Genomic DNA, 72,089 nt, shown 5'->3' on the forward strand with positions numbered 1-72,089 from the left:
AAAGAAAAAAAGGAAAAAAAAATATGACATTCTAGGCTTGTTAAAAGGATAATGGTCCCATATTTTTTATTAACAGGTTAGCAAAACAAAATCCAATGGATTACAATATTTACATGTTATTTGAAAAATAAAGTAGTGATAAAAGCATGTCACAATCATTATTTCTTTTTTTTTTTTTTTTTTCTTTTTCATTTTTGGTAACCATTACAAACACCCAATCCAGGTATGGAACTGTTTAAATACATTTGAAATGAGGCCAATTAAAAAACAAATACAGACACAAAATGTGTATTTATACTTGTCCCTCCAATGTGTTTTTCAATGACATTCCCTCCCTACTTCAAAAAACAAAACAAAAAAACCAACAAAAAAATCAAAAGAATCCCCCTAACACACAACTGATGAATCCCCAAAAGCAAAACACCATGCTTCTCAAGTAGCACTTATTCCACAAATGCAACATTTTTGCCATCAATTTTATGTGAAGCTCTCTAGGACACCGTTTCCTCAGCAGCTTCCTATTTTCCCCCCTCCCCCTCCCACAGATCCCCCCCAAAACAAAAAAAACAAACGAAGACACATGCATTTCTAAAACTAGGTTTCAGTCAAGTACTTTCTACTTTTTGGAAAGAAACTCGTTTTTTTTTTTTTGTTCACAATCAGAACATACCATGGGCACCAGATCCTGTATTCATTGCTCAGGCAAAATTCCTGTTGAGTTTGGTAGGCTTTCCACCCAAGAAGTAGTGCAGGATCGGCCACTTAGGTATGCAGGTTCCTATTCATTCTACGCTGCTCCCCTCATGCTAAAAGCTAAGGAGGAGGGGAAAAACTTAGCAACTCCATCTTGAATCGAGTAAAAGTAGTTCTCCAGGCTCAGTGTCGTATGTAACTATTTCACCTCCGCTTGCAAAAACATGTTTTAACAGACACCCCTCCCTCCCACTACACCAAAACAAAAAGAAAACACGCACACCACAGACGGAAGAAAAAAAGGCAGCCAATCTTAACAAAAAGTTACTGGTGTGAGACTGATAGATGTTAATATGACAAGCAACAGAACGGTTATGAGGACCTATGTGTTTGGCCCGTGAGCTGCATAGCTGTGCCGTAAGTTTGGTTCTTTAGTTTTTTTAAAAAAAAGTTAAAACTTCTTTGTTATTTTCCATATGTTTAAAATTAACAACAACAACAACAACAACAACAAAAAGTTCTATTCACAAGATCTAGTCTCCTTTCCCTGTCCCCCCCTTGAAAAGAAATACTCATTTTACATGAGAAACTTAATTGTGCTGTATTTGTAACACCTCAGTCTGATAGAAAAGAAATGTGGCAAACAAAACCGCACAATCAGTCACATGAAATCTATCAAATCCTAAAATTATAACTGAATACTAACAAACAGCTTACCTGGAATAAAGGATGACAATTCACAAACAGTTATCTAGGAATTAAAGTCTCTCTCTCTTTTTTTTTGTTTTTTTTTTTACTAAAATAATTAAAAAAATCACAGTATTTTAAGAAATAAAACCCACACTGGGATTTTAAGCACAATTTGTTTTCCTTTCTTTAAAACTTTTTTTCTTCCTCCATTCACTACCTTGCCCAGCAGTCTCTCTACATTTAACCACAACAACAACAGGTAGTACTGACAAATGCAGAGATCTCCCTTGGTTAATTCTGAGGTACTAGGAAACAGGTGACTGTTTTAAGCAAAGCAGTTTCTGTTTTGTTTTTGTTTTCCTTTTTTTTTTTTTTCTCTTTTTTTTTCTTTTCTAAAGCAGTTGCATTCAGTCTGGAAAAGCGTTATGTATTAAAACTAGAAAAATGCACACAAATTTGTGTGTTGAAAAGTTGTCCCCCCCCACTTCTTCCATGCTCACGACGCTTCCATTCACAAACAATCCAAGTCTCCACTGCAAAGCACGATGTGTAATGTAGGAATACGGGGAGTTGCTTCATTAGTCCAAGATGAATGTAACTTCCCATTGTCAAGATCCAGAAGAAAAGATGCAGTGATGTAATGGAGCCACTTATTCCATCACTTAAATAACTTTAATATACACACACTCACACAGGTACCAGTGCTTTGAAAATAGATCATTCAGTCCTAAAAGCAGCTTTATTTCTTCCTTCTGCCCACCCCACCCACCCACCCCACCCCCCGTTCATCACTGTTCAAGTACGTCGATTAGAATCACACCAAATGCTTATTCGTTTTTGGCCTCCGAGTTGTCTTGGAGAGGTTTGTCAGCAGCTACCATGTTGACTGCTGTTTCACTGTTGTGGGAATAGTCCACCACCATTTTCTCAATGCCTTCTTTTTCTTCTGGCAGTGTGCTAACAGTTTCTTCTATGTCCTCCTTTGGCTGGCTGTCCTCACTGGTTCTGTGCTTGCTTTCATTCAGTGCCCTGGAAAGCCGAGAGGCAGAAAACAGAAACACTTACAGTCAATATAGAGAACAGCAAAGCCAATCTGTGTGTTATCACACGAGGGAGAAAGATCACTCTCTAAAAAGACAGATGCAAGCAGCCACACCATTGCCACCTCATGCTCAAAAAGGAGAGGCAGTGGAATGAAGCTATTGGTGGGACCAATGACATTCTAGCTTTGAAACCAAATTTTTATTTGTTCTACACTGGGACAGATATGAGATGAGAGGGAAGAACCCCAGTTCTGACTTTTAAAAGTTTATTCCCCTTTCCCCAGTCCCTTGTAAACAATACTTACAAGGCATCAAACAAAGGAGAAGAGTACTATTCCCAAAGAGTTAAGGATGCAATAAAACTTTTTATAGGTTGCAACATTTCAAGTACTCATATCTAGGCAGACAAGATTAAGGGTAAGAGAAGTAGTATTTCTCATCCCATCACAGTTAACAACCTACAGTATTATATTCAAATGTCTCCCACATGTCAGCAAGCTTGAACGAAGTCTACTCTTTGAAGAAACTCTGGTCAGTGAAGAGATCTCTGCTACCAACAAGATCTTCACCAAAAGAAGGAAAATGATTGTTACAGAGATGCCTATCTTAATCAGTGATGCGTACCACACCACAGTGTGCAAAGTGCTACAGAAAGACAAAGATCTTTACTATCAAGATGAATTAGTGAACTTCACTACATACATTTTAGGAGGAGTTCATTCAGATTGATTTTACTTCCCTTGGAGGTCTCGGCATTTCTCTGCACGTAATTCTTTGCACTGCTATGCAAGTGTAGCGGCAAGCATGTGAAAGAGATGTAACAATAAAGGGGAAAAAACCCCTCAGTTCCTTCCTAGAACATTCTGTGTAATTTTCTGCCATTTTTATGCTGCATTCCTGGCAGGCAAAATCAACAGTACACTCGGGTAAAGTTAATCCTGGCCAAGTGGTATTCACCTTGGGACAAGCTTAAGATTTAGAATCACAGTTAAGCCCTACAGTCCACAGCCACCCTGGGCAGCAGAGTTAAAAAGGATGAACGGGAACTTCCCATGCAGAGACATCTGATGACTGTATCCACACTTGTGATAGACGGAATTGTTCTTCATATAACGGTGTTTTCCTTCATCAAAGGGCTTTTTGGGAGGCAAGGAATGGAGTGGGGGGAATGCACAGAGGTCTACTGTTACCTTTGGCCGTTTGGCAAAGGAATGTAAACCAACTTACATGCCATGTCTCAGTACGTGTCGCTCCCACTCAGAGCCTTCTGTAAACGATCGGCCACAGAACTCGCATGGGAAGCGTTTCTCTGGAGCACCGCTGTCAGGAAACATCACGGGATCTGGAAAAAACAGCATAGCCCATGAATTCAGAAGTGCCAGGGCAAGAGGGGACCACTGTGATCCTACTTGGATCCCCTCTGCTGCACCTTCTCATCCCTGAGAAGCAAAAGGACTTACCTATCAAATAAATGTGTTTGTGAAAAAACAACTCCCCCAAAACAAAGTGACACTGCAAGCGACAAATCCCATCCTAAGTCTTAAAGCATCTCTGTAAATAAGGGTAATCAGTTACTACTCCCTGTTCCTGTATTTCAACAAATAAAGAGACTGTGGAGTTTTAGTTCAAAACCGAAACTGCAAGGTTTAGGGCTGAAATGGCTTGAAAGCAAAATAAAAAAACCCACTAAAGCCCATCTATAATTTTTGAATTGGTAGTACAAATTTTCAGAAACAAAGACTTGGTATATTTAACATGTGATCCTCATAATGGATAGATACCCCTTCATCTGAAGTCTCATGGGTTAAGTCCTGCATTTTAACTGCATAGGTGTTTCATCCCATCCTAATCTTTTCTACAAAGTGCTTGGGGCCTCATTTGCAGAAGTGTCAAGCACCTAGTAATACGAGTGAAGTCACTGGCAGCTCAGGGAGCGGTATTTCTGACAGCCAAGCTCCATGTGAACACAGCCAGCTTTAACAAAGACGAAACGTTTTCTCACAAATTAAGAAGATCACCACACAAGCCATTAAAAATAATTGCATGGACTATCTCACTTGATTCTTTTGCTGGAAATGAGACAGCACCATCTGCTCAGAGCATTAATTCCTTAGCAGGGATTATCTTAAGCAAGAAATCAACAGAATGTCTTTCTGACTCCTCCCAAACTACATAATAAAAGAAAAGGGATTTTGCTTCATTTTGGTTCTGATCCCTGCTCACTTGATTTCTTCACTCTCAGATTTACTCTGTTCAAGATCAGCCTATGAACTTAAAATTGCCCACACATTCCCTATTATCCATATTTAAATTTAAGTCCTGTAAATGTATTTTTTGTGACACATTTCTCACTAGTTAGCCTTTAATTAAGTTCTACATGGAACGGTTCTGAACATCATTTTTTGCCTTTTCCCCCTGAAAGAAAAAACCCACACTTTCTATTTCTTACTGTCAGTCATTTATTATGTGGTTAAATATGACAAAGCAAGGTGCTGTGTCAAGAGGAACACCAGAAAGTCAGTCAATGCCATTAGTTCAGTCTACATCTGGATGATAACACCTTATACGTGGTACAAATTTATAAACATACTGTAACACACAGACTAGTCATGGTACAGGCACAAGTATTCATGGAGGGTAAAAGTTTTATAGGCAAATGCTGCTGTTCTGCAGAAGAACATACCTACTGTATAGCAGATAATAGGAAGTTTATTCTGGGCCTCTGCAGAGAGGAGATATGCAACATAAAGGCTGTTTTGCTCAAATAGGGAGTAGTTGGGGTTGTTCAGCCTGGAGGAAGGCTCCAGGGAGACCTTACTGTGACCTTTCAATACTTAAAGGAGGCTTATAAGAAAGATCAAGAGAGACTTTTTATCAGGGCCTGTAGTGACAGGACAAAGGGTGATGGTTTTAAACCAGAAGAGGTAGGTTTAGATTGGACATGAGGAAGAAATTTTTTGAGATGAGGGTGTTGAGACAGTGGAACAGGTTGCCAAGAGAAGGTGTGGATGCCCCATCATTAGAAGTGTTCAAGGTCAGATTGGACAGGGGCTTTAAGCAACCTGATCTAGTGAAAGATGTCTCTACCTATGGCAGAGGGGTTGGGCTGTATGACCTTTAAAGGTCCCTTCTAACCCAAACCAGTCCATGATTTACACTTGCAACTCCCATTAAGATTAGGAAGTGCTACTCTAGTAAATCCATCACCTCTTCAGGAAACACTATCGTGTCCACCATACTTCCCAAACAGTTTTGCTTCTAGGGCTGTGAATCTGGACTGCTTCCCTAGAGGAGTATCAGAAGCTGCTCTTCTCTGGGGCCTGCAGAAGAGAGGTAACAGACTGCAGACATCTGACCTCTCTGCGGTTTTCCTGCATCACATATACAAGACATTTATTTTTGTCTACTGTGGAAAAACACCTCTTGATTCCAGTTTCTGCTAAGACCAAGGCATAAAGGTCAGTAAAGATAAACAGTCCCTCTGGGATGCAGTCCCTACCAGGAGGAGCTGTTCTTTCCGTGGTGTATGCCAGACACCCTCTTTTTCCCCCCCTCATCCTTCTTCCTCCCAGGTCAATATATTTTCTGCTATCCTTTACCAGCAGGCAACGACTCCCTTCCTTTCCCATCCAAGATAGCAGTTCAGCTCTGCTGCCCTTCTTTTGTCCACTGTCCAACAGCCCATTTGGAGAAGGAACACACCGTTCTTTGCACCTTTGGTACTGCACATCCCAGCCTGAAGTGAAAGTGGTGAATCTAGGCAGCTGTTTGACTCATGCGAAGAAATCACGGTTCTGCCAAAGTCACAGACTTCAGGGGGTTCAGATGGCATTTGCTTCCAGATACTTGGAGCACACAGAGGCACTCTCAGCAAATCCCACTTCCTGTTAACACCACAAAGGCTAGATTGTCAAAAGCACCCAGTGGCATACAGGATTATACAGTTTGATGCGGTTTGAAAGCTCTGACAGCATTAGCCACTGTGACAGGCTATATTTAAAACCATAGGCCTGGTCCTCTGCTAACAGGGAAAACCATTTTTGTGTTAGAACTATCTTCTGAAAATCTATAGGGAGATGTCAGCACGCAACTCAGCATCCAACCACACCTTCAGTTCCTGTCTCACTGAGACATTTTTTGAAAGTGTACTTTGCATCTTGCACCTTATAGTGGTAATCCACAACTTGTCTAGAAAACTATAGTCAATACAACTGGATCTTTTCTAAATACCCTTGCTGTAGTAGGCATAAGGGTTTTCTGCATTTTCTACCTATTTTAGTATAATATATTACAAATGGTAACAGATTAAAAAGGAGAAAAAATAACAATGGTGAAACATTGACCCTACAGGCCAGTCAGGAAAGAATAGCTGCAAAACAAACTTGGAAATATGCATGATTTTTTTAGACTGGTCACCTGAACAAGCATGCAGAAATAATTTTAGCCAGTCATAGATTAAAAAACCACAGACACAGGTGAAAAAAGTACAAAATAAAACTTAGAATTATTAGGACACTGTCCCTTGCTTAACTATTGATCACATGAAACATGGGGTAACACTTACCTATTATCCCTGCAAATTTAAAAATCTCCAGCATAGAAGGTGGTATTTTTACATATTCAGAGTGTTACCTAAAGCCAATTTAAACAATGAACTTCACCTTGGTCTGTCCCCTTCCCCATGGTGCTTTTACAGGGATTTGTAAGGCTTGGCAGATACCACCTTCTTCTTGGTCTAGATACCATGGCTTCCAAGGTCACTTCAGCACCTGTGCCTGTACGTAATGCTAAGGTAATCCTCACAAGGACAGCATGACTCTTCATCCCCTGCTAGCTGTGGGTCTATACAAAACATTAATCAGCCTGCTACATCTGCAACTAAGGTGAGCTGGTCCTTTAGTCAAATCATTACACAATCATTGCTCCAGCCATGAAGCTCTGAGGGTTGAAGCTGTCCCCAAACAGACACACAAGCATGTTTGCACACGAGTTACTAGTATTGAACTTTGAAATGCATATAGAACAAACATCCCTTTAGGTCCTCCTCCCAATTTTTCTACTGCTCTACCTGAGATCTCGTCAAGGATATTTTTCATTAAAACATAAATGGTTTCTTATCCAACTTGCTTCCTTTCTCATTTAAATAAAAACTACCACTAACCACACTTGAAGTGAAGTGCTGGTGGTAAGCGCAGACTGAATTTATGCTGCAGGGACACTAAACAAAAGCCAAGATGCTGGGGTCTTGCTATTAAAAGGTGAGAAGCGTGATCTGAGCTCCTCCTGTTCTGTAAACAAGCTGTGAATCCAGAAATCGGAGTTTTTCAAGGTCTGAAAAGATGGAGGGAGACACGTTTTGCGAACAACTCCTGAGTGAGTTTGAAAGCTGAAAATTCAGGAGGTAAACATGGTGGCATATCTTTAGTTAAAGTACACAGAACTTGGCTAACTGCCGTCATCAGCATCAAGAAGGTGGGTGATGGCAGGAACCTGACATTCAGACATCACAGGGCTAAAGATGTTAAAGAGTTGCGAACATACTGCATTTGAATGATGAATTGTGCACCAGAGCAAACTAGACAACACACAGTTTACACCAGATACTGCAATAACCTGGTTTTCATGGGGGGAAGGTTGTTGAAAGGGAAGGACACGAAACTCTTAGTTCACTTTACAGAGAACTTACTTTTTCCCCGCTGATCTAACTTCGACCAAACCAAAAGCATTAGCAAGCACACGGCCTAGCCTTGCTGAAGTCAGCGGGATTAGTCTTAGATATGAACTTAGGCACATATTTAAATACAGAATGGTACAGGTGGGGCATGGACCCACCCTGGCTCCAGAGCTGCCAACTGCAGCAACTGCAACAGGACTGACTCTGTCTGACAAGGCATGCTGGGCACAGAGTAACAGCCCATAAAAAAGTCTGGCCACAACCCCTTCACCCCTCACTTGAACAATGCCAAGTGAAAAGCTGAAAATTGGTTACCAAAACAAAATCTGACAGACCACTAAAATACTCCACTTATATAGTTTTCCAAGCCCTTATAGATGTTATCTGCACAGGCAGATAAGTCACAGATGCTATCTGTGTTTTCTCATAGTACGTATTTTCTTAACAGACCAAAAACTTGTAATAAGGGTTAGAAATATGAGATTCCCCCAGGAGCAGTGTCTTCACAAAAGCCCCATTCTGCTCCTGCTGGCATGCCTGCATGGCTCTACAGGAATGCGCTGTAGAGTCAACAGCTGACCTTGCTTGGTGGGACTGGTGGGGCATGTTGCAGTGCCAAAAGGCGGGGGGGGTGTGGGGTGGGGGAGTGGTGGTGCTGGAAAGCAAGCTGCACTGACCTCTCTCTTCAGTCTTGGGGCTTAATTCTTCTTCTTTTTCTTCTTCATCACTGCTGGAGCTCTCTGTTTTCCCCTTCATTTGTTCCAACTGGTCCAAGTTAACCCGTCCAACCAGCTCAAAATTACGACTCACCTTTGAAAGAATCACTTCTGTCAGCAATCAGCACAATCACCAGCTAATCAGAAAAATCATCACATACGGAAAACAAAATCGAGTACACCCCAAAGCCTGCTCAGCTGGAGGTGACATGCAGTCACCTAATCAAATTAACACTCATTTCTTTTCAATGATAGTGATTCTTCTTGTGCTGTTTATTCTGCATTTCTTATTTTTGGTTTTCAAAAATTAATGACATTCAGTAAACCCCCCTCATTTCTTCCTGGTTTTGATGTCTTAAAAGAAATTCCAAGAAATGCAAAACACTTTAACTTGTATCTTCTTTTTATGGGACCATTCAACCGCTGTGATCAAACATTGCTATTGCACATCCACGCTGAAGGAAAATTCTTTGTGACTTTTTCAGCTTCATTCACGAAAGGATGGGTCTTTTACTAAGCACATGGCTGCTGTGTGCCCCATACACTTTCAGTCATTAATAACAGATTAATTTTCATTACGGAGGGCTGCAAAGTGCTTTGCAAACTGATACACAGACTGTAATGGGAACACTTCACCCAGCAGTCAAATTCAGCTAACCCTAGGGTGAAATGCACCAGCTACTTAACAGTTCACAGCAGCAGTATGAAAGGAGCAGCTTAGGGCACAGAAGTCAGGAACTCCACCACATCCAACAGAAACAGTAGTGGAGCAGTCCAGATTTACAGCAGAGGCGGAGAGCGTGGAGCATGACCAGGACACTAGGGCTAATACTTGTTGGATGGCAAGCGCCCTCTGAGCTCATTGATCACTGCTGGGAAGGATTTTGGACTCATCTTTCATGCAAAGAGACAGCCCTCCAGCAGCACAGGCACTGAGCCACAGAAGCAGAGAGGATGGAGATGGAGGAATGAGTGCAGTACAACACCTCCTGCAAGATGCTGAATGAAATATCAACACCTGCTGACTATTTTTTATCCCTCTGTGGGAAAGGGAAGTGAATAAACCTAAGGAGCATGCAAATTAGACTGTAGTATATCTCCAAATAGCAAACCATCCTAAATGCAGTGGTGTGCAGATTCCTAGCACTACTCCGTACAGACAGCTGTGATAAGGTTCTCTGACTTAACGCATTACCCACTGAGATTTAAACACACAAGACCACATGCAAGGCACTTAATTCAACTCAGCTCATGCACAGGAACTCTTTAAGGTGAAATATATCACTTGGGTATCTGAGCCCAGAACTTGGACACAAATTAGTGAGATATAAATTACTAAAAAAGAACTGGGGAAAAGATACCCTAAACTCCTGGCACCATCACTGCAGGTCTGGATCAGAAGGCAGAGCTAAGTAAGGGAATGATCTTCCCCGCCTGACGCACTGTCAAAAGAATGAGGAATAGTGCCTCCTGGATATGCCAGGCACCTTGCTGTAATGACTAGGAGGCGTGGAACATCTCACGTACCGTGTGTATTGCAGAAGACTCTCCAGAATTAATAAAGAATAGGGCAGATAAACACAGCAGGCCAACAATAGTTTACAGAGTTTGTTTTTGTAAGACAGCCAAATATTTTTTAGGCATAAAAAGTTTCGGTGGGACTTCTGCTTCTAATAATGTCAATACAAATGTATTTGGCGGTAAGGGTAGTGTCAATGAAGTAGGAGTGAGTTTTTAGTGAGGACCCGGGCAGCTCAGCTCCAACAAATGGAGGCATATAGCTGCCTCCCCTGGAAATGTGACAAAGCAGCACTCTAACAATACTCCAAAACACATCTCAGTTCTAGAACTTAAGTGTCTCTCAGCTACAGAAATTCAGCTACAGTGCCTCTCACAGTTACAGAAATTCAAAGCTAACAGTCTGTGGAAAGCCTCTAATGACTTCTCAAAGACTGGATCAGGTCTGCACTCAGGCACTCCACAAAAACTCCAAAGCAGTCTTAACTTAGGACCTGGTTATACTTGCTGTTTATCTTTCCCTTGTTAAATGTAAACGGGGATGTATTGCCCTCTTTGTTATTAAAATATGCATGGCATGTCACGCTGCTGAAGTTGCCAGAGCAATCTTATGTTTGGAATCTCCTGCCTTTTAGAGAAGCTGAATCACAGAGCCTTAAAAAGGGTTTCACAACCCTTTTTTTCCCCCTCTAAATAAACCTAGCATACACAAGTGCCTTTTCCAGATAATCATGCTCTGCATACAACAGTCTGCCAATTCTGATCGATCTGAACAGCTTTAGAAACCCTCAATTTGAGTTTCTAAAGAAAATAAGAAATAATAAGAAACAGAGGAAGTGAAGTCCAACACAGGATTAGTTTCCACATTTGGGGAGGAAGAGGAGAAAAAAACCAATGTCAAGTTAGCTACTCAGAGCTGACATGCAAGTAAACTAATTCAACATTTGCAAAGAGTAGACTGCTATGAATGAAAAGTATTTGGATGTTACCTTGTGCTCATCTCGAAGGTGAGTGTCCAGCTCCTCTGTGTGCTTGGTCTCATAGTAGCAGAGTTGGCATTTGTAAGGTTTCAGTTCATTGTGCTTCTCTATGTGCTGCTGCAAGCTCTCATCGCTGGAGCAGGTAAAGGTACACTTATCACAGCGGAAAACAACTCCCTGCAAGTACTTCGACAGTTTGGAACGGCAGACTTCAATGGGAACGACCCGCTCTTCTGTAGGGACAGGACAACACTCACTTAACAAATTTTATGAAATATCAGGCCCATGTATCAACAGTTTGGGCACTACCACCCACACAAGGAATAGGATCTGCTATACTGGGTAGGCAGTCTGTCTATAAAGGAATGGGAGCTAAGCTGGTCCAACACAAAAACCACAAGACAACAATTCTTCCTGCAATGACAGCATTAATCCTCCAAGGCTACAAATGCAGGTGTCCTCACAAATGTAACTGCTTATTGGGTGAAGGGGATCGGAATGGAGGTTTTGGGGCAAATGAGACTCCATCTACAAGTCAGAGTAGCAGAGCCTGGGAACACAAAACCAGCCATAAATCAGCCAGACCAAAAGTCCATTTTGGTTCAGTACTTGACAGCAGCCAGGAACAGCTGCTAGAAATGTAATAAACAGGGAAGCCGCAGGGTGCTTCCCAATGCACCACCCTGCTGGATCTATAAAAATCGGAGCTAGTATCCTCACCATCACATCTAAAGCTATCTCTCTGGGGACTGAGAGGGTAAGCAAGGCAGCACCTTTTCCTGGAAGAGGCTGTGCAGTTCAGCCAGGGGCAGAAACTTCCCAACACACCCACAGCTTTCAGAAAGCTCAGATTCAAAATCTGCATTCATGTCGTGTCACACTTCCCACAGTTCAGATCACGGATACAAGCATGTACTGAAAATGTTCTTGCTGAGTTTTTAAACTGTCCGCTTCTCAAACAAAGCACTGACGTTTAACAGAGCAGCAATTAATTTCAGTTATTTGACAGAGCCAGAATCCGATGTGCGTAACACTCATCCACTGTGGTTCCCCAAGCTCTAAGCTGTGCACACAAGGGAAACCCCAAATTTGACCCTTAAGCTGAGGGTCACCAGAAGATCCTCATTATGGGCTTTTGTTACTCAACTAGCCTTTTGAACTAGAACACTGAAATTTAGTATTGCTACTCCTCACAGACTGCAGGTTAAAGGAGGAGTTTGATCCTCCTCATGCAGGTTCATCCCTAACAACAGATTAAAACAAACTAACTAAAAAAACAGGTCTGAATCTCAGATGGTAGACATGAAGGCTAGGGGAATGTGAGACGTGGCAATCCACATATGGATCTGAGCCAATGGGCCCTTTTCTTTACCAAGGAGGGTAATATCACATCCAAAGACAACTACAGAAATACAAACTCCCTTAGGGTTTCTGGAAGGTGGCAAAAGCTCCTCTGTTCATTCACTTTTGGCCAATCCACATGCCACTGGTGTTCACAAGATCTTTTCTACAGCCCAAGAAAATACTCCATCCTGCTCAGCTTCTCCCTGAACACCAAAGTTATCCTATCTCATAACTTCCTCTTTGGCCTCTTCAAAAAGCAGTAGTTTTCCCCAAACTATGCTTTACCCGCCCTCCCCCCCCTGCCCCGGTGGACTTGTAATTCTTTTCTACACCAACAACAGTTTCACTAGCTATAAAGACACCAAGTTGTGGCCATTCAGGGTGGGAAAACAGGAGGGGAGAATAGGGTCTAAGAGACAACAGAATTTAAAGCTGTGATTCTGGGGTCATAAGAAGACTTTACAAGGTTGTTGCATGTGTGTGCTTTTGAACTCATTGAAAGGAGTGACGCAGCTGCTTTCAAAATGAGAAAGTCAAGTGAAGTTTTCAAAAAGAGAAATACTAATTAAAATTCACTTTTCCTCTAGCACCTGGCACAGATTAAAAAAAGCTAAAACATGGGATGGTATAAAACTTTTCACCTACCAGTCTAGAGTAATGTAGCATTCCGTAATTAGTGTTATCAAAACCTATTATCTCACGATCCCACACACACTCCCCAAATCAAAGGCAGCACAGTAACACAAGAAAAGCAAAATAAACATAAACATCAATTCTAGCCTGAAGGACTTCACTTTCAGGGAATGATTTAAAACTTTTACATGATGTATTCATGTCACTGAGCTTCCTCCAAGCAATGATTTTGGAGCTTGCAGGGTTATTTGGAGCCCAGAACTTCACATTTTGTAAGGTGATGCTCTCATCTCCAGCTTGCCCTTACAAAGCTCTGTTTATTTAATCACTCATTTAGAATGCACTTATCATATCTGGTCAACTGACAAAATTACAGCAAACCACAAAGTCCCACACACATATGGAAAGAAGTAGCATTGTTATCTATGCGTCTTCAAAGTTCAGCAGTATCTAAACAAAGACTACTGTACACGCCTCAGCAATAAGATGTCCCAAATTGTGGAACAGTTTAGCAAGAGGTGTAATTAAAAAACAACAACAAAATAAACATCTAAAAAGCATCATCTCGGTTTAAGAAATCCAATCCTTCCCTTAGACTGAAATAGTCATGCTAATTGTAATGCAGATCAGAGATTAAATTGAAAGGCCATTAATGCACTAGGTATTTGCAGTACAGTAACTCAAAGCAGACATAAATTTTTTTGCTCAAGGCACAAAAGCGCTCATGACTCTATCGGCTGTAAGGAAAAATCTTTACTCAGCAACACACCACAGAATATACAAGTTACTTCCTTCCCTTCAAGGTAAACCAAGTACAAACACAGTCCTACTACCTAGACATAGACCAATTATTTTGTCATGTTGGGTGTTTGCAAGTATGCATTTTTGCCTGCAAATCCAAGCTACAGTCACAGAACATGTAGCAATTGCATTCTTGTAGCCAAAGCAAGCACAGCACAAGGGTTCTGCATGTATCAATGAAGCTGTGTGTACAAGGCATAATGCCAGAAACAACCACATGCAAGGAATCAGGATATGTAGCAATGAAGCCTTTGGGGATGTAGATGAATTTGAAAATTTGCCTTTTTTATCTTGAAGTTACTATTCAAGAGAAATGGGTATGATTTCTATTAAATTGAAGAACAAAATCATTGTACCAGGAAGAGAATAAAATGATTGCTAAAAGAAGAAAAGATAATGCCCCTAGGATTTTAAAGTAGACCAAATAGTGATCTTGGTAAGTTGCATTCAGCCCTGGACAATACCAATGTGTTTCAAAATGTGTGATGGGAATGCTACTGGAAGGGATAATGAAAACTAACTGCACTGTCCAGACTAAATTAAAGGCCAGCACCTCTGCTGGCCACAGAGCAAGAGCTCACTGTCCTCTGTGTCTCCTCTCCCCAGACTTGCCTATCACAAAGGCCATGAAGAACTCAAGAGCCAAACTTCTTTTCTTCACCTACCTGCATAACAGCCTCTAGCTGTATCAATCCCCTGCTACAGGCCACCTGTAATGAGTCTGTGCTCCATCTGTACCCACAGAAGGGATAGTGAACTGCTTTTACACTGATGAGGAACAGGTGATACATGGAAGAAGGCTCTTGGAAGCCTCCTGTTTGCCCTCATTCATTTTTTCTCACTAAGCATTCAGGCTTCTAGCTGATAATGCTTTAGCCCTGTATAACTCAGCTTCCATAGCCACTCATTAAGAGGCAAATATAGTCTTCCATTCAAGCACATGCTGTTTCACCAAGGATTAGGGGTGCAGCAACTTGGAAGTAATGTAAGACACGCATCTGTAAACATGTCTTTTTACACAGGAGAAACATTAACTATGAATGGATCAAATCCCTCACTCTTGATTTTACACACTGCACCACTCCATCTACCTCAAAACTAACTTTCTTCAACCACAGCTCAGGGCTATGCCCTTGTTTTACCAATGCAATGACTATAAAAAGGAAGGCTATCTCAGACTACGTTCACCATTCCTCAGTCTCTCTTCCAGTGCATGTTAAATCTTGTCAAAATTGTCCGCTTCAGCTGCCACACAATTAAACACAAGGGTAGTGGTTTTTTTAGCTGGATATATGCACCAGAAAGAACTTTAAGGAAGGACCCTACTTAGAAAGAAAGTTACTTAGAGAAAACCCCTGCCCTTCCCTCAGTGGCCTCTGAGATTCATCAGCTATAATCCCATTTGCATTAAAACTTCTTTTACTCTGTTTTACCTCTCAAAGTGCTCTAGTGGGTATAATGCTATGTCCTTTGCTATCAGCTTTGTTTCAGCACCACAAAGGCTTGAGGGTGGTTTGTGCACTGAAGCAACAGCTCTACAAAAGAACAGATCCACAGAGTCACTTAGCAAGGAGGTAACCACCTCCTTGCAATTGGTCAGAAACAGCCCTGTACAAGGCAGTACAGCTGCTTGAGCTCATGAAGTTCTCTTCCACTTCTGCAACTGAACATTCTCAGTGTCAAGTCTATGCATGATGGAAAATACCCTAACTAAGCCCATTCAGGTCTCCCTCACCCTGTCTATCTGTATTTTAAAGGTCTGGCAGTGTCCACTGGAGGCCTGGCGCAGCCACAAAACAGAGTACACCTCAGCAGCACTTGGAACCATGTGGTCCCTTGCACAAGGCTTAACTAAACCCTCCTCTCCCCTGAAGTGAGCTAATTCTGGAGTATGTCCTCAAACTGGGCAAAATCTGACACAGCAACACCTTCAAAGACAGGAAGTAAAAGCTAAAGCATCTGCCAAACTCTTACAACCAAATAAGGCTGCTTTGTAATGTGCTTTCTGAATCACTGACAGGTCGTTTTTCCCAGATGTTCCCTCAGAATAGCCCTGCTAGCAGATAGAAATTTGTATGAACTCTGCCAACCTCACTGCTTTGGTACAAGAAGGACTTTAAGCTACCAACACTGGAAAGTGGTATGTTACAAGGAATTACGATAGTGCTTGTCACACCAGGATCTCCTCCAGGAAAAAGATGGCATGCAAAACTTGTGTTTGCTCACCACCAATACCCTACTGTGAAACTCTGCCCAACCTGTAAGCAGGCAGAGTGCCATCCCAACACATGGGTTTGGATTTCAGCAGCCAACAGACCATCTACAAGCATCTACAAGTGTGATAGCTATGGGCAGGAGTCCCAGCCCAGAGAGCCCAAACAGCTGTCTCTTCTGAGCTAGCAAGCCTGCAGTTAATAGAATATAGAAATCCCTAATCCCACTTTTAGCTGGCTTAAAAAAAGAAGGGAGAGGTGGAGATAGAAAAGGAGTCTTAAAGAAAAACAAAAATGTGATAATTCTTGTTTTGATCCTAAGAACACTAAAGAGAAAATATTCAAGCAAGTAATCAAGGGATATTTTGGGGCCTCTATGGTTAGTTGAAACACTTTGTCACAGAGTTTATGACAGCAAAGCCTTTATGGTAACAAGGACATAAGCACGAAACAACTCTGGCCTCGATCAGAGCTGTAAATTGGGGCAACTCTTGTTAAACAGGTGTTTGATGACTGTTAACCTCTCTAAGGAAAAGCTTAAAACTAGTTTTAAATCTGCCCTGTTTCAGCAGTGCCTAACTTTGAATTTTACAGGAAATAAGTAAGATGCATCATTTAGAAATGAAACCAAAGATACTCAAGGGCTGATGACTTATTCAACATACTTGTCCTCATGTACAGAGAGGGGAAAATTTAATGAAACCAGTCTGAAAGACAAGGGTGTTGTTCAGCATTCCCCTCATCAGATACAGACACATACAGGGATATTGTTACCTCTGTGTAGAACTATATGGTCAATCATGTTGCGTTTATATTTGGTGTGATATAGGCAAAGAGGACAGCGAAGGTCTTTGGGTCCTTCCTCAGGAACTGCCGAATGCCCAGCTTCCACGTGCATAGTAAAAGCAGATCTGTGAAACGGGAGGGAGAGATGGAAGCAGTCAGAAGAGGTGTGCAGGGAACGATGAAGTGTCACAGCTCTATAAGGGACGTGTCATGTAAAATGGTACAGATACCACTCAGCCTTGTCTTCACAGTGCCACATGGCATTTCAGCAGGGCTACTCACATGAGTAGCACATGAGCAGAGGTATTTGCAGGCTTGTACCCTCAAGTAACAAACACTCATTCTGACAAGATATTCTTTTGCATGGGTTGCTCTATAGGCACATTACTATAGTTAAGACAGCAAAAGAATTCCCATCTTTCACAGTCATTATTTGTCCTCAGGTTGAAATATCCAGTGTACTTTCTCTGGCAAAGATTAAATTTTTAGCAAGTTCAACAAAATCTATCAACTGTTCTGGACTTGCAGAGGTGAGGGCAGACTTATTTCTGGAGGCAGATAACATCCTTAACTACCTCTGTCTTTGTAGGACAAGCCCAAAACCAGCTAAAATGTTTAGATTGAGGATATAAAACAGACTTGCATTCACAGTGAGTTTGGCACTGAGTAGTTCGGTTTTAAAGCATCAGCTATAAGGATCTGAAAACCCAAGACTAAGAATACTCTTATTAATGTGGAGGAATGAATGAATACTCCACAGTATTTCTGAACAAAAAACTTCATGCTGCATACTTAAAAGTTGCAACAGACATGCATACAGAGGAAATGAACTGTACACCTATCTAACCACAAGCTCAACTACTGAAACGAGAGGTGTCTGTAAACTTGGGGCACTTGGTCACTTTTTCCTAAAGCAGTGGTAAAGCTTGCAAAAGCTAAGGAGCATGCCACATTGAACTAGAGTTAGAAGTCTCTCTGAAGTTCTTCAAGACTGTTAGCTTGAATACGAAGCAACTTATTAACACAACTGGCTTTGGGCCCAATCCAGAGATCACTGAATTCTACAGGTGTATTTCTATCAACATTAGTGAGTGCTTTCATGCATTTAAGTTCCTATTGTGAGCTGAAGAGGGGATTGGTATGGGGTTCCCCCCCGCCTTTTTTTAAAAGACACAAAACATGCTGTGCTTCTAAAAGAAGCAAGACTTAATCCTTGAGTGTTTGAGATGCCACATAAAAGAACACTACTCCGTTATGCAACTATGAATGCATTTAAATGCTGCTTGATTTAAGATGATTTCATTTAATCCAGGTAAAAGAAAACAGCACTCGCAAGATATGAACAGATTGAATGGACCTGGCAATTGCTGGTAATCTTTAAGAGAGATAGCAATCAGAATAAAGCACAAGCAGCAAATTTTACCATACAGGCAGCAAGGGGCTGAAGCAACAGAAGCTAGAGACATGTAGCTAGAGGTTGCTCTTGTGTGGATTCCCTTAGGTTTGTGCTCAACATTTTCTTCAAAAGAACTCCTCCCCTTTATGCAGTCATACTGCTTACTGTCACCAGTCTCCTAAGAACTTAACAAGTTTGAGACCTCAAATGTCAGCTGAGGGTGTTACGCTCGAGGGTCCAGCATATCAGGAGGAAATGATGAACAGCACAGGTGCACAGGCCTTTTGTTTCCTTATGGAAGAGCAGCTAAAAACACACACACACAAACACACACAGCACTGAGTTTTTGAATTTTGCACATCTAATTGGGTTTTCTGAAATGCTTCCATATGCTATCAGATATGCTAAAGAATGCTTTGCATTTCAGCTAGATAGATGGTATGAGAAATAAAATTACATGAGAGAGGTTTCTTCAGAAAGGTGATATAAATTCTCCTGTCTCCCTAGGACACTTGACTGTCCCATGCTTCATGCTGGTTGCACCAGGAAATGACCTTATTTTGGTAGAGAAAAATTTCACACTTGAGGATAAGGATAACCCTCTAATTGCCTATGCAGAGGGAAAAGTACTACCTGTACCATTTCCTCCAGCAAGTAAAACCTACTGCAAGGACTTACTGTGCTTTTGTCTGCAGCAGATGGTACCGGCTGTTGTAGGAGAGAGGAAAATGGATTACATGGATGCTGCTGTGATCTGGCATGGCATTTCCTATGTTCCTCTCCCTGGTCAGCAGTGGCCATGTTTCTGTTAGCTACAGCCAGCTCTCAAAGATCTCAGAAGTTTTTTCAAGTGCTAAAAAACCCCTCATGAGTTCAGTCTATCTGTTTTGCACAGTACTTACTTAAAGCCTGTATAAAAGGAACAATCTTTGCACTTGAAGAGTTTTTTCCCTCCATGCTTGTCACGGTAGTGACGCCGAATGCTCTGTATGTAACCCGAAGAAAATTCACAAAATTCACAGTTAAGGATGGCTTCCGTTTTTTCCACTCCTGCAGCACTCCCGGAAAGTGGGATTGGGCTGATGTTGTTGTTGTTCCTGGCCAAAGCTGCAGACTGGTAGTGGTTCAACTGCTGCTGAACATCAGGAGGCTCAGAGTATGAAGAGTCTGTAGAGAAACAGAGAGGAAGTTGTTATTCCAGGTGGATCAACAAATCCAAAAAGGTTTGAGGCCTGCTCCAGTACCTATAGGCTTTTAGAGGAGGTTGATCAAGATGTTTGTTATGAAATCCGCAGACAGCTTTCTGAAAGGATTAAGAAAAAGAGGTGTAGCACTTCTTAATCTAATATGTATTCTACAATTTAAAAGATGATCAGTATAAATTATGCTTTTTAGATCTGATTTGGGGAGGAAAGAAGTGACAGATTAAAATTAAAAGTAGTCTAAAAAGAAGTCTGGTTTTAAGACGGTTTTAATTTGTGACGGTGAAGCACATTAATCATACTGCCAAGTGTTTACTGCATAAATCAGACCAGATCCTCTCAAATGTCTTATGCCAGTTTACACCAGATGAAGATCTGGCTCATGATACATGTAAATAGCCTACCTAAAAGGAAAAAAAAAGAAAGGAAAAATAAATGGGTACTCTTCCTACTCATTCATTTAAGAAACCCACATCAAAAGTTAATTTTAGTGAAATGATACAATTTTAGTTTGTCACATTTGAAGCAGTCTTCACAAAAGGTAAATTCAAGTTCTCCTAGCTGATGATGTTTGAAATGAAGTCATCATTGGAAAAAAAGATATTTAATCATAAATTCCAGTAAAGCAAACTTCTAAACCACATTCCCTGAGAAGCTGCTAAGTTTTGCTATACTGAGAAAGAGATCTCTTTATACAGATATGTCTGTACAGACGCATCCCTTCTACAGTGCAACAGAACTCTGTCACACCATTTTAATGGCATGTGGAGAAACACAGTCCAGAGATGTCTCTGTACTGAAACTGAAAGCTATAATACTTTAGTTGGACCCCCCAAAAGAGGTGGTGGGGGAAGCGGGGAGGGTGGTGTTAAACCTTTCCCAACACACTGCTTGAATGTGGAGGTTAGGAATTCATCTGCTTTGTGCTATATAACCCACAGCTGCCCATGAATGGCACAAATGAAAGCAGACGAATAAAGCACAGATGAATTTCAGTGTAACTTTCCTGAAAAGAAGACAAAAGGCTCTTTTCTTAAGCTTTCTGGAAGAAGGAAAAAAAAAGCAAGGGGGGGGGGGGGGGGGGAGGAGGAGCAGGAGTCGGGATACAAACTGTACCAGCCACCTCCTGCTTTGATGGGTACTTCATTTTCCAAAGCTTAATTCCCTGACGCTGGATATGTTGGAATTCTCTAACAGGCATACTTGTGGGAACTTAACACCATCCATTCTAACCAATTAGTATGGAGAAACAAAAGGCAAACAGGCCTATACAGCACTCAGTATGGGGACTTCTCCACCTGTCTTCAAAAGAGTAAAATGCTTGCTTTCTTTTCTCACTACCACAGAAGGGGGTTATACATGCCTGAGAAACAAAAACCAAACTAAGAACAACAAAAAAACCTAAACACACAAACAAAACACAAGCAGGAGATAAATGTCTCTGGGCTCCCCTGGCTTCATCACCAGGTGTACAGCAAAGGCAAAGGCAGAGACATGAAAGATTCTGGTAAAATGAATGAAATACGTTTTGTTTTTCTTGTCCAAGCCTCATGAACTGAGGCTGGATTACAATGCGGCATTTATCATCTCCTGTTTCCATCACTTCTATGGCAGGTTTGCTCACCATGAGGGCTCGCAGTGAGCTCCACCTGTTCAAATGTCAAGGCTTTCTTTTCCTTGTGTTTGAAACAGGCTCTCCACTTCCTTTACTTTGGCACAGGACAGGCCTGAGAAGCTGCAAACCTCTGCAGAAGTCTCTTCTCCCTCAAAGACACCAACTGCATGCTTACCCGCCTTTGGAACAAGATCTTGAGACCCAAAACAAGGCCCATGGTTCTGAGCAGATTTCCTGACTTGCGTATCTGCAGCCTGGTGTCTGGGCTATTGGGTTCAATGCTTTTAAAAGCTCAAAACACAGTTAGACAGATTTCCTGACAAGGATATGACAGCCTAAAAAATGGTCTTTTTGTAGGAAACAGTTCTTTTTGTATGCGTACTAGTCAAATTACTTGTAGGGTACTGATTTAAGTCCAGTTTGTAGCTTACTCTTCCCTTCCTCAGGAAGAAGCGATCAAAAATTTCCATCACATCATCAAGGTTCCCAGCCAAAGCCTTAGTGATATTCACCGCTAAGAAAGTTATAGGTTTAAAAATCATTATTTTCAGAACAAGGAAGTTTTGTTGTTGTTTGGAAGATCTACTGTACGTCAGATGTTTTTATTTCCCCCATCATCTGGTGTGTATTATTCCAGCTTTTGAACTTTCAATAGAATATTTACATACTTCTGTGGAATCTGGTATGTGAAGACTACAAAAGTAGATAGCTACATGTCTATTCCCACAGAAAAAAAGTATATGGAGTAGCTTTCCTGGTCATCAGGAATAGCCAAAAGCAAATCCTACCTTTAACATTTGAATTCTTGCTTTCTTTCAGCCAGGACTCATTCACCTTACAATTTTTAGTATATTGCTCCATTACAGTTAAGATAGTTATGATATTTACAGAAAAAAAGCCAACTGAAGAGCTTATATGGAGAGTCTTACACCTAAACAATGGTAGCATGCATGTTCCTAGTTTTGCCTATGTATTCTTCCCCTTTTTCCTTGCCAAATGCTTTCGTTATTTTGCAATCCTTCTGGAGTGCAAGATTTAGCACTTCCTGAAGAAAAACACCCAGGATTTACACATGTGTATAGGGCTTCTGTTGGTTTCTGAGAATCAGCTTGCCAGACAGCTATCCTAGCATGCAGGTACAACACAGCTTCACAAGGAACACTTCGGACAGAGTCCAAAGCCGACTAAAGGCATGGGAGGTTTTCCACCAACTTCAGTGAACCACACTTGTTCATGCCCACTCCAAAACCACTGAAGGCAGTGGAAAGATAGTAACTGACCTGAGTTTGCTTCCAAACATGCGTTTTAGCACACAGCACAGAATGAACTGCCACCAAGTAAGAAAGAGATGATGGGTTTGAGGTTTTGGATTGTTTTTGTTCATTTTTCAAAATCAGTACCTGAAAGGACTAAGGAGGCAAATCCACAGCCAAGGAGCAACAACGCTACCTTAAACTGGCAGAGCACTTCTACGTGGGCATCTCCTCTGTTCCTGCTGGAAAAGTGGGCTGACGCTCCAAACAGCTCTGCAGGTACTTCAGTGCTGGGCTGACTTAAGATGTTGACCAAGTACTGTAAAGAGCCTTAGCATTTATACAAGTCTGGAGCTGCTGTGCACCAAACTGCTGGACACCTTTTGGTGGTGTTGCTGCAACAAGATGCCTGGATTTAAGAGTGGAGAATGAAGGAGGAAGAGAGCAGAGCTTTTCCCTCAGAACTGACCAACAATTGAGTCATGGCTGTCCAGACCTCAGACCTTTTCCTGCACCCCAAGCACAAAGGGTTGGGAGCACTCCGGAAAAGTGTTAACAACCTTGGCCTGGAGCAGGAAGAGGGTCTAGCCATCCATGTCTGAAAAAAGTAAAATGGCCCTAGAAGCCTACATCAAAGTCAGAAAGCAGAAGACAGACATTAAAATAAGCAAAGGAGTTAAGTGAATCTGTGTTAAGTAATGTAAAACACAAAGGCAAAAAAACATGAAGGGGAAGAAAATGAAGAAAAATGAAACACCAGGAAGTACCAATTACACGTTAAGGAAAAAAATGGCTTTTTTTTCTTTGAGCGGCCTCAAGGCAGCACAAGAAAATAAAGCATGTTCACGTATGCAGTGCAAGGAAAGAAAATGGACTACTTAGCCCTGACTGATTTAAAACAATCAAACAAACAAAAAAAGCCCACACCAAAACCACCAAGATCCATTTTTAAAAGTAGTTTTATCCAAAATGAATGGAAGGACTTCACCGTGCAACTCCAAAAGCAAGGTAACAGCATGGGATTATCTGACATAAAAGGACACCTACAGTCATGCCAAGAGGCAAAAATTAACAGTAATGGATGTAGTAAAAAATGGAAGAACAGCAGCGATGCTGCAAATCTCAGTTTTGAGATTTCACATATCACATCTACCTACAGACTACCTGCACAGGAAGAATAACAAGGCCAGCAAGTAGTGTAATCCCTGCCAGCACCTATGGATCTAAAAGACGACAGAATCTACTCTCAGTATAGAACAGTATTCTCATAGCCAAATGCAGAAATGACTAGTTGAAAGGAAAGCAGTAGAAATGATTGTCCACATGGTGCTCCATCAACACAGCCACATCTAAATTACTACTGTGTGCTTGTAATAATACATAAGTAAGTCTCATAGTGTCTCTGCACAGGGTGAAGAGAGACAGCATTTCCAGAGTACCTAAAACACTTAAATGCCTGGTAAGTGATGTTGCCACCATGAAAACTTTATTCAGACACAAAAGACTGGCACAATGAGTCTGTCAACAATACTGGAAGTTACTACTTCATCCAAAAGAGCATTCATAGTCTCCACTACAATGCAACGCCATACAATCATGAAAATGCAGCTTGATATACACCTTTATACCCTGGGATCATACACTGGGGAAAATACACAATGAAAACCCACCACAGAAGGAAAATGAAAATCCAAGTTTTCATGGACCCTCTGCAACATATGTTTCAGATACTTAAGAAAAACTTGTTTTTTTCAGAAGGAAAAAACCCATAAGGATTCTGATACGGATACATAAATTTACTCAAAAATTAAATGATGTTTTAATTATTTGTAGGTATTTTCAGAGCTATCAATGAACACATACACAACAGCAAAATACAACAAAACAAGACACCTAAATCAAACAACAACAGACCAGAAATACACCTGGACATGTCTAAGTAAGAGACACTGAGCAGCAGTTGAGAAACCAGAGGTAAAAGTACCTATTAAAGAAGTCAAATCATTGCTTCATCCTTTTAGGGTGAACAGAACTAGACACATCTAATACAAGCATTTGCATGCCTGCACAATGAGGGATAGGGATGGAAGGAGAAACACTCTTCAGGAAAAGCAACTATCTGAGTACACCGGAGAGCGAGCTTATTGCATTTGCAAACTACTAATAACTGAACAGCTCAATGACCAGAAGAAGATAGTGCGAGATAAAACTTAAGACACCACGCTTTCCTGGTACATCCACACAGAAACATCAACCAAAGTCAAAAGAGATCAGTATTTGTATGACAAATTAAACTGAAGAAGGGGATGTTTGGCTCCTGAGATAAGAAAAAAACAAAGAGAATGTATAAATAACAGAAAGTGCTTAAAAACACTTCGGGGGGAAAAAGGGTAATGTAGTAACAATACAGGCCTAAGACATTATGAATCTGTGAGCAAAAGTCCTAAAGAGACTAAAAGGAAAGTATTTGGAATGGTATTTAATTTTCCCTGAATTCATTCACATAAAGAGAAGTGTTCTAAGAATGACAGAAAAATTCCAAGGAATTAAGAAAAGCAGCAAACAAATGGTTTCTGCTGGATAGAAACATACTTGTGAAACCAAATCAAGATGCCATACTTTACCAAAAAATACTAACAAACACAAAATAGATGGCCAAAAGCACAGAGGATTGAACTAATAATAATTACTATTTTAAAAGCTGTAAGATAAGGCTAAGAGTGGAACTTATGAGATTTAGGAACATAAACCCTTCTGAAATTCAATGAGACTCAAAATTACCAGCTCACTGAGTGGTAGGATAGCACACAGTCATGAATGGCAACAGCTTGAAAAGTGGGAAGGTGACAAAGCAGGGTGTCATACAAAGATTGTCAAGACTACACACATTTGTTCACTTTATGCCATACAGCACTGACCTGGAAGGAAGAGTATGTGGGAGGGTGAAATGTTCTGGCAATAAATTAAGCTGAAGGGAGGGGAAGACAGAAGAGACTAAGATTCAGAGGGATGCAAGAAAACATTCATGAAGAAGCACAGGGAACCACACAGTACAAGGAAGTTTTATTCATTGCATGTTTAAAAGCAGAATATGAACCTACTCCTCTACCTAAATTCTGATTTGTACTAAAGAACCTTTACATTGCTAGGATATTGTGAATGAGATGCAATGGAAACAAACTTTGTGTCCGTGTTCGCACACTCCAAAAGACAAAAGAAAACAGTAATCATAGAGGAAAGAAAATAAAGCCCTGGAATAAAATTGCCATTTAAAGGATTTACAGCAAAAAAAACCCCAAACAAAAAACCAAAACCCCCAAAACCTTGTTGGAGGAGTTTATTTCAGCATTATCTGTAAAAGCCACTTTTTGGATCATTCTGGACCAGCTTTTGTGAGGAGCTATTACATATGTGTCTAAGGCTCAGAAGAGGGGACCCAGAAAGATACATGGACTACGCAATCTTGTTTATTCAAAAGAGGTGAGAAACTATATCCATGTTTCTTTATAACTTTGAATTCCCTTTTGTGTTATGTGCACACCTATCTCTGAATGGAACAGACACAGGATATATGCTATGCAGCTTCTTGTGCTAATATCAAAATAATTTCAAAGGGACATAAATTTAGTCTAAAAAGAAGAAAATAATAAATAATTTTATTGTCTGAATTCCTTTACACAGAGAGAGTCTCATACTGCTGCCTATTGAAGAATCTTGGAGTTTCATAATTGAGATCAAAGAGAGAGTGGCTATAATACTCTGTATAAGATGATGCAAAGGAAAGCAGTAGGAATTGTATAAGACTTAGGAAGGAGCAACGTAATTGATGAAATAAGTTATACCATATCATTTCCATCAGAAGAGAAGAACCAGTCCAAGAGCTTCCCATGCTCTCCTGTTTTTGAGTATCCAACGCTACCTGGAATTCCTATTAGCATTAGCTTTCAAGACAGGCACAACATGGTCATGAACACTGCCTGAATCATTACCCTGCTCTGCTAATACTGCGATTTGGATGGATCAGTTTTAGGGCTCAGGAAATACTTCATCGTATACTAGTTATCCTTTCTTTTCATCCGTCTTCCCCACAACAAAATTTCTTTCCTAGCTTCAATTCAGTTTAATTTTCCTGCAGTTCTTTAGGTGACTTGGCCACTTATGAGCCACACTTAGGCAGCACACAACCTTCTCATTATAAACTAGGCTCTTTCAGTAGCTGCTCTACCACTTGCAACCTTTGCAACATCAGTGCCAAGCCACTAAAGCTTTCTACAGTGCCAAGCCACTAAAGCTTTCTAAACCCACCGATTGCTTTGCCCATTGCCGCTTTTTCTTACAACGCAGGGATGATGCATGGGGAGTGCACTGTGTTTCCTTTGCTCTGGCATTTGTGTTACTTCACCTCTGTTTACCCACCGCCTTCTGTTTAAAGAACGTTGCAGGCTGAGAATCTGCTGCCACTGGTTTATACTGGGTGAACAGTTCAAACTGTTGGTCATGTTTCAGCCCTATATTCTTACCTTTTGTTATTCAAGGAATAAAATCCATTGTCTAAATACAGGGTGGCACTTAAAACCAAGACTTCTGCTACATGTCAAACACTGGGATGTCCATGTGCTTACCTATTTCCATAAAATGCATAAAATTAAAAAGTTGCCTAGCTACTCCTTATTCTGTTGAGCTAAACTCAAACCTCATAAATGCAAGTGCACTTACAGAAGAGAGGAACATGAACAAATCTAGAAATAGCTTTAGCAAGATGCTGATTTAACCAATCTGCCAAAAGAAGTTACTGGTAACAGGTTCTCTTCTGAATTTACAAAGGTTTCCTACTTCGACTGGTCCTTCACTTAGACAATAATCTACGGAGCAATTTTTTTTTTTTTTGGCACCAGTAACCGAACCATCCTCATGCTATTATGCTCCATGATTTGCTTCTCATTTTTACGGGCAATTAATCAGATATTTTTAAGGAGCACTCCATTTCCTTCTCTATTGCTCTGGCCCTTTAAGCATTTGTATTAATACAAACACACAGCCACAAACACACATGCTGCTGCCACCTAAATGCTCACTTGCCTCTAAACTTGAAATGAAGAGGGGAAAGAAATCCAGCTTTATCAAATGCTACATTTTTGCATTCTGCTTTAAAACTGGCCCTATAATTACAGTGACAATATATGGGTACTGAGGATCCATTCTAATCATAAAGCTCAGGAACTTGTAATTTGTTCTGGAGACCTCCAGCATACACTTTGACATTATTGTTGTTGTTGTTGTTGTTGTTGCCAACAGAAAGGCCTCATCTCTATCACCAGCTCTGAGCTCAGATCACTTTGGGCAGTATTTTCAAATTCTGGTACCAAATATGTAGTAACAATGTCCCTTAAAGAAGAAATAAAACCAGCTACTTAAACATCAAACTTTGGGCCATTAACTATGATGATGACATATGTCCATTTCATGAGCAAAGGAGTTTTACCTCTCCGTCAAGCACCAAATCCCTCTAGCAGGTTTTAGATCAATAGAAAGTAACTGGAGTCTCAGGGGACAGAGAGAGTATCAGTTAGCTTACACCAGAAGGCTACTAACATGTGGGAACAATAGCCTGTGGAAATGTTCTCTTGCACAGCATTGGTCAAGTCATACCACATATCACTTCACAACAATAGCATCCTTTTTAGTCTATATAGAATGATTACAAATTCCAGGGACAGCAGTAGTACATGACAGCTAAGAGAGTATCACCTACCACTTCGTCCCCTCCCCTGAACACAAAAATCAGAGCCAAAAGAAAGCAAAAACCTCAGGGAAAAAAAAAAGAAACAAAAGCCCCAGGACTCTAGATAGGCTACTTACTTTCCCCCGTGGGTGCAATCAGGTCATTTCTGTTTGCCCGGAAGGAATCCAGAAGATGTTTCTTCCTTCATTTATTACTTGATCCACCCAAACGACTTATTCTGTCTTCTCTCTACCCTAGGCAAGTCTTTCAGTATCACATCAATCCCATCGCAGCAGGCTGGCCAAATCCATAAAGACTGACAACAGCCTTCTCCCAGCTGCATGAGTTCCTGTCTCTATCCTGTTGAATCACAATTTTCCCTTTACCCATTCAGTTCAAGCACAAAAAACTCAGGATCAGAAAAGAGCACAATGAACAGCAAGCTGACACCCCCCTGAGCACAGCCAATGACAGAATAAACATCTCCCTCTGTTCCACTAGCCACAAAACTGTTCTCAACACACTGTAGGAAAAGGCCAAAAGCCAAACAACTATACACCAGTGGAAGAGAGCTGCAGAGAACAAGGTCATCCCCAGTGCCCTAGGTCCTTGAAACAGTGAGGAGTTTGTTCAGTAAACCTGGAGGTGAACAAGCCCTGCACTACTTCCACCACTCCCTGCCAATCTGATGCAGAAGAAAAGTTCCCATCTGATAATTAGTTTAACACTGACCACAAGATGTAAGACACACCAATAAGTACCATAGAGTTTTAATAAGCACTGGCAGGCAGTGTGGCCACTGGCTGCACCTCTGGGAAAGAAAGACAGGCAAAATCTGAGGGGAAAGCAGAAACTTGCTCTAGGTTGAGAAAGAAGGAACATGGCTTGGGGAAAGAAAGCAGCCTGCAAGGAAGAAGCGTTAATCTGATACTTCAGAGTGAGCACACAGCATCACTCCTACGGGGCACAAAAGCGGGGAAACGGGCAGAGCAAGTAGACAGCTCTTTGCAGCCTGACTGTACCTACAAAAGTAGAGGCATCTTCTGTTCTGCAGTATGCAGATCACCATCTTGCATCCTTAACATGGATCCCATCCCTCCAACTCACCTTGCAATTGAAGCAATTAGGTATTGAAGCTTTGCCTGAATTTGCCCTGTAGTCGCTACTGGCTCTCTGCTTCCCCAGTCAAACAACAGTCAAATAAAAGTGTCTCAAACTTTGAAAGAGTGGGGTCCAAACCTCTCCCCCTGAAAAAAACCCCAAACCCCAAACTAAATACAAAGAAAAGGCTATTCTGCTCCAATACAAGTTTTCTAGGCTGTAAGGACTCAGACCATTGTGGTCATCCCCAAACAGCAACAGCCACAAAACACCAAGACACAGTAGCAACAATGAGAGAGAAACGGCACCAAAGGTGAAGAGGATGGTCTTAGAACTTTCTGCCCTGACTGGAAGGTTAGAAAAATATCCCTTATCAAGAGCAACAGTGCACACAAACAGAAATAAACAAGTCAGCCACAAACTATGGTATGAATTTTAAAAAAAAAAAAAAAATAATCAGGGGTAGTATGTCTGAACGTAGGGAAATCTTGGCTCTCTTCTGAAAGGTGAAGGAAGATATGTGCTCTAGGGCTGAGTGGATCACTGTAACAACCCTGCCTCACCAGCACCAGCTGAGAGAATTTTATTGAAAAGACTCCTTGCTTCCCACTGTTCTTTTCTCATTCTGGTAGTACATGAAATTGCTTTAGCAAACCTGCTTAAAGGCCCTCTGCAACCCTCAGGATTTCCTCTGTCAAGCGGCATAGAAGACGCACATCCTGATTATGCATTATCCACTTTGAAAAAAGCGTACAGAAATGGGAAGGGATTTACAGTTCTTAAACAACAGTCCCAGAAACAGGACTTAGTCAAGCAGTTTTGTACCCAGCCTAGCTCTGGCAAAGCAAGCAGATGTATTTATATTTCAGTCTCAAAGTTCTTTTCCACTGGCAAAGGCTAAAGTTCAGAAAAAGCTGGAACAGGGCACTGGGTGTTTCACTTAGCAGTTTTCAACGCATTTGCTGCTGCAAGTAATTAAATTTAATGAAGATGTTGACATACCATGTACTGGGAAACTCAGAAAATATTCTAGTTCTGACCCTGCATGTGTTTCGTGATGTGTGCTGGTATTAATGATATATCCCGTTTGGTTTGCACAGAAGTGAAAAGCACAGCTATTGAGCTTCAAGGGAACACACAAAGTGTGCTGCTTTCTACATTTCAAGAACTGGTTACCACTAAAAAGGAATGATCTTGTACAATAGCAGCATGACTGAGAAGACATTAGAAGCCACATCCGGATCTGTCTAATCTATCACTTGCACCTTACTGTTTTATTTTGACAATTCAGTATTCTTAATCAGCAAAATTAATAAACTATTATTTTGAATTACTGCACAGAGTCATGATACAAACAAATCTATGAGGCACCAAATCTGCCAGCCACATGCATAAAAAGTAGTACTTTGCTCTGCAACTCAGTTAGGCCAAAGGGGTTATTTTCACAAAATAAAGAGCTACTCAAAATAGCAGTAGTACTAGCCAGAGCAATTTAGGACAAGTATTTTACATGCTCCCAAGAAGCTTTTGCTGAGGGTGAAGTCATAACACGAAACTGTTTATCAATCTATTGAGTCATTCAGCTTTATGACAATAGGTTGCACTCACAGATTTCTCCAGTTTGTAAGAGTAAGGCAGTCTACCACCTCCACAGCCCTTGAATAAAAGCAAACATGCATAACAACAGTGCTTACACAAGCAGCGTCTGTTGCCATGTGCTTTCTCCTTAGCTGATGATCACTTTGCAGATAACACCTGTCGCTATTGTTCCTATTCCTGTTTTGTAGTGTTCAGTCACACAATTTTTGTCTCTGACTTGCTTCCAACTCTTCCTTATTGAAAGAGATGGTAGTCTTCTAATGTTATGCCGTGACAATGCAGATTGTGGGATTCCATTGCCTTGTGCTCAAGCCAACAGGAACAGAGCTGACCCTGCACAGTGCAACACTGGAAACCCTTATCTGTGACGCCTACTGCCCCATAGGATGACAGTATCATCAATAAATCCATACAACCCTTGTGGGCAGAGATTAACATGATTGTTAAGTTCCGATTCTCACAAAGGTTGTGAAAGAACACAGAAACAGATCTTCTTAGGGGATCCACCCAATCCTAGCAGTTTGTAATATGTCAACTTACACTGAATTTTTACTGTGTAAGTTCTCAAAAGTGTTAAGCCACATTTCAGTGTAAAGGGCAAATAAGTAAGTGAATCCAAAAAAACCAAAAAAGCCAACCACACAAATGCAAATAAATAGTCAAACACCACCATTTCTCTCTTGCAAGAGGAAAAATACCTTAAACTATCGGAAGAGCAAAAGAACATTTTACCACAATGGCAACCTTATCATTTCAACAAGAGTTGGGTACCACAAACCATTCAGTGCCCCTATGCTATGCAAAACAGAGAAAAGTTGCACTGGAGATCAAGAATTGCTGGGGTTTTGTGGCTGTTTGTGAGAAAAAAAAACCCAAAACAAAACATTATCACCTCCCTCAAATGAGTGCTTTACCTCTAGTTAGATTAGGATACAATGAAAACAGGTTCCTTACATATCAAAATGTCACCCAACACACAAAGAGAGGTAGGATACAAAAAGCAGCATCTTCCAATGATGTCTCTGTAAGAAAGCCTTCTCTGCTGACTCACTGAGACTGACACAATCACCTTCTTACACTACTGCCCTGAGAGGCATAGGAGCACTCAAGTGGTTGTTATGCTTTCTAATGACAATGTAGTTGCCAGGGATGGGCCTACCTAAAATGTTCAGCACCTACTCCACTTTAACTTCACTTCCATGAAAAGCATCAAGCACCCAAAACATCTCCAGGATATACAGTGCAGATACGCTTGCTGCTACCAACACAGAAGTGAAACACATGAGTCACAGAAATTTAAATATATTTGCATCTTTTAATGAATGGATCAACCTAAAAGAACAAAAGACATGTTCTAAGAAAGGCCCCTCAGGGAACAATTTCTGCAGGGAAAAAAAGCATCAGCAGAAGTTCCACTGGGCTCTTGTCCCAGAACAGTTCTGTGCACTCTGCTATTACAATTCAGTACCCTCTTCCCTTTTCTCCATTTTTACAGGGCTCAACAATTGGCAAGATGAGTTCTGCTAGCTCCTCAAATCTCCCCAAGTCATCCTGCTGTCTCTCCTATTCCAACCACAATATTCACCCACAGACAAGAACAGACCCTTTCTGCAACCATTTCAATTATACCAGCCTGCTGCATACCTACAAACCTACAAAACAAGTTCATAACAATGTAAGGCAAACTTTTGTCTGCCTTTCACCCCACCTCTGATTCAATTTTGCACCCCCAGTGAATTAACTTGATCACAGCCTGCATTGCAGGTTATTTATACACACTAACACAGGCAAAATCCAACTATGCTAAACCATGTCAGCCCCACTTAATATTGACTCCAGCTGGACATAATAGTGCCTGTCACACAGACCTGCATTTCCTATTAGTGGAGCAGTGTTGTATCTAGTCCTACGTATCACCTGCAACTTGCAGGCACAGGCCACAAGAGACATTGATTTATTCCCTTCTAAAAACCAAAAATAAATGATGTCATAAGAGCAGCCATCATTAACTTGATCTGCAGCCAATGTAATGTAAAAAAAAATTACTTAAAACAGGTTATTCCTTCCTGAAGCTATGCTGAAAATGTTAACATGATTATTGTAACACCTATACTCGTCTGACTGGCTCTCCAGTGGGTGGCTTCTATTATTGTCAAAGTGACTTAACCATTAACCCTGTTTAAAGACAATCAAGCTAATTGGGACAAACTCTGCCTTGATTTGAGACTGCAATACAGATCTAGGTATCTAGTCAACCTTATGAAATGCTTTTGTTAACAGAGTCATAATTTTATGTATTTTTAGGAAGAGTTCCTAAAGGCTGTAAAATTATCTCCTACAGAGATCTGCACTCGAATTTTAACTTCTCTAATCATGACTTTGAGCTCCTGGGATAAGCAAAAAAAGGAGTAAATGAACCATCCTTCCCAAATTCAAATATTGTCCTTCAGTATCTCTCAACACACCATTGCTACCAAAAGATTGCTAACACACAGGAAAGACTAAGACAGCCACTGAAAATTATTCTCCACTTCTAAGTCAGTAATGGAACTTTTTTTTCAAAAAGCAGCCAAAAGCAGCAGAATACATCACAAGATATACTCTGCTTGTTGCATTAGTTTAAGCTAGCATTAGCAAAAATAAAAGCTCAGTTAGTAAGTCTTCTTTGCACTGTTCCAGACAACACTTTGACAAAAAGTAGTCTGAGACCAGCTGGTCAAAATCTTTTGATAAGCTTCTGATTCTGACCCCCGAAGTGACTTGCTGAACCACAAAAATATTATTCACATCTCTCTTTTTCTTCAATAAAATATTTCTATGCTGATTACTTTTTTCTTTAAATTCCTTTCTGCCATTTTCTGAACTTATTTCTTATCTTTCACTCTTTCTCATTTCACACTTTTTCTGGTGAGAAAGAAGGGAAGATGGGAGACCAAAAATGCTACAAAATGATTACTGATAATATTTACCTCGCATCATTAGTTTGCCAGTAACCCAAGCAAAACAGCAACAACAAAAAACCCTAAGAACATCTCAAACTTCTGGAAAAAAGGGGTTTTTTCCCCTTTTCCCATACACCCTCCATCCCACTTCCTTGAACACTGCATGTCTGAACCTTTTATTTATAGTCACCTACATTCTCTTCCCATGTCAATGCAACTCAGCCAGGAATTAAGATTTTTTTTCCCAAAGACCAGCTCTTTCCTAAATGGCACAGAGTGACACCCAAAACATGCCTCATAAGCTACCACTTAACACTTGCTGTGATACCACACAACACCTCTTCTGTGAGTCTGCATTTTCTCTGTTAACAGTGTCCCTTCCTCTGCTGCTTTCCAAATATCTTCTGCATACTCCTCGAGCACAGGGGATTAACAGCTTTCAAAGAAAGCATGGAAAATAAAATGGTTCTCAGATTCTCCTTCCTGCAGATGCAGCTTAATACCTGAAGGTACTTTTGGTGTCCTCTGTAGCAAGGACAAGAAGAATAATTACTATTACTATCATTACAGGTTCACATTTTAAGCTTAATCACATGGTTTCGCTGAAGTAATCTACTAACAAGACAAAGGGGTGTTTTTCAGAAGCATGGATGGAATTAGATGATCCCTTTCCCACTGCCTATCGGTAGAAGCTCTGCCTTTGTAAATTTTCTACAATTTAAATCTCTGCTAAGAAGTAAAGCCAGCATTGACATATTCCAAAGTCAACTGGTGACAGGACAAATTAACGTAGTATGAACTGGTGAGGATCCAAAGCAGGTCACTTTCTACAACACCATGTTTACTCTTGGTTTTGATGCAACTTCTGTTTTTTCTTAATAATCAAATGAAGCTGCTTTTTGGGCAAGCTGCCTGCTGTAATTTTTTTTGTAATAAAAATATTAAGTGGCACCTTAGACAATTAAATTCTTGCTCTGAGGCACCTCTTACCATTAGAGTCCTCCACTTCTTCAGCAGGAGTGTGGTTCTTGGAGGTGTGGTGGGCGTGTGAGGCTGCAAGGTTGACAATGCGGGGTCTTGGTAGTGTCAGTGCTTTCCCATGCACTTTCAAGGAGTGCTCTTTCAGCTGGCTGATTGTCATGGTGGAAAATGAGCAGGAGGAACATTTGTAGGCATGTTCACCTGGGTGAGCGAAATACAGGCAAGTCATCAGCTCACAAAAGAAACAAAATGGGGCCCCCAAACTTCTCTTACTGAACTTGGCAGTAAAATTCCCATGGACTCTTCAGTGAAAGACTGATCCCAAAGAGAACAAGCTATGTGTGTCTCCTTGTTGGAGCAGTCTGGGGTCTGCGGGTACAGACACCTGCTTTGGACCAAAGTATCGCGTCCTGGCAACTGCAGATCCTTGTCAAGTGACCGATGCCAAAAAACAGAGACCAGACTCTTAGCATGCCTGTGTTGCATGGTATGGGAAGAAAACAGACTCTGGGATGAAAATGGAGTCACTTAACTATAGCACTTCCAAATTTCTTTGGGAGCACAGCAGCTAGAGACCGTGAAGTAATCTCTTTCTGCATGCAGCATATCCAGCATCATTATTAATAAAGCAAGAAGGACGCTACAAAATGCTAACAAAGGTCCCTCCAAAAAAAAAAGGTGGAGCGGTGGGCAGAATTTACATTTGGGGAAGGTTGCATTTTCCTTATGAAAAACCTGCCATTAGGCAGGAGTAATCTTCATAGAACTGGTAACCAAGTCAAGGTTGGTTTACAATGAGAAGTGATCATGGCAATACCAAGAACAGTGCATATCTGTAAGGCTATGTGAAAGTGTTATGAAAAAGCACTAAAAAGAAGTGAAAGAACAGAAGTAATGAACAGTAGTGAATTTAATTCTGAATACATTCCGAGCCATAGAGACAGCAAACAAGGGGAAACAAATCCTGAGACAAGATTTGTTTTGCATTAAGCATGGAGGCAATTGGAACACAAAGTGAAACTATCCCAACACAAACAATGTGATACTATACAGGTGCCAAGTTATTGTTTTGGAAGTGCCACTTCCATGTACAAGAGTAACACTGGCCACATATGAGTTGTACATAAAGTGCCAAAACTAATATAAGAGTGAAATAGTCATGAATAGTAACAGAAGAACAAGAGTTCTGGTAATGAACGAAGCAGAACATGTTTTCCATCTCTCAACAAATTTAGCAAACAAGGTTCTCAAACAGCATTGTTTCCAACACCGGAAATAAGTGAACCAAAAGAGAATGTGAAAACACATGTATTGCAGCAAGTCAGAGTAAGCACACTTGAAAAGATTAGCAACCATCCTACACAAAAATAACTCCTGCCCCTCTCTTCCAGAGAAACTATGATAATCATGGGGACAAAATACAAACTCTTAAAAAGCCTCTTTTGGTACATCTGAAAAAGAACAGATCACTTAAGAGTATGAAATGGAAAAACAAGAAATCGTCCCACGTTTTTTCAAATGGCATTCCTCACCTTCATATTGTATCAGTTATGTATTGCCTTTTTACAAACAGAAAGAAAACATTTTTTGTATAGCATGTAGAACAAGTTGCTCAATGGAACAGGATTATATAAGGACAAAAGAAACTCCAAGGTATCAGATACCAGTGAGATACAGATACAGACCTTCATGGTTTGTCAGTGTAAGAGATTCCTGGACGACAGTAGGCACCAACCATTAACTTAAAAGCACCCCAAGACATTAAAGCAAACAGAGGACGATTACATATTAAGCAGTCTAGACACAACTAATAAATATACCCACTGTTCAGCCATGAAAGTTCAGGTGGACATCAGTATGAAAGGATGCATTTGATTGCAGAGGAAAGGCTACAGTTTGGCTTAAGAGAAGCCTTCTGCACTTTTTTGACTGCGAGTTTTGCATTTCATGAACTGATTACATTAATAAACATACAAATAAATTAATCTAAAAATTTACGTAGTGGGTCTCAACACCTGATATGTACTCAAAGCATTATGTTCCAGGTAACGTAGAAACTGAGCAGGACCAATACTGTGTCTTAGAATCATCCCTTTGTGCATGCAGGGCATCCGGTGTCATTACTAATGAAGCAAGGACACTAGAAAATGCTAACAAAGGCTCCTCAAAAAATACAAGCAAAAATAACCCCAAAAACCCAGGTGAAAAAGTTCAGATGAAAACAACAGACAGCCCATTTAGAGATACTGTAAACTGTTCTGCTCCATGCCAAAGGAGATGGCACACACTGGATGAAAAACAAATGCCAGAAACACTGACTGGTACCAGCTGTTAGGCAAGAACGCATTTTATAGTCCACTGAATTTTGACCCATCCCCAGAAAATGAGGGAGAGAGGCAGACTGAGTAAGACTTCAGGATTCAGGATTTCACTTAATTTTAAAGATCAGAAAAATTCAGGGGGACTGAAGTTTCCAATTCTAAATAAACTGATAATGAGTTGATTCACAAGAGACAAAAAAAAAAATGGTAACAAAAGAGAGGTTCAGAGAACCACTGTGTTATTGAAAAACTGTGGAGTCTGAAGAAAAGCCTTCATAAGATGTTTATTCAGTAGTATGTATTTCTGAAGGATCGACTCCAAACACAACAAAGCAAAGCTCTGACTGAAAAACATACAAGCAATTTTTCTGTGATGTGAATAGTCATTTGGTAGAAATGGATGGAGGCAGAAACAGATCATAAGCCTTTAGAAACCTTATTACACAAGTCATTGTGCAAGCACTATCTAGGCAACCATGAAATTGTGTTCTTGTACAATGCAACACATGGTCCTTCAAGGAGTGTCCATTAATCAAGTTCAAGAGCATGAATTCATAATAAATAAATCAATGACTTACATGAAGAGGAGTGTGAAGTAAACATTAGTTGTATGCTAAATTTGGCTCTAAAAATCTGGCAGGTTCAAACAAGGTAACACAAAGTAGCCCAACTGTACAATAGCATAAAGAAAACATTAATTTATGGTTGGCAAAAATAAAGAACCATGTCACCTCCATACAGGATGTGGGATTCTGTAAACTGGAACTGCTGCATAAAGTTGGATTTTCTAGAAGGGACAGAATGCCATGGTCCCATACAACAGGAGGCTGGCAGAAGTTAAGCTAATCCACAATACCCATCCAAAGTACAGAAAAGGGTCCTGGCACAAGCTCTGTGAAATCTGAAATCAATACAGGAAATGAAGTACAAGCAACCATCAATCCCTCCTACATTTTTGCAGATGAAAAGTGCCTTTGGATCAATGGTGACAATTCCTTTTTTTTTTCTTAATCAGCTGACAGCTATAAATTCCTTCTGCCTTTTCTCATCATTGTCCCATCTTCCTCCTCCATCCCAACTTGAGTATATGACATAGTGTAAACAAATAATAAAGAGAGGAACATAATTCTAGCCCTTTTGTCATCTGTTCCAAGAGTTTATACTTGCAAGTTTTTAACAACTGGGCTAGTTTGCAGTTTTTTAGATCGGTCAGCATTCTGTTATTTGCATCAGAGTGCATGTTTGGACTGTGGTTTGAGGTTGATTTTTTTTGTCCTTTTAACCACAAAGATGCAACTGTAACCAATGGAGCCAGTGTTTTTTGACTCTAGTCTTCTGATAACCTTTCAGTGCATGATGTGTGATGGTGCCAAGAGTGTAGGGCCAAGAAATAAAGATGAGGAAATTCCGAGTCTTGCACTTTTTAATAATCAAAGGCAACACTTTGACGTGACCTATCCTGTATGACACATCACCTTCCCAATTTCTGTTCATCAGAAGCATGGCTGCTTGCTTGCTTGTATGGATTCCATACTGCAATACAGAGATTTGCAATACAAATTTCCATCTATGATAATGAGGTCATGCCATTCTCAGGCTGCTGCACACAGACCTGACTACCAAAGTTTGCATTGTTTGGTTTTAACATGAAAGCCAGTGCTAAGACTCTACCAAACCCAAAGTCCAATCCACAATCCTTTTCCCAGAGTCACCTAAAGCACAAACATAAATACAAACATAGCGGAGCAAACCTCACTACCAATCCATTAAGATACCAATGGTATAAGCAGACTGATTAAATTATCTTGGAAACAAGCAGAAAAAAGAATTAAAAAAAAAAAAATTCATAGAAAAGAAAACAGAAGAAAAGGAAGAAGTTCTTGAAGTACTCATCACTATTTTAAATTCTTGTACTTCCAAAAATGTTATCCAAACTCCCACTGATTCCAACAGGTGCGTAGGCTGGCCAATCATGACTTGCCTTTGAAAATCTTACCCAAATTTGGTGACAAAACACGTGGTTCAAACCAGCATCTCTGATCAGCAACAAGAATACACGGGCCATTTCAGCTGCTGCACTGCAAAACTGAGAGAGAAAACTTACCAGCATGAGCCTTGAGTATATGGGTTTTCAGGCGGCTATTGTAGGAGGACTTGAAGGGGCACAGTTTGCAACGGAATGGCTTATGGTGTCCATGATGAGTCTGCATATGACGATCCAGACTTGAAAAGAGAAAGACAGAAAAGGGAAACACAAAAGAGTAAATCATTTCAACTATTCTTTCAGATGCAAAGCAAAACACTGAACAGCAATAATAAATTAACTAAGAGGCAGACCAGGCTCAACTATCCTTTCTCAGACTCTCTCTTAAAATTCAATAGGTCTGCTTACAGAATAAAGTAGAATCTAACCTGAGAAAAAGGACCAGAGCTGACAGCAATTCTGTTATGCAGAAAGCATAAATAAACTTACAAGGCAAGATTAGTATAAATTAAATTATACCTGATCCAGACCTAAAGGACCAGTTGAAGAAACAAGAAACAGACAAGAACACTAAAATTATCATTACAGAATTTTTGTCCTGGCAAACATATTTGTGAAAATATGCCCCCTTTTGTTCTGTTGATGGAGGCTGGGGTGGGGGGGAGGAGGAAGTATTTTTGACCAGCTTTACTGAGGAAGCCTTCTTTTGGTTACAGCAGCAAAAGCAGATTAGAGATCCTGCTCTGGGGAGGGTGCCAGCAGGCTGCAGTTGATGAGTTCCAGGATTAAAAGGCAGCAGAGTTTCAAAAGTAACAGTGTGGGAGATTCTGCATGAGGCTCAACAAGAGAAGGAGTGGCAAAGACCAGCCTCTGCTTTCTTCAGGGAAACTGGAAGCTACTGACAGCCTGAATACTAGGGGGTGATCAGAACCTGCTCTCTCTCCACAGTTTCTCATAACAGCTCAGTAAAGTTTGGAAGCGGAAGAAGGATGTTTTCCACATTTTCTAACAGAAGGTCAAATTCATTCTATCTGAGTGAGTCCTCCAGATCTCTGCAGCTCTACACTGTGGCTGACAGCCATGAATCCACAGTCTCCAGGTGCCAGGCAGGTAGTTTCAGCTTGGGTTGTAAACATTTCCAGTACAGCCTCTTCTTTGGACACATTCATGCTTTGTGATCTAGTCTTAGTTCGAGTCATCTTATGCATGGTGATGGAACAACAACAGGGCAGATACAGAACACTGGAGGAGTAGCAATTGCCAAAACTATGCCCCACTTGCCACCTTAATTCTAGATATATTTCAGCATATTTCCTTTTATTTTTCCTAAATTGTCCTGTTCTTTCTTTACTGAATATCAACATGTAGATCAAATGGCAGTTGTTCCAGCCCTCTCACACTACACAAGATTGTCACAGGATCTTTAGTCCCACACTGACAAGAGCTTGAGCCAGAAAATCCCTGTTTACGAGAGCTAACACTGAAGTCTGTGTATTCAAAGATCTGATGACAGCAAAAAAATTAAAAAATGAACTTATGTCTCCTCTCAGGGCCACTTCATACAAATGCAATTTAATAGAAGTCCAGGATGGAGTTTGTGGCAAGATAAAATGTACAGCTTTTCCAGAGAAATGGGAAAAAAAGTCTCCTAAATGAGTAAGACATTGAACACTTGCAGTGAATACTTCAACTAGCTGACAGGAAATGAGCTTACTTAACAATTAAAGCAGACTGCCACAGATGTATATAATACATATCAAGCTATTATAAATATATACCTTAAGGTATTCTACACAGCAGTAATTAAAACTATATTCACAATCACATACTTTGCCAGTCAAATTCTTCTGAAGGTAGGTTTTTAAGTTTTGATCAAATTTGGGAGAACAGTGGGCTGTTTAAACATTTGGTTTGGTTTCTTTCACAGACTTTATCTCACAAGAGAGTAATTGCATCAGAAACAAAAGATGAAGCAGACAACTTCAACAACAGCAACACCACCTATTATCAAGTTAGGCAATACCTGTAGAGTTCTTCCCTGCCATCCACCACTTTCTGACTTACCCCATCCTTCTACTTGTAGGACACGACTTCATTCGCTTCCTAGGTAGGAAACAGAATGTCTAGAGACCAAACTCAACACAAGTGTGATTTTGGAAGCAAACCAGTTTATTAGGCAAATAGCAGGTTCTGTAAGCTATGTGAGGTAGGGGCATCCCCCACTGTCAGCCTTGTGAAAGCAGGGCGGGATACACCCAGTAGTACCCATCCTTCCCCCAGTCCCTTTCTTACTGTTGGCTGCTCAATCCTATGGACCTTTTCAACAAGGCAGACCAAACTATGGCATCAATTTGCAACGCTGTGACACTAGCAGAAATCTTGCTTTTTAACATAAGGAGTTAAAAAATGCTTTTTATCATGCTTCTCCCACAAGCATTTGATTGCAAAACAGCGATGTCTTCACTAAATTTAAGAGCACTACTGACAATGCTATGAATGTCCACATCAAATGAGCACCTGGATCTCTCTTCTTTTGTTAAACTGGTAAATAAGCAGCTCTCTCCCCAGAAATTAGAGAAAACATGTAGCTGTGAGTCAGTGCAAGATGCCAGTGGAAAATATCCCACAAACCCCATTTTTTGGGGGCATGCCATATATATATACACAAACACACGATTTTGATTAAAATAATTTTAAAAATACCCAGCTTAAGGCAAAGTCAGCCTTAGGGAAACAAATCATAAGAAACGTGACTATTAATGATGGCTGTGTATTTTTCACATGCTACATCAGACAAGGAAATAGGCTGAGGGAGTCACTAGTATACCACACTGGTGTGAGCTTGAAGTATTTGCAGACTGAAATTGCATACCATAATTAAGAAAAGGAAAAAAATCTAATTTTAAGGTAAGTTTACAATAAATAATGTAAGTTATTTAACACTAGTAATGAAAACTCAATCATCAAAGAGTTGTAGTAAATATAAACAAGGTAGTTATATGCAGCAGAAGTTCCTTATATATGAAAGATTAACAAGGAAAATACTTTTCTCTCCTCTTCTTGGCTTGTTAAGTCTCATGCTATTGACAAGATTGCATAAGTGCTGGGCTTCACTGTTTGCCTACTGAAAAAAGTCTTATTCTTTTGCTTGCATGCTTTTCCCCTACATGCAAAAAAAAGGGCTTAAATAAATTCAAGAAGATATAAAGATGCGACCTTTTATAAACAGCCACTCATAATGGCCAAAGATTTTGCAGCATGGAAAATACCTAAATGCTGCGAAAAGTGTTGCTCAAGATCAAATTGAATGCGCTCTTCTTCAATGTCAACCTACAAAACAGTAGTGCTAGTTTTCACTTCTTTTGAAAACAAAAATAAAAGCCACAACTTACTTGTGCCTGAAAGCAGAGACAAAGGAGCAATACTGGCAGCTGTACTTGTCTTCCCGGGTAAACATGGCCAGAGCCAAGTGACTCCTCTCGTGAGATCGCAGACCCTGCATAGACATCAAAACCCGGTCACACTGGCTGCAGTGGTAGCCCCCAGGCCTGGTTTCATCTTCCAAGGATGCTCCAGATTCAGCTTCTGTAAATTCCACAATGCCAGGGTCTTTGGCTCCCTCACAACCCTCCATCAAAGTTGTGTTTGAAGAATCTTCAGCTTCCTGCTAAAAAACACATACCCCCCCAAAGCCATCAATTCTCTCTCCCTTCTGCTCCTCAGTCTTTCCCATGTGTTCATTATAATGCCTAGGTTTCCCACTGCATTATTTTTCTAAATATATCCCTATATAAACTCCACATCAATGGCTTTCTGAAAAAAGGGCCTACTCTTGGGAGGGAAAAACATAATCCTATCTATTATATACATACATGCATATGTATAAAAAGAAGCTCACTCCTTGATCAAGTTTGTGTCAGCTAAAGACACAAAACCGAACAGACTATCTTTCAATAGTCTTGATATGAATCTTCTAAACTTGATCAGATAAACTTTAGTAAGGTATAGAGCAAGTCCATTTTAGTTTATTTTGCTCTAGCTTACAGTGTAGCTACTCTGCAGACTAATACAGTAGTCTAGTCTACAGCAGACTTTGTCCATCAGTGTCAAAGTCACAAGAAAGAAGCCAGTACTCTAAGATCCTAGAGTCCTCTTTAAAAATAAAAAGCAAACAGAAAAAGTCTTATTCCCTTTCCTAACTTTCATTTCCTTTCCCTTTTCTAACCAGAGCATGCATTTTTGCAGCAACTTTAATAACCTGTAAGAGTATTTCCATCACACCCTTTCGGCCATGGATTTCAGCTTTTGTTCCTTGCTGCAAAATTTCTATTTACTCAAAAGAAAGCATTGACCCTACATAAACTTCACCTGAGAAGCAAGAAGAAGAGGAAATGGTCTGTTAGGAAGGAAGCACCTGAATCTGTCAGTAGTACCAGGTAAGGTAAAGGAAGGTCAGTGGTAGGGCAAAGCAAACTCAGGTAGTATGAGTTAGGCTATGAAGGACTCAGCTTCCTCACAACAAGCAGACAATGTCACGAAAGAAGCACCCTTAGGCAGGCAGGAGTCTTTGCCAAGAGCTCACTGCAGCACCAGGACAAATACACAGCTAGTTCCCACAGCCTTGTTACACGTTCACTACCCCACTGCACGTTCACTACCCTGCCCATATCCTGGAAATAGGTCTGTGGAGCATGGCCTATCCTTGGAGACATCCTAGAAGGCATCCCCTTTCACAGGGAGAAAGGAACAACACATTTACACCTAATCACCTGAATGAGACCACTGGCTTGGCTGGCCATTGAATGTTTTGTTTGGAGCCAGCGTGCAAATTTCATGTGGAAAGGTGTACCACAAGCAACTTCGCACATTTGCATGTGCACACTTCCTCTTCTTTAAAAAAAAAAAAATTAAAAAATGAAAAAGAAAAAAAAAGAAAACAAGCAGCTCTTTTAGGGTTTAACTAAGCAGAAAAGTAGCCCAGAATAGCTGAGAGAAAGCCTCCTGCTCATAAACCAAGTCTTTCGGTCATCAGCGACATCAACTCCTTTGTGGCTGAGAAGAAATGAGAATTAAATAGTCTTCGTGGCCCTGGATCAAGAGTGAAAAAAAGTTAAAACATCTTAAAACAAACCAAATGCATGTCAGAAACTTAGTGTTAGATTAAAACATCATGCTGAACTGGAATACCCAGTTCAAAGCCCATTCAACTTCACAAAAGCCCTCCATAGGTTTTCAGCAAGTCCTTTATTTTAAACAATGCAAGAAGTTGCAGTCACCTTCAGTCACCATTTTAAAATTCTTACCTTTACTGTAGCTGACACAGAAGAGACATTCCCATACTGGACATGCTTGCGGAGGTGATTACAGATGGCTCGAAGTGTTGGATGGACTTCCACGCAGAATTTGCATTTGTAGCCAACCACTTTCCTCTCCTTAAGTTTTGAAACATCTTCCAAGTGTCCAAAAGCCTGTTTGAGTACACAAGCATAAATCACTGAAGTATGCTTTGTTATCTCATTTTTAGGAACACAGACCAGATTTTACACCTGAAGGGAAACTATGCTTGATGTACACATGTCCTGTTTTGCAGAACTGCAAGGTCAATTTTTGTTGACATCTGTTAATGCCTCTAGAGTAAGTGGACAAGACATCTGTGCAGGAGAAACCTTCAGTTTCTGCGTAACAGTGGTCCTCTAGAAGACCATTCCGTCTGGCCCGAAACTGTGCTCTTCCATGATACCACGACCTCCCCAAGAACCGTGCGGAGCTTTCTCCACAGCAAGTATATTTCAAACTGAGGCAGAAGGAAGGGGGTAAGTGGGCAAGATAAGGAGCACAATTTGGTCTTCTGCTTATGAGGTACTTGCCCAAAGTTTCAGTCACCAGATATTCGTGTCATGTTAATATTGAGTGCTTAATCAGATAAAGTACCGCAAGAGAGAGAGGAGGTTGAGAAGGAAACTGATGTTGGAGGTACACTGAAGAGTGGGATGGGACATTTTGTAAGAATCTGGAACAAAGTACATGGCAGCCTTGCCACAAAAGAACAAGTAACTGTTAGATACTTGGCCTTCCAGAAGGGTGGGAGGAAGGAAATACTGAAGAAAGCAGTAGGAAGGAGCAGGGCTTCCTACAGAACCTAGGGAGATGTGGAGGATGGATGAGGAAATTAAACCAGAATGTGTAATTGACTTATGGAGCTCACTGGCATGCTGAGTCATTCATTAGCCTGTGGTCATTTGGCTGTCACAACATGCAAGTGGGCATTAAGTGGGCTCCCTGGCAGGGAGCGGGGAGCAGGGAAAGAGACCAGACACACAAATCCTTACCCTCTCTTGTTTGAAATCTGCAAAAGCACCATCTGCGTATTTTTGCTTGCTCAAAAGCTGCTTCCTCCTCTCCTGACGTTTGGCACGCTTCTGGAATTCCTCGTTGTGACCATTCAAGTGTGCGGTCAGCTCTGCCGTGCTATGTAATTTTGTATCACAGTGCTTGCACTGGTAGACAGGGTTCTGAGAGCGGGTGCCGCTTCCCAGTATGGTAAAGTCCCTCTTCAAATCCTTGCTATGGTGGTCGGTGTAATGCATGCACAGCAGCTCTGCTGTGCTGAAGGACAGCTTGAAACATTTTATGCACCTGAAGGGAAGCCACTCAATTTCCTGAGCCTCTGTCTCCACCTCAGGCTTTTCAAAGTCATTCCTCTCCTCGGCTGGAGTTGGCTTTTCATGCTCATCAGCATACACGGCAGTGAAGTAACCCCCCAGCTTGCTCGCATGCTGCTTCTTAGGGAAAACACCAGGGTGACGCTTCATGTAGTGGGACACAATACCCTTTTTGCTGAAGGACTGGAAGGAACAAAGTGAGCATTTCTTCTTCTCTACAGCCCTCCTCAGCTCCTCACTTAACTGAGGAGTGTCATCCTTGGGAGGAGATGGAATGATCACTTTATTGGGTTTGTCGCTTACCGTCCTGGAGGCTGCTAAGCAGTGAGTGTAGTAAGCATCAATGTCATGTCTTTTCTGGTAGTGTGCTGCAAGCCCTTTGCGGATAGGGTTGGTGTACGAACACAAAGCGCATTTGAAGAGGTTGTTCTTGCCCTCTGGCTGTGCCCGGACGTTGTTATGTTTGATGCGGTAGTGCCTAGCTATCCCTTTCCGGGTGGAGCAGAAGTATTTGCAGAGCTGACACCGGAAAACTGTGTGAGACACTAAATGAGAACTGGAGAAATGAGGTGCTGGCACAGAGACTTCAACATCCTCAGCACCAATTTCTGGGGAGGCCTTGATTTCAGTCACCATGTCTGGCTCCACTGAGGCAGAGACCTTTGGTGGTGACTGGGCAAAAACATCAAATTCAGGTTGATTGTGGTATTTCTCATAGTGAATTTTCAGCTTCTCAAGTGTTCCATGGGTGTAAGGGCAGAGTTTGCACCGATAAGCACCATAGCCTTGCTTGAAAATCCTGCTTGTTTCTTCCACATCATTCTGAGCAATATCATTTGACTGCTCCACATCATGCACAAAGTCTTCAGCAGTGACCTTAATTGATGGGTGCCGTTTCTGGTAGTGTGTGAGAACGCCATGAATACGTGTATTAATGTATGGACAATGTCTGCACTTATATACAGCCCCCGGGTTAATGTCTATATCCTGAGCAAAGTCTGCAGCTTTCACTTTCATGCCAGGATGCTTTTTGCCATAATGTGTCAGGAGGCCATGCAAGTTGTTGTACTCAGACTGGCAAACTGTACACTGATACGGAGTAGAGGAGATGGCAGGGTTTGCAGAAGCCAGCTGGACAGTTTTTTCCTGGGAAAGGCTAGGATCCTCTGCACACTCTGCATCCTGATCCATCTGTGACGTTGTTATCTGGTCTTCAGAATCCATCCTGGACCCAGCTTCATCGGGCTGCGGGATGGATTTCTCAGCAGCATCTTTCTCCTTAATGATATCTAACAACACAGATTCATCTCCATTCATAGCCCAAGGGTGAAATGCTTGGTAGTGATTAGTAATATCCCAAATGGAAGATGCTTCAAAAATGCAGTCTCTGCATTTATAGGTCTTTATCTCTGTTGGCATCACTAGGGCAGGAGGAGAAGGATCAGGACCTGCCCAGAGTTTAGTTGCCATATATGTGTAGTCAACATAATGCTCGGGATGTCTCCTTTGATAATGCACAAGCAAACCACTTGGCTCTGTATGTGAATAAATGCACCATTCACAGTGATAACCAGCTTCTATCAAGCCATCCAAAAATGCCCATCTCAGAATGGAGGTGACCGTGGCCTTCAGATTTGGGTGGTCTTTCTTAATATGCTTCCTCAATGCATAGAAGTAAGGTGATGTGTAGCTACACTGCCTGCATTTGAGGGCTCTCAGCTTTGACTTGTCCCGTTCGGTGCTGGAGGTGTGAGCAGGCACACTGCCAGTCGATTTCTTCTGGCTGCGATCGCAAAGGCTTCTAATGGTGGCTGTATGCTGCCTAATGACATCTGCGTTAGCTTTGAAGTCACGATGCTTCTTTTGATAATGAATGAGCACACCTTTCACGGTCCGATTTCCATAATCACAGTGTTGGCAGAAGAACATTTCATTCTCAGGAGGATTCACAGAGGTCTCAGGTCCACCCCGGCTCAACTGCTGCATTGACACTGGTGGCCTCTGAATACCAGGTGGCAACTCACCAGCCCTCATCATCGCTGCAGTGGGGGGTGCCTGTCTGATATATTTGGCAGTGACCTTTATCTCTGGGTGCCTTTTCTGGTAGTGGACAAGCACTCCCACAACTGACCGGTTGCTGTATGAACAGTGTTTGCAATAGTAGAGTTCAGTAGCAAGGTCTGGGGGTGGTGGGGGGGGAGGTGGAGGTTGAGAAGCCAAGTTGGACAATTTTGGGGAGACAGGCGTCCCCAACTCAAAAGACATCTGAGCCAGTGCAGAGCCCCTGTCAACAGAGACTACACGCATGGTCTTCTGAATTCTGAAATATGATGCTTTTTCTTCAGGGTGCTTTTTCTGGTAATGCACCAGAACTGAATGCATGTTAGGGCTTGCAAATGAACACACGTCACAATCATAAACAACCACAGTATTGACTGAAGGTTCCTTCTGATTTTCACATTCAGGACTAAAACTCTTGGCGGCACTTTTGTTAAAACCAGCTGGCACACCAGCCCCGCGAGCCACGGGGGTGGAGGTTGCCATAGTTTTTGGAGCAGAATTCAAGATCTCTCTCAGTGTCTGAGACTCTGTGTTCAGCCCTTCTTGCTGCTCAACAACGTAGCTTGAAAATATCATTGCATTGTTAATTTTCACTGTGGGATGCATTCTTTGGTAATGTGGCATCAGGCTTCTAACATTCGGGCTTGTGTAAGAGCAGAAGCGGCAGCGGTAGATCAGATCAGAATGATCGAAGTTCAGTACATTCATAGCTTCAGGGTGATGCTCTCCATAATGCTGCTGCAGGTCTTCAAAGTTTGTGTAGTCAATGTAGCACTCAAGACAGCGGTATACTGCACTGTGGTCATTGGGATCCAGGATATACCTAAAGCTGAATTTAATATAGGGATGCATTCGCTGGTAGTGGGTGCTAACACTCCTGGCAGATTTGTTGCTGAAATCACAGTGTTTACAATAGTAAAGCCTGCCAGAGTCACTAAACTCTGAATTCTCATTGTTCTGATCAGTACCATACATGTTTGACTGGCTCCCGAGAACAGAGGCATTAGGGCTCTGATGGTCCTTCATGCTGACAGAAGAATAATAGTCTTCCTCATCTTCAGATAAAGTGAGCTCAATCTCTGCTCCATTGGTGGAATTGTAGTCATGCTGCATGCTTCTAAAGTTTGTCTCCTTCTGGGAATCATTAGCCTCTCTGCCCCACATTTGCTGGGGTGCGTAAGAACTGGAAACCTCTATCATTGGTTCTGTTTGCTCTTCTTCTCTGTCTAACTCCACTTCTATCTCCACCTCATTGTCCTCCTCCTCTTCCTCATCATCCTCTACGTTAATCACAGCATCTTCTTGCTGTTTGTTTTGGTTGATTTTGCTCTGCAGGTTGCTTGCTATTTCATCAATTCTAGTTCTCTTTTTCACTGGAGAGAGATCTAAAGGGAAGTCATTTGACACCTTCCGAGGGGCCTTCGCAACAAAGTTATTTTTAGAGGAGAGCCCAAGGATGGAGGTCTGGCTCTTCTTCACTGTGCTGGCAGAGGGGTGAGCATCTGCCTCGCTCTCTTGTGGTGTGTTTGATGGTGGTCCATCATATTTTGGCAAGTTGTCACAAAATGAATGCTTGTGCTGCTGATGAACTCTGAGGCCTTTCAAAGTTGTGGTGGAGTAGTTGCACATTGTACACTTGTATGGATGTTGTGAATGGGGCTGGGGTGACTGCTGTTGTTGCTGTTGCTGCTGTGGCTGCACTGGGTCCATCATCCCAGCTGACTTCCTGCCATTTATATTTCCACTCTCATACGACACTGTGCTATCGTTCAAAGAAGAGGCAATGTTTTCAGTCTGAGAGTTCATAGTGTCCCAGTCTGATGTTGTTCCTGTGTGACACTGCTTGTGGGCACCAAGCTTTAACGAACTCTTGCAGGTGAAAGGGCATTCATCACACTTGTACACAGCTGTCTTCCCAGACAAGTGGATGTTCTCAATGTGACGGGAAATGCTTCGGCGGTGCATCGTCAGGAAAGGGCAAAAAGGACACTGGAACCTGTTCATATACCTTCTAAAGGGAATCCCCTTTGTTTCCAATAGTTTGTTGCCATCAGATCCCATCAGCTGCTCTGCAGACATTCCTGAGGACTGGTGATCCATGGAGTTCAAGCCATTCTCGCTGTCCATTTCATTTAGCTCTTCATCTGAGCTGGAGTCATTTAGCATACTGCTTGTTTCCAGGTCAGCAGAAGAATTCGTCATATCAGCAATTCCATAGCGGGATCTGTCAGACAAATTAACCATGCCCGAGTTGTGAGGTGACTTAGGCTTCATTTGAGGATAAGACACAGAAGAAAACTTGGAAGATGTAGAAGAGTTGGGCCTGATAAGGGAATTGCCCATAGAGCTCCTGAAGTTTGAGACATTAGCATTCGACATCTCACGTCCTGTTGTATTCATGGAGATATAATTAGAGTTTGGAGAGGCATTCTGGGCACTCTTACTCTGTACATCAGGTGCACTGGTTCCATCTTGTTGCTGCCTCAGGCTTGACAGTATTTTTACCATGCTGCGGTGCTTCTTCATCATGTGGTCACACCAGCGCTCCCTTCGAGGTGTCTGATAGCTGCACCATTCACAGCAAAAGTTGCCCCTAGACTTTGTCAGGGGCTTGACCATGGATTCCAAAATGCTCCGCTCCACCACCTCTGCAGGCAGCTCCTTGCAGGGTTCCTGCACTGGCACAGAAGCAGACGTTGATTCAGACATAGCAGCGGCAGCAGTAGGAGGAGTTGAACTCTCTTTCAGGTTGTTTTTGTGATACATTTTCTGGTGCTTAATAATCCTCGCGCGCCTGGGTGATTTGTAGGTGCAGAACTGGCAACTGAAAACTTTGCCAAAGCCTTCATGCATCATGATGTTGTAACTTAGGGAACTAGTAGTTGGTGGCCCCACTGAGCTCCCCCCAGCCTGTGCTCCATGAACCTTGCGTGTGTGCTCTATAAGGAGGTTTTTGGAACGGAAGTAACGCACACAGAACTTGCACTGGAAAAACTTGTTGGTTGGTTTAGGATTTGGAGCCATGTGCTGACCATAGAAAGTCTGGCTCTGGCTATAGTAACTTCCAGTCCCCATCTGACTTGTTGCATTTTGCCCTAAAATGAGAATTAAGGTGTATATGTAAATAAATCAAATCAAATAAAGAGCCTGTTTCTCCACCCACCCAGTATGCATGACAATACAACCACATCCTGAATAGATAATTATCACACCACGATTCCCTCACTTACTTATGGTGAGGTCTACATATCTGGCAATGTTCAGAAAAATTATCATTATGATAGTGCCTACATACACATATGACCACAATGTACAGTTTGGGATAGGTCATTTCCAAAATAATCTTCTTGGGGAAAAAAGAAAGCTAGTACACCAAGAAAGTTGAAAATTTTGAGGTGGTTCATGGTGGCAAAGAACAGTCATGAAAATCTGAATATCAAAAAGCAATATGAAGTAGTACATGAAAAGCAGCTGGGAAATAAAATTGTCCTCCATGTTTGCATTACAGAAAAAGTCATGGTCAGAACCAATATGGCTGAAGCTAGACATGTGCTCTGCTGACATAGCAATAAAGATAATGTGAGGTTTTAAAATCACATTAGAAGTAGAAACTAAAGCACACTTAAATAAGCCACATGTAAAATAGCAGGTTAGAATTGAGATCTTAGAGTTGAGATTGATCTTAGAATTGAGATTTACCTGCTATTTCATCTGCAATAGTAAATTCATCCTTTACAGAAGAAAATTCAACTTCAGTCTGGTTGCTAGCATTCATGGAACCAGACCTTGGCTGGCTAGGACTTTCTTCAGAGACATCAGTTGGCTGCAGAAAAGCAGTGTGAACATCCTGAATATGAGCTTTTAGGTCTTCGTAAGACGGAGCTCGAAAATCACAGCCATCACACTGCAGCACCTCCATGGTTCAGGGATGATCTTTCACATTAGAAAATTCTGCAAGAAAAACAGGGCAAGGAAAGAAGAAAGAGATATGTTTTACAGCAATGCCATTGTATCAAATCCTGAAAATAGGTAATACCAAGCTTATGATGACTCAGTCATTTCCAGAGATTCCACAAACACTGCAGCATAAAACTCAACCTTTGCTTACCATATTAAGAGGCATCAATTCAGATTCACATAAAGTCCTATCTAGGTAGCTCACAAGTTGCTGACTCAACACTACAAACAGTCAACTTTCTGACAAGTGACTATTGATTCAATGGACTTTGTCCTCTTAGCTTTTCCATTACACAGGGTAGCACTGTTGTTCAGAAGTTTGTCTTGTTCAAAGACCACAGCCCATATGCTAGAGAAACAGAACATTACTCCCAGTCATGCACTGAAATTCAGTCAGAATACAGTGGCTTCTGCTGTTAGGAGACCCACTCTAACCTTCCTGGAAGTTGCCAAGTCCTGCCTGTTTCACTACCATAGATCAAAAGCCTTCACAAGAAGAAACCTACCTTTCTTCTTAATGTCCTATCAGGCCTGATGTTGGTGGAAAACCTAGACATAACTGCAAGATGAGGTGCAGCTACATGAACCCATGGTAGAATGCTTCACTCAGTCCTATTTCCACCAAGCTTTGTAAGGGCACCTCCATTCTTTGTTAAAATGTTTACAGTTTCATTTTAGCCTATTCTGGGGACACAACCTTTGTGTGTTGGCAGTCTGGGGGATGGAGGGGGCTGGAGGAAAAGAGGGACAGCAACAGGAGTAGGAATGCTGCAAAAGTACAATGGAAACAGGAGTTAAAAAGACTCAGAGACATCATGACTTCCTTGATTTATCCAAAAGCCCTGCATACCTTGAAGTACAAAGCAACATAAGATACGGTAACATGAAGTATGGTGGTTCAGCTTGTGGCCAATTAATCATGCAACAGAGAGCTGTATGTTTCTGCACTGCCATGGAGACACAAAGCACAAGCAAGACAAAAGCCTTAGACCCTCCTAGCCTGTGCAGTAGCTAGGCACAAGAGCAACCTCCCTATGTTAATACAGGAATTACTTCTTTAAACTTCCATGTGCTGTGCTGGGAAAGGATTGACAAACTAGGGCATTTCAGAGGTCCAAGGCACAAGAGCAGCCCAAAGCACTGAAAACTCCATGTGTTTATTGTATGTAGAGTATGCAGCTACTTGCACAGTGAGGAGAAAGCTCCAAAACATTAGGGCACAGAAACAAGAAAGGGTACTGCATCAGGGTTTTATGAGAAAGAATGCTTCTTCTGATAGACTGCTAAAATAAACTTCTAGCAAGTCAAATTCTGGACAGTGTGAGCACAGAGGCTCTCCACGTATTTACCTACATTACTTTGCAGGCTGCACTGTGTCCCTTCTCTCCCCGCACTCCCTCCCATCACCAATCACCAATAAAGAAAATGAACGCTGCACCAGCTTCTTTTCAGCTAACAAAGTTACAATAATCGAGATACTCAAGCTTTTATGTGCAAGCACCAGACCAAATTGTGTGGAAGAGGTTGCTATCTGCTCTGGATCAAATTACAGCAGTGAGTGAAGCCCCACCCCACGTCTCCTTTAGCACAGTCCATTAGACCTGAAAACAAATTTTTCCATGGAGCAGACGACTCCTGCATTTAGAGCACTTCACAGAAAAGCAGATCATCCAGTTTTCACTACCCATCCCCCAAGCTTAGTCCTTTCATCTCAGCCAAACAAGCCACAGCTCTGCTGAATGTGTTTATCACACTTCCAAGAGATATGAGCCCCTGCGTCACTGAAGCTTTAAGACTCACTAAGCTGCCCTAGTCCTCTGAGCTTTGGGAGCAGCCATTTTAGCTCAGACAACTCCTGTACTCAGAGGCTCAGAGCTTCTTGCCTGTGCACAACATGGCCTCACTTATCTCAGCTTCATCTCAAGCACACCAGGCTTTTTCTTTTTCTCCCCTTTTCCTCCTCCTCCTCCTTGGGTGACGCTTGAAAAATCGGCATCCCCAGAACACACCTCTCCTTCTCCTGCATGACTTGCCCCCCAAGTCATGTCGTTGCTGTCTCCCTGCACTGCCCAAGCAGCACCTTCCCTCCCTGAGCAGATCGCCTGCAAGCATCTCCTAGGTTTGGTTCCCCTGTCCCATGGATGACAAATGTGAGGGTTCGTTCCAGAAACACAGCATTACAGCATCAAGACACTGGTCCAAGCTGTCCTACAGGCAGAGGCAACACACAGCTGAGCCTCCCAGGAGAAGAAGGGGGGGGAAGGCAGGGAGGGGGCCTTCCAGCCTGCCCTGTCCCTGGGGAGCCCTCCTGCTTGGCGCAGAAGACACACAACCCCACTCCCCTGCCAGATTCCAAAGTCTAATGACCTTTGTTAATCACCAGCCAGCCTGTCTGCATCAGCAAACCCTGCCAGCAGACACACCCTTCACACAAAGGCTGTAGCTATGCCTTTTAAGAGAGGTTCTCTGAAAGCTCCATTGTGTAGAACAGAGGAAAAACAACACACACAAAAATCTCGCTCTTCCCCCCTCACGACCCCCCCCCCCCCCCCTCGGAAAACTTGAGACCCTTTAGAAACACCATCACAAAACACTTTCAGCTCTCTTTTGGAAACTTCAGGCCAGCTTACAAAACAGAAAAACAGAAAAACAGAAAAACAGAAGGGAGGGCAAACCTGAGGTTTTGAAAAAAGATAATGCTGGCAGCTTCAAGAGGCAAAAACCACCATCATCCCCATCTCCAGCAGTCACAATACACTGATGCTTGGAGAGGTATCCTCAAGGATACTGGCTGCTGTCTAGACAGTCTTAAACCAACAGTACCCTTCTGCTACAAATCAGAAGGAAGAGTTCAGAGACTGTTAATAGCTGATTACAAAAACTGATGGGAGACTTTCTAATGGGTTCCAGCTTGAATGTCAGCAGGGTCTGTATGACAAAGGCAGAACCAAGTCAGAGAAGAGGTTAATGTTACTGCAGCTATGAGGAACAAACATCAGGTACAGCTGAATGGACTTCAATTTGATGTTTTCACCATACATCACACTGAAAGCAGGATGAAGCTTTTTGTAAGGAATTCTGCACTACCATTTCCACATTTTTCTTTAAAATTCAGGCATTGCACAAAGGCAAAGAAAAACACAAACTGCTAGTTTGAGCTCATATATCAAAAGGAACAGAAACACAGTGTGTATCTTTCTTCTTTTTTGTCTGCATGGGATATGGAACTGAGAGAGATCCACCTACCCACCAGCAGAGTATTTTCAAGTGAAGATGTTAATACACTGGCAAGACACGCACCCAAAGCAAAGGAAATGAAGCAAGATTTGCATGTTTCCATCATGACCAGCTAAGGCAATGCATTCCATAATCCTTAAATTTTCAAACAGCACCATAAGAAAATTTAGGAGAATGGAGGTGCAGTTAGAGAGGAGTTACCAAATCCACTAACTCAAAAGCAGCACAGGAAGTCTGGCAAAAAAAACCCAAAACAACCAAACACAACCACCATGAAATGAATCCATAAATCCCACAAGCCCTCTAACATATTCACAACCAATCTCTTGAGACCACATTGCCCACAGATAATGTGACTTCTAAAATACCCTTACTAATGTGATGCTAACCTCACCAAACATTATTAAAATGCCATTGTCTGACTAATTTGCATTTACAACCTCTTCTTAAAATATATATGGCTTTAATGCTTAATATGGAGAAGAGGTATTCTCATTTTCTTTATGAGTAGAAAGTTTCCAAAACACTGGGCAAAAGAGATTCTCAAAGCCACAGTTTTAAAGACCCAAGGTGAAGTCTCAAATTGTCTTCGACATCCTTCTCTACACTCATGACAACATCAGAGACACAGTTGCATTAGATTTCTAGGTTTTTAAAAATCTAAAACAAAAGATAATTGTGCTTGTTGAACAACAGTCATTACAGAATTTGGCAGTAGCTAAAGTAGTACAAATCATTATGTTTAAGTTTGGTTTTAAAGCTTTAAAATACAAAATTAATTGTGAAGCCCAAGGCACTGACCTCAAAATTGAGCTTCTGTGGTTTGACTACCCATCCGTTACATTTCGAGATGGAGTCAGCAGAGGTTCTAGAAGTTAAGAATATGCACATGCACAACCACAACTGAAAAGGTCAGTCAGACCACACACACTATGTGAACTTCCAACTCAGTATTAGTCACTTCGCATGTAAGACAAAGAAATCTCCAGTTCTCCAAGCTTTCCCCTGGTCAGATGATCAGAGGCATCTTCATCTCTTCTTCATGCACACAGGTTGCGCACACAGCTTTCATTTTACTCTGTGCCAAGGTGGAGCTGAAAGAAATTTCTTCACTGAAAAGGTTTTCAAGCACTGGAACAGGCTGCCCAGAGAAGTGGTTGAGTCACCATCCCTGGAGGTATTTAAAAGATATGTGTAGATGTGGCACTTAGGGACATGGTTTAGTGGTGGACCTGGCAGTGTTAGGTTTATGGTTGGACTCGATCATCTTAAAGGTCTTTTCCAACCTAAATGATTCTATGATTTTATGATTCTGTGATGTTACCAACACCCCATCAGGCCGGCAGAAACTCTGCCAAACCCCTTTCAAACCGCTGGAGATGCAGTGTGTGTCAGGGCCCTGAGGGCACCTACAGGCCTCTTCTTTCTGAACAGCCCTCCTGGGACTCTCCCATGGCCCAGAACCCTGCTTCACCCCATGGTGCCATCAGCCCGCACCCCAGCAATGCTGCAGCAGGGCTGGTCTCCGGCTCCTCGTAGCCCTGCCAAGCCAGGCCCACTTGCAGGCCCTCAGCCCGGCTGAGCCCCAGCGAGGTTCCCAATGCCCAGGGGCTGAGGCTGCCCCAGTGGGGGCAGTGGGACAGGCCCAGGCTGCCAGGCCCTGACCTGCCCACATGGCACGTTGGGTCAAAGCAGATCGGCATGAACAAAATGTCTTAGCAGAGGCTGGAATCATGCACCAGAGTAATCTTTTTCGTTCAAAACACGCAGCAAGCTTCACTGTTGGTCTAATCTCCCTGCCACCTTTTTTTTTGCTGTTGGAGATCAACTTAGCAGAACTAAACTACCAAGCACTACGGCAATGCGATTCACAAGCAACTGACTACAGACATGACAAGTTTTCAAAATTCCCATGAGTAACACCACAGGCATTTTTCCCTGCCAGGGAAGCCTGGGTTTTACAAGGCACCAGTGCCTACAGCTGCGGTGAGGACCTTCCAGCTATGCCACCTGGGCTCCTGGCCAGGTTCAGCTAACGTACAATGGAGCTGCTGCTCTGATGTCCTTGGGTTTGGGGTTGTTTTGCCTTTTTTTCTCTTTAAAAAACTTTTAATAACATAAGATCACAACAGGGAAAACAAGGACTAAACAAGTAAAATCACAGAAGCAATGCAAGAATTTATACGTTTGAGAAACTGGAAACCTAAAGGCTATTCTAACTGGAGGAAGCCAGCCTCATCTTTCATTTATTAAAAAAACCCCGTAATTAATGAGGAATTCAGACAATAAATTCAACTCTCAACTACTGTCAGACAAACCTACTCAACTCATGGGTCTTTTTCAATGACCTAATTCCAGTCAAGCTTCTGGGATTCTTGGTCCTCTGAGGGTTGTCTTTGGAGTTACTCCTCCAAGCTGGTATCAAAATAAACTAAATTGAAATGCCATCTTTTTTCACTTTTTTTTTTATTTGATAGAACTGGATTTTGATAGAACTCCATGGGTTGGGTTGCAACTGTACACTCCAATATACTTACTTTGTGGTTGGTATTTTCATGTAAAAGACTTATGGTAGAATTTTATCACCAGTTACACCTTTTATTATCAAGATATCCATACCTATGTCCAGTTTTGGGTAATTTATTACATTTTGAAACTCAATGGTTATACCCCTGAAAGAAATACATTAGCTGGTATGTGTGATCCTGTTGCCCATTTCTTCCAGTAAATATTTCTGTACATGGAAATACATATTACAATATAAGGTATTTTCAGGGAAGAACTTCTATTAGAGATGTGTTACAACTCAACAGTAAAAACAATTATATAAATTAAGCAGACATAGACTAATTTTTTTCCTAAAACATACTTCTCCGGCCCCCTGGAAGATTTGAACCTGAAGTGGGCTCCAGGTCAGATTCCACAGCAGGAGATCCTCCTACTGCACATTCTTTGTACATTATATTCCAAACTTTTCAGAAATCTCCTGGTCACAGAAAACAGGACAACCAAGTTTGTTGATCCCTATACAGTTACTATTTACTTATGTTCCCCAATATATGCATTCATTTAACATACCTGATACCACACTATGGATCACTGTAAAGCTACCACATGGCTTGCAAAATCTTCTACGCTTTAAAGGTAATATAAACCATGTTACTCTTAAACCTTGTGGAAGAGAAGCTATGCGGTGCTAGGAGCTGCCAGAAGCATAGATGGGTTTTTCAGTTCAAGAAGAGAACAAGGATTCACAGAACCTCTGGTTATTTTTCTTTTGGGGAACTTAATACATAAATGACCTGAAACAGGTCCAAATGATGGGTACGTTGCTATTAGCTCAACCAGTTCTCCGAGACTATGACTTTTCAAACAAAAAATCAAACAGAAAAACATGGTGCTCAGTTACTGAACATTAATGTGTATTAGCCATCTCACTGTAAGACCCCAGCAGAATAAAGGCACACCATAGATTTTACAAGGAGGTATGAAAGAAAAGAGAATCACAGGAGCACAATGTCAGCTTCTGCGAGGTATCTTGAGGAAAAGACTGCAGTCCCCAGCCTCAAACAGATGCAGCAAACTGATAGTTATCTCACTGCAGAAAATACAAACTTCCCTAGCAAGGAAGACAAATGTCCAAGATGGAATACTTGATTTTACACCCATGTGTTACTTGCAAGGAAATCAAATCAACAAAGACAATTCAGATATAAGTAACCAAACTACAAAGAGCATCAGGCTGGGGCTTTACTGATTCAAGCTACCTAAATGTTGATCATTCCTCCATTTCTCACAAGTAACATCTCTTCTCCTTCCTTCTTTGGGCTCCTGGAGTGTACATACATATATGTTCTTTTTAAAAAAAGACATGAAGAGGCCATCTAAACGCCTGAAGGATACTTTAAAATTTCAGACTTTTTAAAATAAAAGCACATTGCAAATAAAATGCCACAACAATTAAAAGACAAATTGAGAGAGTCATACAAAGTCTGATTCTGACATTTTTTTGTTTTCCCTTCCTGAAGGTTAGCTGTGAGGCATTACATGGTACAGAGCGTAGGCAACATCTTAGGATGAAGAACTTCACCTGTAACAAGGCGCTGGAATATTAAATGCTTTGCTCCAAGCAAGACCAGGATGTTTTTTTCTGATCTTCTGAATTACTTTCATGGCACGTTATTAATCCCTACAGAAATCAAAAAGGCTCTAAATGTATGTGAGAATCTGAACAACTAAATGGTCGGAGTAGGACTTTTCCCCTTATTGAGTATGGCAGGTACTTAATTTACTGCACAAAATAGTTGTGGAGGTGCAAATACAGACACACAGACAGTCCTGTCAAGTTTTCTTGTGGTTCACCAGAGTCAATAAACAGCATACTGCTTTGGCCATGTGTTACAAGAAGGTGCAACAACAGTTTTACTAGGAAGGGGGGAATTTTGATCAGCCAGGCTCCTTTCTTTTTACAGAATAAACTTAAGTTTCCTTTCCTACCAGAAGGTGAAGAAGAACATGAAAACACACACACAAAAAAAAGCATTAAACCATCTTCCCAGGCAAAACCTGTAAAGAAAGTATCTGTTTAAATCGTTCCAGGATTTAAGATGGAACAGCATAGGGCAAAACTCTAGAATATAAATGTGGTCTGCCACTTGGTTGCCATATTAAATGCTCCCAGGAAATGAGCCAAGTCACCCACCTCACTGACACAACCCAGCCTCTCAACACCCTTCTGCATAGACATACATGTTCAAGAGACAAGTGGGTTGGCCCAACCTAGAAAACAGATACCAGAGCCAAACAAATTGGCTTTTGTACCCTGCTCCTTAGTGCTCCCCATATGGCATAATGCAACTGAAAGCAGTGGGTCTGGGGTTTCTAATTTCCAGACAAGAGAGTATTGTTAATTACCTCAAGAAATCCAGTTCCTGTGAGTTAAGAGAAGTGCACTCCCCCGTGTACATGGACTTGGTAGAGGAAGATGTCAGTAGGTGGTGCTGAAGAACACAGCAGCACTCTGCCTGGGTACTCCAGAAACAACCTAATTCCTTCTCATGCGTTGCAAATAACATCTTCTAGGAGCTCTTTACACTGGATGCATTACCAGCCTCACCCTGGAAGGGGCAGGGGGAGGAGCAGGCTTCTCAGCCTGGCATAACCCCAGCAAGGATCTCTTTCTTGCCAAGAAAAGTCAGAACAGTTATAAATGGGGTCCTGCCAGGAGCAAATCAAGGTATGAGAAACTCAACCATGTACACTGCTACACCATGGACTGAAGTGGGAAAGAGCAAAGCTATGACTGAAGACAGAAGAGATTATCTCCTGATGGCCATCTGCCCTTAAATGAACCCTAAAACAGACCTACATAGCCTGTAGTGCCTTTAAAAGTAATCTTGTCATTCACCCTGAACTACATGCTCCATTCCATGGTCACTTACAGTGCTGCAGCTGGTGAGTTGCTGGTGAGTTGCAAGCATGCTTTAGAGAGGACCAATGTTAGTTTGCAAGGAGCACAGTGTTTTTACAGAGGCTAAATACAGCTTATAAACTGGTGACAGAGCTAAACCATGGGAACACATGAACTGCTGGATTATTTTAGGGGCCACAGAATTTTAATCTTAAGAGATCTGAGATTAGACCAGCCAACACAGCTGGTTCAAAACACAAACAGGCACTCTCAGTGTAGTCACAGAGGGTGGAAATCAAGTCACTAGCACTCAGAAACCACAAATGGCAAGGGCAAAGCTCTGCTTTGGGACTGCTACTGAAAATGTCCTCAAGGCAAAATAAAGAGGGGTTATCACCATCTTGAAAGATGGATGTGAAAAGATGCTTTCTGGGCACATGTTCCTCCTTTAAGTGCAGAGACTGGATCTATTGCACAGCCGTGGTGACAGAGACTGAACTTGGCTGGTGAGAGGAGTAATCTTTCAGCCAGAGATCGTTTCCATAATACTGCACCCAGTTTGGTAGACATTCAAGACTCTCTAAGAAATTCACAGGGCAATCGGGAACCAGAGAAACATTGTGTGGATCAGATCCAAGCAAGCCAAAGCCCACTGCCTGCCCTTTGTCACCAATATGAGCTCAGCTTAGTAAGGACCCTGGGGATGATGCAGCCCTCTCCTGCAGTCCATCCTGAGATCTTACATGCTCCAGAGGTACTCCTTTAAAGGGTTAACCCCATGCAGAGAGCATGTGGAGGGGATGAAAAAGGGCATTCAGAGGAATGGGTTTAACCCTATAAAACCAAAGCACCAGAAGTCATGTTCTGTACCAGCAAAGCTGAATAGAACAGCACATCACCTCGTGCAGACCCAAACCCACCTCATACACGACTAATTATAAAGCAGGATCCATGGCTGAAACCCTACTGGAAGACAAGAAAACACTAATTAACGAAGTCTAAAGATTGTTCTGCTTTCCCAGTCTGCTCCTCAGAAACACTCATTTGAGGAGCTCCACTGACATCCTAGCTATTTTAATACCGCCTTTGTCTCCAGCTATCCTCCCCTTCCCCCAAGCTTCCTGCTGTATTTGACATTTGCTGGGCAGCAAGCAGAAGCCTCTCTGTCAGCAAGTTCATTTCCTCAGGTAATACAAATCCATCACTGACCCATTTATAATGCCAGACAGAATACACAGTTTTATTTGCCCACTGACTCACTTGCAGTATGGCAGCCCGCATCTCTGCCCCAAGTAGAGTAATATATACTTTTCCAGTATGTGACAGATCTCAGACTAGTGATTACCACTAGGCTGTCACCCTTCTCCCTGCCACCCCTCCCAAAAGATCTTTTTCACCTGTGCAAGTGAAGATCCTCTGTCTGTTTGGGATGGTGGCAGCAAGATGCTAGTCCTGTCACTGATGGCTGAAAAGGGACACTGCTGAAAAGGAGGAACAGCAAATTGCAGCTAACATTTATGTTGTCCAAAATACTTTACTTTGTCCCAAATAACTTTTTTTTTAATAAATATGTAGTCCATTGGATTACGTGTTGGGATGGAATACAAAGTGGAATGCAATATCCTGGGTCCAAATGAGAACCTTGCTTCTTCTACTTCCCCTTCAACCTCCATCTCCACCCATTTGGTCCTTCCAGGAAACAAGTTTTTGCAATTGGTGTAAAATATGAAGCCCAAATACAAAATATTTGAAATAGCATACTGGCTCAATCATTATCATTTGTGTGCTACGCAGATAGCAGGCAGTCCCTAGAAGAAACTTAGTGGAACATCTACAGTGCACTTCATGGGGCCTGGGGGGCGGGGGGAGAAGAATTCAGGGTGATACTAGGATTATGGATCACAGTATCTATGAATTGACCAAGGTTAATGGAAATTCTCCAGCTAGAAAGTGTTTGGATCAAAGAGGCATTAGAAACTATTACATTAAAAACAGGCAAAAGCTGCTATTCCCTGTCTATAAAAGAAACACACTTTGTTATGCACGTAATAATTAAGAACAATCTCCCTCACAAAAAGAAAAAAACCCAACCTCCTGTTAACCTTATTTCTTGTCTTTCCAATAATAAACAGTCCTTCCCCATGACTACTCTGGACATACTCAAATTAAGGAGAAAACTGTTATTAAAGCTGAGCTGTATCAGAAGTGGTAAGATGTTGAAGCTCCTAATGGAGTTCTTCTGTCCTAGCTTAATTCTTTTTACTTTAAATAAGCTGTTCAAGGGTCAGCCACTAACATCCAATTTCTTTTTCTTCCTCCTAAGAAATACCCAAACAGGAAATGGACCATAAAGAAGAAAAAACTAAGACTTTCTTTGTAATAAGGCCCATGGCTAAGAGGGGCTGAGATTATAACCAACTGCATCTTTCAAAAGCTAACATCCTTGCAAGTATGTAGACATTACAGAACTATTGTGGCTTTTTTCTCCTCTGCAAGTCCATTACAAAACACCTTGTTATTTTTTGCTGTTGTAAATGCTTTACATTTAACAATTTAAACCTGAAAAATTTTCAAGCATTTTAAATAACTAGGAAGGTAACAAAATCCAATTTTAGAACAAAATAGTCAGTTTCTATTGTCCTAAGATTACTTTCATTTTGAAGAAAGTGGAACCATTCTCGCTTTACCCTAAAGATACAGGGTGAAAGATGGTAAGAGAAATTAGTTGCCAAAACTTTAGCGAGGAATACATAAACAATTGCCAAACTATATATAAAGAAAACGTCTCTTGTCATCAGGAAAGTTCAATTCAAGACTAGTTCATTAACATAAAAAGTATCTCTTTGAAAAAACAATTAAAGGGAGACCATGAACACCCTGTTCTTGTATTTTCCAGCCACCCACTCCTTCTATTTAACTCAGTGAATTAAACTAATAACTTTTCATAATTTACAAATAGTTTAAAGATTTTAGCAACCTCAGGACATCACCAATTTGAAACCCGGCCATCATGTTTTATTCAAACACTGTGAAAGAAGATGGCCTATCTTCATTATGGAAAAAGCAAAGCATGGGACAGTCCACTTCGGAGAAAGTCTCCAGATAAATTAGTTTCCTTAACCTTTGGAAGTCTGTGTAACCTGGAAACTGAACCCAATTGCTTGATTTTTGTAAGAGGCAGGATGCAGAAAACTCAACACAGCTCCCCAGAGAGCACTGTTTCTAAAGCAAGGTTAAGACTGGAAGAGATTTTCAGTTTTCCTGGCCTAAGAGAAGAGACTTCTTGGGTAAATTCAAGGTGGAAGGACTTTTTAGAAAGTGCTGATGTATCTGCCAAGTCAAAAATGGGACTTTCTCCAAAGTGGAAAAGATGCCCTGAAAAAAACACCAAGATACTTAGACAAATTCAAGAAAAGGCAGCCCAGTGGCACCTTAGACTTCACCACAATTTTGGTTTTGCACATAAATACTAAGAAGTGACAAAGAGAAGCCTGAAGAGAGGCATTAGATAAACAGCCAAGAAATGGCCTTCTCATAAGGTTTGTCCTCAGAAGATCTCTTATTTCATTGCAAATCCAGGTATGTTATTGAGAATCATGGGTCAGTGGCTCTTCAGGACAGGTATTCTGCTTTTGGCTACAACCAGAGGCCCATCCACGCTTGGGTCTAGGAAAGCAGTCTGGGCAGCAGTTCTCCTCTCCCCATTGGTACATTAGCCATTGCTTTAGCTGCAGAGCCAGTAACTGCTCCAGGGATATTCCCTCTCTGGAATGGAGGGGACAGAAGATCTTGACTGCCAACTGCTCCACAACGAAAATACAGAACTACAATGAGGCCACTGTGTATCTGCATATGGAGCAGATCCATTTTGTTCTGTAGGATCCACTTAGTGTTACTGTTCTCACTAGAAGCCCTCTGCAACTGACCTCAGCATGTCTTCCTACAAACACTTTCATCAAGCCTCCAGGTCATCCTGCATGTCACACCAAGCCATGTGTGTGAGAAGAACCAGAAGTGAGGTTGTACCCACACTTGGACATGCTTTTGGACTTAAGGAGGGTTATTTGAAACTGCAATAGCTCTGTCTAAATAACTCCATGGAAAGACAAACCTTGGGATTTACTCTGCATGCAAAGTAGATGAAAGTGGTTATGATGTATTTTAAGCTAACAAAGATGGCAAAAACATTTTAAAAAATACCCAAAAGAATGAAGAAGATTCAAGCCCTATGATGGTTTAAAACACCCAACAGAACTTTCAACCTGATGAGATACAAACAAAATTATGCAATATAACATGCCTTTTAATTAATCTGAAAACTTCAGAAGTAGTGTTCTGAAAGTAAAGGAAGGGTAGTCTAGCTCACAATGTTTTCAACAGAGAGAAAGAATATTCACTTATGGTGACAAAGACACACTGCAGTGTCCTACTGTTCCAAAGCAAAGAGGTACATAACTGAAATTGGTTTTATTGATGATTATAGAACCACTTTAAAAAGGAACCAAACTTTGACTTAAAGGGAAGAAACTTACAAACTTCCCAACTTACTGTTTTTCCAAGAGGTACACATAAATACTTTAGGTAGGTCAGGTGTCATTGAATCCTCCAGCTCAAGAGGTTTTAAAATAAAGCAGGATTACTTCAAAGCAGAACCATATAAAGAAATTATTTTTTCTCCTTCTCACTAAAGGAACAAAGATGGAAACAAGCAAGTGAGAAACAAAAACCCTAAACCACAAAGACCATAGACTCAACTGTTATAAAATTGTATGTCCTCAGATTTATGCTTGTTGAAAGCGACAGGATGCATCTTTTCAACTACACAAGGAGAGGAGACATGGAGAGTCACAGAGATAAACAACACATCTCTTTTCAGTAAGACTCCAGCTAAGTGAACAGCCCTTCAGACAGAGCATTCAGCAATACCACTTGCCAGTCCGGTGAATCTCCCCCCTGTTCCTTCATCCCAAAAGAGGCATACATAAGCCACATGACACCAAAATACATACAAAGAATATTTTGAGGCACTTCATTTATGTTAGCCAACATCCTTTAACACTGTGGAAGAGAAAAAAGCAAGAATGTAATGTGTTTTATAGTCCACTTCTTTTAAAACTTATTTGAATAAAAGGCATTTGTACTTTTTTATTTGCTTCCTGCTAAAGGCATTCATTTAAGCGTGGGTTCTTGTTTGCAGGAATGTATGCAGAGTGAAAGTTTCACATTAATTTAGGACTTCATTGACAAAAAAGTCTATGCCAAAAGTATACAATCAGTCCTGCAGAAATTTAGTTTTTCCTTCTGCTGTTTATGGAACACCAAAGCAAGACAAAAGACAGTATCACATGTTTCAGTTTCCATTCATTTATCAAACTCCAGTCATTTAAGTCAGCAGAAATGACTCGGTCTCAGAGAGAGAAAAGACTGAAGTATATTCTGGTTTTCAAACAGCTTCAAATTATTGAAAAAATCTGAAGACTCAAAACCTGTAGGTAATATGTGAGGAACAAAAGGCAGAATTAAATATATCAAGTAGCAATACTGACACTCTATTCCATGCAGTTACTACCTATTTATTTGGCTTATGCAGCTCAGGCCACACTGTTGCAGGCTCTCTCTGTATGAAAAGCAGGATGAGTGAGTCTGCACCACAGAGCACCTTCTCCCTTTACCTGGTAATGAAGAAGCACAGGGAAGTTAAGTAGACCTGGCACAGCCAGCAGCAGAAAGTCGGTTTCCAGACTCCAGCCGTTCCTCATTACGCCACGCTACCTTTCTGTGCCACTGTGCCTGAAATCCCAGTGCTAACTTCCCACAACAACTACAAATGAAAAGTTCTCCAGCACAGCAGAAGTTCAGATTTCAAGAGCAGGGGTAAATCATACACCACACACAAGGATATTAACTGATGCTCTTTATTTATCTTTGTATTTACTTCTTCACTGGAGTTGCCATTTCCAGCTTTCTGCACAGAATCCAGGCCTTTTGCTGAAGAATTTAGGTCAACTCAGCAAAATGTCTGCAGAGATGAGAAGAATACTAGGGGAGACAGAGTTTAGGGATAGTGAACATGGTCTAATTCTCATATTATCCGAGATCACAGTGGGAAGAGGGAGATGGAAAAAAGGGTGGCCATCCAAAAAGGGAGCTTTATATGGGGATGAGGAAGGATATTCATTTTGAAGGATTGACAGCTAGAAACACTGAAATTCTTACATAGTCTGAGAGGCTTTTCTCTTAATATGACTTTGCCCAAACTGCTGAATCCTTTTACTCTCTTCCCAAATTCTTCTAAATAATGGGCAACTTACTAGTAATTCTTCTGTTCGAGAAAATGTCTGAACAAAAACCCATCAAAACTCACTAGAAGTCATCAAAGGGAATTTTCTTCATAGCACCTTTATAAAAATACCTGTAAGAGGAACACTCTAGGTCTTCCTCAGTGTCTTCTTGTAAGCAGGACATACTCATGACCAAAGAAGAGGAAGTTTGATTTAATCAGACCTCTCTTTCACACATACTAGCTGGAGCCACAAAGCGTCTGCACACTTCCACTCCACCCTAGCTAACAAAATTTATGAGAACAAACCAAGCAATTAGTTTTCACATGCTGACAGTTGCACCTACCCTTCATTGTTAGGACATCACTATAAACAAGACCCAGATATTTTATGGATTTTTTTTTAAAAAGTTCAGATTGTAAGAGAATCAAGTCCTACAAAACCTTTAAGCTACAGCATCACGTTCAGTGTATGTTCAACTGGTATGTAAAGCTAGGATGTTTTTTCTGAAAATCTTCAATAAAATAAGTGTTCCAGTTTGAGAGTCTGCATGCCTGAAAAAACACAGCTTTCCAAAACAGGTGATTAGCCTGTGCTGAGAGCCATACACAGGCTACCAAGGACTCCTGATCCTGTTTAATGTGAACCCAAACTCTGCAGAAGGAGCTCACAGACACAGAGCAGTCTCTGTGGTAATCCAAGATACTGCTGGCATTGCTGTTGAAGGAAGCATACTGAGCATGCTTCATCCTATGTCTGCAGAGCAGAACCAGCCTGAGCTCTGCCAAAAGCCAAGTGTGTCATGGGCAGCTGTGACTGTTACTTTCCCTGGGCAGAGATACGAAGTGGTAACACCTCTTCGTTGGGTTTTTTTCCCCTGTAGCTGTCAACTGACATATACAAACATGCTTGCTGCAGCTGGAAGAAGCCTAGCTAAAAATCTGTTTACTGTGAGGTGCATCTGGGAATCAGGGGGTTTTCTGGAAACCGCATCTGCCCACTCCATGCAGTCAAAAGCGTAGGCTCCAATTTTTTAGCACACTAGCTTGAGGCAGCATATAGGCAGTTTAGACTGTGCACAGCTGCTACCTGCACACAGTTTATGTCATGTCACCTGAGAGAAGCACACTCCCTGCTGCTTCACACCGAGCCACTGGAGGAACCGTGACCTCCCACCCTTGTCAGCCCAGCTCACAATTATCAAGCAAAGTCTGGAAGTTGATATGACGTCAGCATTTTGGGGAAGCAGGCAAAAAAGGGTTAAATCTTTGACCTTCTTCATCCCTGTCTACCTTAACAAGTGATCAAGAATTGTTATCTTCCAAATTTCTTAGACTGTTTGTCTGAGAAGTGTGACCTTGTCTTTCAAAAGATTCCTTTCAATATAACTTATCTCACCTTCCACGCTGTATTCCTGGCATAAAACCTTAAATTTCTGCTTTTCTGCCATAAATAATTCTTCATGGTCTATCTACTACCTCCTCTGTAGGCCCCTCTTTCTCCAGGTCTTCTGGAAAGATGCAAACTGATCATCTGCTATTTCTATAGCCTAGCAGAGAATGATGCTCGTGATGTCTATCTTTGAAGTAGCTCTGAAGTCAAAGGAGCTGGTCTTTCATTTCTTCTGAAGATGTTTGACATGCTGGTCCCTCAGCACTCAGTATGAAACAAAAGCCACTGCTTTTGTATCTTAGAAAAGGAGCACATTTTCAAAAATGACTGCTTTGCCCAGAACCATTACTCAGTACGGCAGAGAAAATGAGGGAGAGAAAAGGGAGGGCTGGGAAGGGGCTACAGCAGACACTGCTAGGAATGACTGACAGTCATCTGGTCTTACTGTGTTTCAGCCCTGCTGGGGATGAGGGGCCTCCCATGCACTCCAGAAACTGGTATCTGAGGCTGCAGAAGTCTTATGTTTCTTCCTCTTTCTTTTTGAGGAACAAGACTCCCTTTTTGGTTCTCATTGTCTGCTGCTCTGAACTCAGTAACTGATATAACTGTGGTCAGTCAAAATATTGTGTGTGTGTGTGTGTATGTGTATGTGTATGTGTATGCTATGTCTGGATCCTCAGGAAGGCAGCCTGGTATTTTATTTTTAAACTTTGGCTCCTGTTGCACAGCCCCACATATAATGGCTCCACTCCTGAAGGTTGGATAGTCTTCTGCTATCAGTTTTCAAAGAAAAACAAAGCCATGCAAGCCAATACCACCAAGAGAACAGGAGCAAAGTTCTCTCCTAAAGATTTTCTTTCCCTCATAAAAAAACAAGAGATCACAGAAAGATTAAGCCATCAGTGTCATTCCAACTTCCTGCTCCTGTATTATTACAAGCTGCAGAATATTGTGCAAGTCCCAGTAACTGCTGTGCTTTCAGAGATTTCTCCAGTTTTTTATTTCTAGAAATTTGCTGGAGTTCTGCCAATTTTCCTCAGCTGAGGACCAGACCTTTATGTGGATCAGTACTTACTAAAGGCTTTTATTATGAAGTGGAGGGTCAAAATAGGAGTAAGTTTCTCCTTACCTGAAAGCAGAACCTGCAATGGATCTTCGAGGTCTCAGAAGCTGAAAGAGGCAGAACCAGACTTGCTAATCATAGGACTGGTGCTACAGTTCACCCTTCCTGAAGAGCCTGCCCTTCAGATGTGTTCCAAAGCTGACAAACTAACTTGTATCATATACCTCTAGCCACCTGCAGTACAAGATCATTTTGGCAGTGACGCTTCACAGTCAAAAAAAAGTGGTTTCCTTTTCAGCTAAGCACCCAGGGGCGATATCTGTAGGTTTGATTACTAGAAGAAAGGAAATGTTCAAGTTAAAGACAAGAAGGCTCCTTTGCACCTGTGCTTGAGAGAGAAGATTTTACACAGAATATGGGAAAGAAATGGAAAGGGAACAGCTTGCCAAGAGGAAGTTACCTGCTTATCTTAACTTGACTTGCATTTCATGATGGAATACAGCCACTGATCTCAGCGTTACTTACAGGTTAAAATAGTCACTCATTCCAAAACCAAGAAACAGAGGAAACAGTTCAGACCTCTTTCTCCTTCTTCATTCCTGAACTCCTTTGTTCTCCCATTGTCTTCTAACTCCTCCAGATATACAGAGGAGTTACACTACTGCAATACAGAGTTCTGAATCTTGAAAGCAGTCTTCCAAAACTGAAACTATAAATTAAGAACTGAAAACAATTTGTCAATTAGGGAATCAAAACTCTCCTTCATCCTGCTGTAGTAATTGGTTTATAAAGTTAAAAAGAAAAGCAGTTATAGTGAGGCCCCTACTGCAGCATGACCTTCGAAGCCAAGTTAATGTAACATTTTCTGCAGAAACTGACTTGTTTGTGCATATTATCAAACAAAGAGGATCTAATGGTAGTGCTTAAAGTCTTTGATTAGCACAGAAAACAAGAAGAGTTAAGCTCTAAGTTTTCTAGATATATCATCCTTAACAGACCAAAGTCTAACATTTTGAGAGGTGTCTAACAAAACAATTGAAGCATATTTCTACTGAAAGGGTGAAGACCCTTCAGTCTACTGAAATGCTTTCATAATATAATTGGTGGGATATGTCTAACAGAAAGTTAGGTTATTCTAGGAAATTGACATGTTGGCAGATTCTGATTGGGTTTTTATGCCACAACTACCTCTGTGGTAACTGCAGGATCAAAGTCTCTAGTTCCTGTCTGTAAAACCAGGACTAAAGTTCTGGGTGGCTTAAGTGGTGGGTTGTAGAGTCCAGAGGAAACCAGAGGTCTTCTGTTTGGGGCATTTACTGTCCTTTAGAAACCACAATGTAAAAGTCTATAGTAGCTCTGTCTGGACTACAAAACCCCCTGTTCCATTTCTTCTTCTCCTCTATTGAGACAACAGGAAAACACATCTAAGAGGAAGACAGCTTCCACCAACCTTGTGGATAGACTCCAGGTTGAGAACAAAATGCAAATCATTTGTCCACAGTTTTAAGTCTAAGACAGGGAAATGGAGGAAAACCCACTACAGACAACCAAGCCTAAACTGGTAACTACAAATCTGCAGTCAGCCTTATTATTTCACTTAACTTTGTTAGTTGCTCCCCTTTTCTTTGCCAGGTGAGAAAGAGTCTTCTTGCATGTTCTGGGAAAACTCAGTCACTTCTGTAGACTCCCTACACCTCCAAGTTACAGCATGCCCATCAGCTGTTCTTTAAGACAACTAATCCCTGACCTAACATGAGATAATGGCAGTGGGCATCATCTTCCTGAAAGTTCACCTTCTACAACTACACAGTTGTCCATGTCGAACTCAATGGTACCAGTCTAAAAGCCTGTCTCCCACCACAGCATGTGAAGAGAAACTACACTTAGGCTTGACGCCTTAGGACTTTCTGCAAAGTCTAGCAGTCATTCCAATAGCTCTTAATCTTTTTCCACTATTAAATTAGAAATAAAGAACTATTTATATAGCGAACATTTTCTAGTCTTAGATTCCAGCCACTGCATCTTGTTACAGATTGGTACAGATTCCAGATTCCTGTAATATTGGACATAGCCTGGCAAATTAACTGCTTTTAGTCCTCTAAATGTCACTTCTGAAAACCTCTGAAGGGGAGGAATGGACTATCTGAAAGCTCTCACGGTGAAGCACAATTTTCCAGACTTCAAGTCATTACTATCCCCAGCATTTCCACATTCATTGTTACAGACATGCCAACTTCAGGAATGGATTTAGTATTCCAAAAGCAGTACTTGCATAGGTAGCAGAGGGACAACAGTATCTCCTGTGTTTATACATTTTAACACTGTACTAGTCCACTTAGCTATTCTAACCATTTGGAATTATTTCAACCACTTTGCAGGATCACTGTTTTCTGATTTAAAAGGAAGACAGGACTCTTAAAGTCCACATAGGCTACAAAGCCAAGACATTTCTTGAGTGAGTCACAAAGCATTTTCTGTTCCATATTTTCTATCCGTTACAGATATAAACTGAATGAGGAGCTTTTAGGTCTGATATATTTTTAAATATATACTGGTGTAGGGAACAGAAGGAAAAAGGAAAAGTCTCTTTAAGTCCTGTCAGATACCCTTCTTGTCTGACCTGTGGGATGCTTTTGTTTGTAGTGGAATGGGTCCAAAATAAAAAAGGAAAACCCTTGCTTTCTCTTTGGGATCAAGGGCTCTCAAAGGCACAACACTGGTGTTATTTGTTCGATCTATCAAAGCAAGGTCATTATTTACTTTGGTCATGGAAAGCCCCTTTTCTGATACACTAGAAAAGCCAATGGCCAATGAGACCT

At 41.4% G+C, this 72,089-nt stretch overlaps 1 protein-coding gene across 2 annotated transcripts; it reads right to left on the reverse strand.

The window, feature by feature from the left end:
* Window positions 1–2,210: 2,210 nt before the first annotated feature.
* On the reverse strand, window positions 2,211–51,849 carry ZNF462 (zinc finger protein 462). Of its 2 annotated transcripts, none has more exons than XM_075726829.1 (12): window positions 51,630–51,849; window positions 48,111–51,025; window positions 44,511–44,675; window positions 42,600–42,703; window positions 39,328–39,446; window positions 34,912–35,103; window positions 19,390–19,654; window positions 17,080–17,216; window positions 11,324–11,547; window positions 8,778–8,910; window positions 3,654–3,768; window positions 2,211–2,412 (listed from the first exon to the last, which is right to left on the reverse strand). In XM_075726829.1, the coding sequence occupies exons 1-12, from the start codon at window positions 51,847–51,849 to the stop codon at window positions 2,211–2,213; spliced, it is 4,791 nt and encodes a 1,596-aa protein (XP_075582944.1). The 2 variants fall into 2 exon arrangements, with proteins under 2 accessions (XP_075582944.1, XP_009485000.2); XM_009486725.2 differs by having other exon boundaries at window positions 45,537–51,025.
* Between the last annotated feature and the right edge of the window lie 20,240 nt (window positions 51,850–72,089).

This window comes from Pelecanus crispus, chromosome Z (assembly GCF_030463565.1).
Source record: "Pelecanus crispus isolate bPelCri1 chromosome Z, bPelCri1.pri, whole genome shotgun sequence".
Taxonomy (NCBI): domain Eukaryota; kingdom Metazoa; phylum Chordata; class Aves; order Pelecaniformes; family Pelecanidae; genus Pelecanus; species Pelecanus crispus.

Bases quoted from the DNA above. Each gene is read 5' to 3' on its own strand.
- ZNF462 (XM_009486725.2), bottom strand. From the start codon at position 51,849: ATGGAGGTGCTGCAGTGTGATGGCTGTGATTTTCGAGCTCCGTCTTAC. The intron at 44,676-45,536 runs GTAAGGATTTGT...GTACTCAAACAG, and splicing joins CAGATTTCAAACAAGAGAGG to GCTTTTGGACACTTGGAAGA. The intron at 35,104-39,327 runs GTAAGTTTTCTC...TCGCTCACCCAG, and splicing joins TATACTCAAGGCTCATGCTG to GTGAACATGCCTACAAATGT.